This window comes from Coturnix japonica, chromosome 5 (assembly GCF_001577835.2).
Source record: "Coturnix japonica isolate 7356 chromosome 5, Coturnix japonica 2.1, whole genome shotgun sequence".
Taxonomy (NCBI): domain Eukaryota; kingdom Metazoa; phylum Chordata; class Aves; order Galliformes; family Phasianidae; genus Coturnix; species Coturnix japonica.
Window position 1 is genome coordinate 38,887,680 of NC_029520.1, and position 72,089 is coordinate 38,959,768.

Below are 72,089 nucleotides of genomic sequence, written 5' to 3' on the forward strand. Positions count from 1 at the left end.
TTTGTCTCCAAAGTACTGTGAGTGAAAAAGAAAATCTATCAAGTTTTAATGATCATATTTCAGTCCCTTAACAATTCGTGGAATAGTTTCTTTCTCACTTTTGCAGATGAAGTTAAAATTGTACCTAGGAAAGGCAAAATGAGATCCTGAAATACTTCTAAAGATCACATTTTGTCAGAACAAACAACAGAGAAAAGAGCCACGATCCAGACAAGACAGAGCACCTCAGGGGCTATAAAACTAACAACACTCAGAGGAATTTCATCAAGAAAAATAGGCAACAAACACACAGACAATATTAAGGTAATAAAACATTAAGTGAAATTTTTGTACTTTCTCTAAGACATCTTTCCCTTTCATTAGACAGAGGGGCACAATACTCCCACAGAAAACACAATCTTCCACCTCCACAGAATCTCATAAGAACTTAAGACAAATAAGCATCCAGCTCCCAGCCTCTTGTCCATCACACAAATGATGCACTGGTCCTTTTGAAAAGCAAACCTCACTGATGCCCTAAGTACTGAAGAAGAGCAACCCCCATTTCAGTTTCACACTATAATCTCCTCCTTAATGGGAAACATTCCTCATTTTGCCTTCTAGGGACTAAAGTAAAGTGATAGTTTTCAATATCAGAATCTTGTACCTCAGTTTTCAGTTAATACAAAATGCCTCTGGCTAACGAGCAAGCTTCGGCACTTACAGCTCTAACATAATTGAAAAGCAGAGCATTACTTAACCTATTTCTCATCAGTATAGGTGTTTCACCTCTACTACCCAGGCCTATGTGCCTCCTTCTGCTTGGGATGGTCCCCCCTGTGAGGACAGAGAGACCATGTGAGCCCACAGCCCCAGATTTCCTTGAGGCAGCAAGATGCTACCAGCCAAGCTGGGCTGACATGGCCTATGCTTACATTCAGTGTTGACTGGCCACAGTCACTGCCGATGAAGGACATCACCTCAGGAAGCCTGGAGTGAAAGCAAATTTCTGGCTTATTAACCTAGGTACATAAAGCTTCAGAAAACCTGGCATGAGGGAGTGAATTGCTGTCTGTGTAATCACTGCTCATTTACTCCCATATTTCTGATTATGCTGTTCTGAGGTACTTGTAACAGCCAAACCCTTTCTGCTTTCACAATCCTGTCCCCTTTATCTTGTAGGTTATCAGTCACCCCAAAGTCAATCAGTTCCAGTTTCCATTGAGCTCCTTGTATCCTAACTTCAGACAAGCTTACATCCATCTCTCCTTCACTTCAAACCTCTTTGAACAAAGCATCACCTTCTTCAAGGACAAACTGGATGACAGTTTCTCAGCTTGTGCAAACAGACTTCTTCATTTCTCTCAAAGTACCTCTATCCCTTGCAGATTGTTATTTTAAAATTAAAGGAGAATATTCGAGATCCACTCCTGAGAAAACCTTGAATTGCAATAACAATCTTACAGCTGTTCACTGTGGAAAGCTCTCACATGCTGTTCCTATCCATTGTCACATCTCATCTGGGGTTTAGTGCCAGATCTCATCCGCGCGTGTTCTCCTGTGCAGCCCCAGCTGGGTACACAAGGCTGCATGCAGCAGCCCAGGGGTGCAGGTTTCTAAAGATGTAATCTGAAATCAGAGCTTGGCATTTAAGAGGCTTTTAGGATACAGGCAGTTAACAGCTCAAGCACATGAAAATCACAAACTCATCGTGCACTGAAAAAAGTCATTGCAGAGTCTTTCACAACCTGAACACACAACTCAAAGATTATTGAGACTCACCCAGTAGCTAAAGTTGTGCTTCTGGGACAATTTTGGCTTTTTATAAAGACTTTGATCCAGAAAAACCCACCGCAGGTGAAAGATGCTTTAGAAAGCATTTGCTTTATGTATTTGTTAAAACGCTTAGAGCAGATGCAAATTTATATTAAAAGATGAATTACTATTCCTTGTAAGGAATGCCGTAGAGTTTCATGCAAAGAAAGCTGTCCATAGTCTGGAACATTGTTTTTCTTCTCAAACAAAGCCACCTCCATCCTTATTTTCACGGCTCAGTGTGGCAGGCTCTGAACCCATACAGGCAGCTGTTTTTTCCTTATAATTACACTGCCATCTAGTGCCTCTGGTACAAAATGCAAAGTCCTCTCTTCACAAACTTGTCACAAAAGATAGAAAGTTTAAGGCTCATGTCAAATATCAATTTTTCATTTGGAAATCTATCTTTGTGATACCGCTATAGATCTTTCTCAGTATAGATCAGACTTGCTGTAATGAGGTTTTTTTTGTAGCCTGAAGTATTAGCTCACTGTCCTGACTATCTTGGCTGCAAGGTGCTTTCAAATCCCACGTCAGTCACACTCAGTGAACTGAAATAGCCCTGCTGTTTATCTGGTTTGGGTTAGGATTAAGAGACTTTTCCACAGGGAATTAGGTCTCAGGAGGAAAAGGTGCAGCCACGGTTAAGCAGCAACATGAACGGTGTTCATTAGCTTCAGGAATGCAGTGTTAAAAAAAAAAAAATAAATAACCACAGATTCAGCAAGTGGACTAGGCTTTTAGTTCTCCTTTTATGCCATTCTGCTTTTTAAAGCAACAGTTACATCAGTTTCTTCCATGAAAAGAAAGGAGAGAGCCTAGAGACTTGCTTTTCCAAAGGCATACTAGGTAGTCCAGCATTTCATAGATGTATTAACACAACTCTCATCTCATGTCATGATATATACAGAAACTATGGAAGCTTTACATGTTTCTGTGTTGACACAGCTTCTCCACCCTACCCCATTCCTCTCTATTCTACTGGTTCTGCCGGGACACACACTCTGTGAAACACATCGCACTGTCATATTTCCTCCAAAAGATTTTCTTGCAGACAGTGGCAGCTGTTGGTGTTGTGCTCAGGTTTCAGCTTCCTGATTCCATCACTACTGTTTTTCTCTAATGTAAGACTGCTGGACAGAGGAAGTGCTGGACAACCATGTACTACTGATGGTACGTGGCATCAGGAGAGTACCCTTGTAGGGCAAACTGGACATGAGGCAGCAGCGTGCCCTTACAGCCCAGGAAACTCACCATACCCTGGACTTCAAAGGAAGCATGGCTGACAATGCAAGAGAGAAGATCCTGCCCCTCTACTCTGTGCTAGTGAGATCTCACCTGGAGTACCGCATCCAGATGCAAAGTCCTCAGTACAGAAGAGACATGGACCTGTCGGAGCACATCCAGATCACAAAAATGATCCAAGAGACGGAAAACCTCCTCTGTGAGGGCAAGCTGAGAGAGCTGGGGCTGTTCAGCCTGGAGAAGAGAAGGCTCCAGGCAGAGACATGAGAGCAGCCTTCAGTACCTAGAGAAGGCAACAAGAAAGAAGGGGACAAGGTCTGTTGCAAAAGGAGTAGGGAAAACAGTTTCAACTAAAAGAGGGGAGATTTAGATCAGTAATAAGGAAAATTTATTAACCTTAAAGTTGCATGGCAGAGAATAGGGACAGAATCAGTGTTGATGAAGTAGTATGTAACCAAAGTGGTAACTCCAAACAGGCTTTCCTAAAGGAGAGACACAGCTTTACCAACAGAAGCAGAAAACAGCATTTCCAGAGTAATTCATGTCTACTGGCATGACAGCCAAGAAAACATGTCTAGCATCATGGAATTTCTCCTTCCCTTTTAAAAAAAAATTGAAGCCAGATACAAAAGGTTACCCAAGGTAAAAAAGAAAAAAAGTCTCATTTAAACTTTAAGAGATACCTGAATTGCACTACCTGCTTCCATATCTGTAAACAGATTTTCAGCTTAAGCTCATAAGACTTACAGTACTCAGCAGTATTGCACAAATGACCCTTAAATACAATTTAACCCCTTTCAATAAAAGCAAAGAAAAAAAGGCACACACAAAACCCATCACAACAAATGGAAGCAGAATGTAAATTGAGCGCTATAAATAATGTTCAAATCAACAGCAAAAATTCTGATTTTGCGATATTTGTTAACAAGGATCGTTTGGCACCGGAAAAATCACTCCAATCCAGTTAACATAATAGCAATCATCTTTACTAGGAATCACAATGATAAAAACTGACAGCTTTCTTGCTGGAGGACATCAAGATCCATTAACAGAAGCATTCTCCACAAATAAAGGGGTTTAAAATGCTTTATTTGTCCATTTGGAATGATTAGTATTTATAATCAACAACATAAATCCGCCCCCCAGTGAAAGACCTGACAGCTTGTTACTGGCAAGCATATTACAGCCTGCTGAAGGGTGAAGAATTACAGACATGAGAAAGAACAACATTATATCACTATTACATCGCTTATTCTCTTCATAAAACAGTTTAATCCTCTAACATTAATAAGTTAAGATTAGAAAAAATAATATTTCCAGTGACAAAATACATTGTGCTTAGTACACGGTATGACAGTAGTTTATTACACTAGTGCATTAAAGGGCAGTAAAAAAAAAACACCAATTGGACAACTCCTTTGGATAAATTGCACCTTTGCTAATCTCTCTTACACAAACAGCACTTGCAGCTCACACAAGCTACCAATAGCCCTTCAAGATACGTGCTACAAGGAAAAGCCATCACAGCTGAAACAAGTTTATTCTGAGAACATATTCTCCTGTATCCATATTACTTGAATATAAGGACCTTAAGTTAAATTCCTTCACATCTGGATCCCAGTGACATCCTTTCTGAAATCAAGCAAATAACGAACAGATTTGCACCCATGCTTGGACTATCAAAATGAAACTCAAGTGGAAAATTGGCTTTCATTTCTTACCCAGTTAAATAAACAGTTAATATTTGAAAGTCCTCTACAAGAGTTTTAAAGGTTAGACATTTAGACCATTCTTCAAGGTTATTGCATGTGTGAAATCCACACTTACAAATGATTCAGAACCAATTAACAGCAGTATCAGTATAATTGTTGAAATAAAACACTCATCTCTACTCAGGAAATAGAGATCTCTCCAAAACCTGATTTGGAAAATAACCTTTATAAAAAAGGTCTGGTAATATTTTGTATTGCTTTAACTCTACCTTAGCTGAAAACATCGAAGATTGAAGTCAATGCTTACTGAAATTAGCTTTCAAAATAAAGTGGATCAGAATAACATTCAGTATTAAGTTGAAGTATGCTGCAAATCTTCCTCAAATAACAGATACTGCATGCTACAGAGAGTGTCATACAAATATCAGTGCCCTGTCATCTCTGAAACTACTTGCCTGCCTTCTAAACAGGATACAGACATGGGATATGTTTTGTTGAGGAACAAACAGCATTTTCATTCAAAATGACCAAGAGAAAAACATCAGAAGCCAATTAATGAAGATACCATTTGCTACCTCACTTGTTGGACAGGATGTTGTTTCAGTAATGCAGCCTGATGCACTAAGGAATTCCATCCGCATCCATCTTCTGCCACCTTATGACTGACTGCAAGGTCTTAAGATACACATATTTTTAATTTCCTTTTATGCAAGGACATGATAGTATCCATACCTTCTCTGTGCTACAGTAACATAATCAGCTGAGTAACATATTTTTATATCTTTTGATATATTTCTGCTCTAAGTTTTAGATGCATCACAAATGAGAGATGGATACTCAAGCTTCTAGGAAGAAAAAGCCAGTTTTTCCACATACAACCCAGCATAAATTAAGGACCTGGGACTAAGTTTTCATTCTTGTACCATGCAAAAAAACCCAAACCCACCATTCCATGAAGGCTATCGATAATTAACTGCAATTTACAGTACCTTTTAATCTATTTCAACCCTTTCATTTGAAAAAGGAGGTAGTTGAGGCTTAAGGCACATCCTGCACTGCCTGATCACCCATAAGAGATTTCCCTTCTGCTCAATAAAAATATTTTTAAGGCTAGCAATGAAAGTCAGAAGTAGTATTCAAACACATCTTTAGTACTGTAATGTCTCGCCTCAGACTATAGCAGAAATAGACAAAACATTTTTTTTCTTAATACAGGAAAAAAAAAAAAAGGTTCTTCATTCAAGTGAGATCTGAAAGTGATCAAAGTACAGCTGTGTGGAGCCACTAGTTTGTTAGACTTACTGGTATTTAATTCTTACAGTGAAAGGAATGGACACAGTCATGTTAGTGTTAAAAACGCAGCTTGAAAGGCCTTTACCTTCTGCTAGCTTGAAAAATCAGCTTAAAAATGAGATGGGAATTTATGATCCTTGCATTCAAAAAGATTCAGACCTATGACTTTGTTTCCATTATTACCTTGAAGTAAAACTTACTCCCAGAATAGAGTAAAAACCCCATAGTGACCAGGGAATGAAATTTAGTCATGTTGGTAACTAGTAATGTAAACCATTGAAAAAATAATAGGGTGAGAATTCAGATTCTTTGCCAACAGATCCGTGTCAGTGTTAAGCTGTCCGCAGGGTATGAGCTGGCTCTTCTTCAAAGTATGATGACATTCTGCAAGTGCAAAAGCTCCATCATCTAGCTTCAACATGGAAGTTGTCAAACTGAGCAAACTCAAATGAACGAGTTCCAATAGCAGCCCAGCCATTACTTGGTTTAGAAACAGTGACGTTCTCCCAGAGTGGATAACCGTTTAACAGTCCGGAGGCAGAAGTGCCCTGTCAGAAAAAAGGGAAAGAAAGTTAGCTTTGTGAAATCTAGTGATCAAGTGCATTGACACCAACACAATCTGTATGGCTGATGAGGAAAGTCAAAAAGATATCCAGTGCATTTTTCATTACATTTTGCATGCTTTCCATGCAGAGGGTCTTCTAAATGTTGCACAGAATCATCCAGTTCTTATCAGCTCCGTGAAACAGATCTAATGCTTTTACGGAGTGTATTTAAAAGGTTTATCTTCCCCAAACTCTCAGCTTGTAAGCTCAGTGCAGAATCTCAAAACCTTAAAGGTAAACTGTTTTTCCTCTCACATCTGTATCACACTCCTTCAAATGCTCCCCTGTTTTGAGGGGTTTAACAAAACCAGAACTACCTGAAACTGCAAACAATTTTCTTGCATATGACACACCTGACATTAGTTCTGCAGAATTAGACATACGTCAAAATAAAAGACTTGCATGTTTTAGTCACCAAGCCAAGGAGAGAATGGGATTCAGGAACTTTTAAGTAGAATGTTACCATTAAAGTTGAGAACAGTTTCAGAACTAGTTACAATTTATCTTGCCAATTGGAAGGAGGGCGAGGGGGGAACATTCTAGTTTACCTGTATTAAATCAATAAAAATTACAAACAGATAAAAACAGACTGCTTTTCAAAAAGCCTCTACAATTCTTTTACTACATCAAAGGCATATTTGGTATAGCAAGTCAATAGCATCATAATTTGAAGACCAACATCACTGCTTTCTGTTTTGGATAATTTACACTCATTTTTAATACTCCACGTTAGCAAGTCTTAGACTTCATTCTACAGATAGCAATTAATGTCATAAATGTGGCTGTACAAACATTTGTGAATGCCTCAGATAAAAACATTCCTTTGTCTACTAATACAAAAGCACAAAAAGCAAAAAAACAAAAAGAACAACCAGCTTTTAACATTTATAGACAGTTTAGTTGTTAGAGACTTAGCACAGAATTTTACAGTTGGTTACAGTACAAGATATCTTCAGCTGGGATTTAAGCTTCCCAATTATTTCAGGTCTCTTGCAGTTGTAAAGGTTGTATTAGCCAAGGGGGTTAGGCATCCAGCTGATGAATTCAAAAACTTTTAGTTGCAACAATGTCATGCCCAGCTAAATCACACAGGTATAAAGTTTGGTACCACTTTTCTCATACTATGAGAAAATAAATAAATGCAGAAACACCACAGAAAAATCCCACACTTTGAGTAGGCTTCCAATCAACAATTGACCTTTTTTTGTTTTTTAAACATCTATACAGTGCCCATGCTTTCTCAGTACAAGAAAGACTCCAGCTCAATCAAGCTCCTTAGTTCCAATTTCTTAAAGAGCACCATACACAGGGCCTTTACATGCAAGGCAAATTGGAGGGATTTGTAAAACAGTTGAGTTTAGCAGCCCACCAAGAATCTTCAGTACAGAAAGCCAGATCATAACCTTCCTTTTCCAGTTCTTTTCTACACCCTCTCTCCAATTCTTCAAGATCTTTTTAAAAATACAGGAAATAGAATATGATGTGTTACTTTAATTTTTGTTTAAATTAAAAGATGTATCAATGTTTTACATAGGATTACCTCATGCAAACAGTAAAATAGCATGCTTTTGTCTAAAAGCGTTTAGGAATGGAATTTTCATAACTGATTTTCCAGCTTCTTGACCATGCTCTTACCTGAATGTTGAGAGTAAGCGTGTGCCAAGCATTATGTCGGACACCAGAAAGCCCTTTCATTAGTACTTCTTCTCCAGCTGCAAAACATGCTCAAGGTTAGCAAACTGTCATTTAACTGACAGATAAACATCAAGCTAGCAAAAGAAAAGTTGTATTTCATTTTCAGAGATGTTCAGAACCACTATCCTACTACAGAGGTTTATCCTATTATTCTGTCAGGAGCTTTTTCCCACTGAAATATCCAGTACTTCTGGAGATTCCACCTACTGGGAATACAGGTTAACCAAGCGTGACAGTGGCTGGTGCTCTGCTTATTCTGCTAATCTTTTTTTATGCATTAGAAGATTTTAAATTCGGAGGTTTTGAGATGCCACAATGTAACATTATTTAGTTCTAGTAAAAATTTATGCTAAGCTAAAATCAGGTAAGAAACTCAGGGGAAAAAAAAAGCACCTAAGCACTACAAGTAGAATCTTCAATTATTCAGTTGGCAGCTTCAGCTGTGAGGTAATTTAACATGCAGACGTCTTTTTAGAAAAATATAAAGATGATGAAAAATAGCTATGAAGGAAAAAAAAAATCTTAAGGCCTAACAAGCATGCCCGTCTGAAATAATGAGGTCATTAATCACATCCCCCTTATTTCAAGAAAGAAAAAAAGTTATTCTCTTCAAGGCAGTGCTGAAATGTCTCAAAAATAAAACAGCGCAGTTCATTCTAAACCCAAGTGTATGTACATATACATATATAATAAATATCTATTATACACAGCTGAAACTGTTGTTGTGGATTTAAACATGAGGTTCCCTAGGAATCATAGTGTTAAGAGAAGGTAATAGAATTCCTAAGTTACAGGTAGTCTGCCAACCCACAGTGAAGAAGGAGAAAATGAGAAATGGGAAACTACAGCTCCCAAATAGAAGAGGACCCGTTCTTAAGATCCAGTGCAGTGTGAAATCAGTTGTTATGGGCTGTATTCACATCAGGCATATTGTAGATCTATAAGGTGCATTAAAGTCAAACAACTGAAAAGTCTAATTCAAACTAATTCAAGCAATTGAAAATGTGCTTGAACAGGACCTTCAGATGTTGATGAATTATTACAACATATATACAATTCTTTGTGCCCATCAAGCGTTCTACATGAGCACATGTGAATATCAGCATTACAAGTAGACAACTATACAAAAAATGTAAAGTACATTTGGTGGAAACAGTACGCACTCATTATCTAAGCCAGATGTACATAAATGTTGATTTGTGTGTTGCTGTATAAGACTGAATTCCAAGATGGATCATCTTCTTAGAATTATTACATAAAAACAAATTAAACCTTTTTGTAACATTATATAAAAATATTTATGAAAAGAAAATAATTTACATTTACTACCATAAAACAGATGTTATTAGTAGAAAAAGGGCTACAAAGATGATTATGGGCCTGGAATATCTCTCTTAATAAGAAAGGCTGAGAGACCTGGGACTCTTTAACTTGCAGAAGAAAAAGCAGAGGGGATCTAACCAAGACCTATATCTAAAGAGAGCATCCAAAGTCTGGGGCCATGCAGGTTTTTGGTGGTACCAAGGGACAAAACAAGGGAGAATGAGCACAAACCAGAACTTGAGAACAGGAAAAACTGTACTTTGAGGGTTACAAAGCACTGGGTCAGGCTGCCCAGAGCAGCTGTAAAGTCTCCTCTGGAGATATTCAGAATCCACCTGGACATTTTCCTGTACATCCTACTCTAGTGAATGAGAAGTGGAGCAGGCAGTAACCTTCAAATGCTCTAGTCATATGCAAAATACAGCCACTGTTACAGCAAAATGAGTCAAGTTCATAGCAATTGCAGCTGAGTAACAAAACCAATATGCTCATCATTTTTATCAAGGCCATCAATACAATACAACCACCTATCAGCAACCACTTTAGGAAAGGGCATCTTACCCAGGTCACTAGTGACTCTGTAGGTACCATCTGCATAAACCCAGAAGAAAACTCCCTTGGTACGACGAACATATATCCCACCATTGTCAACTCTTCCAGCAATGAACACACCCCCATCACGTGGCTTCTCTATGTAGATGTCACAAGTGACTGTCAGATTTACCCTGCAAAAGAAACAGTGTGTCTTAACAAGCAAAGAATGGAAACCTAAGCAGACAGCAGAATTAAAAATATTCTCTCTATTGCACAACCACCTTTTTGACAAAAAATTTAGCCATCTTAACTGGGATCTAAAGACAAGAGGTACAGATTCATCTACACTGATGACTTATCAGGACATCTATTAGTTCAAGGACATTTTCTTAAGATAATTAATCATTCTCATAGGTCAAAAACAAAACTAAGTGTGTATCCAAGAAGTTCCAGCATGTTACATGAAAGATTTCCACGCCCACAGGAAAATCTTTCAGGTTTACAAAATTAAAAGTAAACTGGATAACAAGATTCAAGGGCAGACCACCATATCTGTTGGAACTTTATTTCTCTAGGATTTTTAATATAGGCCAAGTCCCAGGAAACCAAATCACAAAACACTCCAAAAGGCTCAAATTGTTAAATTTTTTCCTGAGGTAATACTACAGTTCAACCATAAAGCACCACATTACAAGTTTAATGACAGCTGTTAGGGAAAATAACCTTCCATCAGGCAAAGAAATACCAGAACAATTTGATAGCACCTAGAAAATTTACCCAGTTCCTCTCCACTCCACAAACTGCAGTATAAACCTCTCGCGAGTAAAAATTAACCAACTCTGTTAATGCACGCTCAATAAATTAAGTATCTACATTCTATATCTTAACTTACTGTTGTTAGAATGGATACAGTCAAAAGGTCATACATACAGGAAGTTTCCAATTTTGCATAGTTTTTCTTGTTGTTAGTGTTTTTTTTAAAACATGTAGAAAATTCTACGACCTCAGCTGACAGATAAATCATTAATAATATCTGTTTCTGGCAGTCTTCTCCCTCATTTCTTACACCAGAATTAAATGAGATCTTTCTTACTGCTGAAGTATCATTTTATTGGTACATACTCATTAGACAAGTTGTTTAAGATCTTTCTTACCTCCCTGTGTATTAAACACAAGACTCTCACATTTTTCATGCTATTATGATATTAGAAGCAACACATGTTAAACAGCAATAATTACAGCACGCAGCTAGGTTCATCAGAGCAAAACATTAAAAAAATTCAAGAGTAGACATAAACTTTCATAGGATTACAATTCAAACTAAAACAACTAAATTCTTCAGTGAAATAATAAAGAATTATTACCTCCAGCTACAAGACAGTAGTATAGGCTTCAGAGCAAAATGATTCAATCACTTATCAAGGCCAGAAATAAGAGTCATAATGTATGTTATGAAAAAGCATCACTGATCTGATAACACCAAATAGCAAAAAAATAGACAAAATAGTTATGTTCTCTAAAAAGAATTTACGGTAGTCTCTTCCAAATGAAAAAAAAATACAAAAAAACCTTAAGCATTGAGTTTATTAAATAATTGGCTTAGTAACAGTAATTAACAGGTTCCGATCCAAATACTTTTTAAATTTAAATAGATACACTGCTTCGTTCAAAATAATCACCACTGTAGCTCCTAGAATGAATGATAACTGTACTCTAGTAAATCTTGCTACACCTACCAAAAAATACAACTGTTTAAAGTAGTAGGTAAATTGAATACACACAATTCTAGGAACTGCTCAGAAGATGGCAGTCTGCAACAAATCTAACAGAATTAACTCCCAAACCATCACAACATGAGAGATCAAATTAGTAATAAACAAGCTAAACAATTCAAAATCGAGTTAAATAAAGGAAATCAACTTTTTGTCTTCTTTAAAAACAGTAGAAAGAAAAATCTGAGTGCACTTCAAAATTCAGACTGCTTTCTTGTTAGCGCTGTTTTAACTTAAGTCTTCCTAGTGAGCCATCTCACATCCATTATTCTCTTGAACAAATGTGCACCATAGAAGTCTTGGAAATCCTTTCCCGAGGCGGTGGACCACAAGGACAAGACACCAGGAGATCAAATGAAATCTCCACCTTTGGATGTTTTCAAGACTTGTTTAAATAAGGACTTGTTGACCTGTTCTATTAATAGTGATGGTAACAGTGCCATGCAGGGCTCAAGAACTTAAGGAAGTCCCTTTAATCATCATTTCTACATGACTATGGATTTTGTGAAAGTAAAAATATCCCATGCAAGAGAAATGAAGCTTGAAAGAGATGAACAAATTATAATGCACACTATTAGGGACAACATTTCCTCAGATGTCACCAAAAAGAAGTATTTACCTACCACTTAAAGTTTCCTATGATGCTGATTGTCTGATCTGCATCAGAAACCCAAGTGATGGGTCGCTGAATCACCACCTGGCGGAGTGTGAAAACATGATCTCCTGGGTCAGAGCCATTTACGAAGTACTCAAATACACCTGTTTGATCTGCAAAATTTGGAGCTTCACTGAAAGGCGGATTACCTGTTCAGAGAATAAAATACGTCAGCGCCAAAACATTTTGATTTTGTGGACCTTGATTTCAGAAATTTCCACTGAAGAAATCCTCCAGACTTCTAACTTCCTGCATCAAAGTACAGTCTTTTGTACTTCAAAAACGTACAAAATGAAGTTTTAGAAGCTGGAAGCAGGACCATTTTTGTAAATATATGAACAAAGAAAGTTTGGTTTCAAATGGAATCACGGAATTGAGTTGGAGTTTAAGCTGGAAGGGACCTGCAAAAAACAAGGATGCTCTCAGCTAGAACAGGTCGCTCAGAGCCTGGTCCAACCTGACTTTGAAAACCTCCAGGTTTCCTTGAATCCAGTCTAAATCTTCCCTCTCTAAGCTTGAAACCATTTCCCCAATATCCTGTCACCACAAACCACGATAACGAGCCTGTCTCCTTCTTTGTAACAGAACTCCTTTAGGTACTGAAGGGCTGCTATCAGGTCTCCACAGAGCCTTCTCTCATCCAGCCTGAAGAGCCCCATCTCCCTCAGCCTGCTCTCAGAGGGGATGTGTTCAATTCTTTTTACATTCCCTTAAAAAAATTAGTTCACTACATTCGAGATATAACTTTGTATCAAGAATTTTAAAACCAGAGCAGCCACTTAGTTAAGAGCTGGAATTAAATTCACCTCCTTGGAAGCAAAGTATACATTGATAAATTATCAAAGAAACAAGAAATGAAACACATTCAGATTACTTCATGTCTTTTACATCAGATGATTCAAATACCACAACTGTTTTGGCATTTCTATAATGAGACAGTATCTATGTGAGAATTAAGCTTTTGAAAAGAGATTTCTGACTTACGAATATTAAAATCATCTTTGTAATTTGAAGGAAAGGGTTGAGGTGGTGGAGGCTCTGGGCAGCTACACTTCCGTCCTGTCTTAAGTGTAGTTAAAGTATAGACTTCATCCACATCCAGATCTAAGGAAAAACTTCCCCTCCAGACCTGGAATAAAAGACAGTTCAAGATGCAACAATCAAATTGCAACTTAAAAACATTCAAGCTGATGAGTTCAAAGATATCCTCAGTTCAAGGCAGAAAAAATTGTCACTATGTTTAATATCTGCAGGCTGTTTTTCTAAATCTCTTTATTTCTTCCAGGTAAGTCTGTATACAGCTAGTAAAACTTTAGACAAACAGAACTAAGAAAGCAAGCCTTAATTATACAGTTAAACACAGAAGTCCTGCAGTTCCAGTAATGGGGGAAACACCAGAAATTACAGACAGTACTAGAATACTCCTTTATGGGCAAGATTTAAGTCACATTAGGTACAATGCTCTGTTTTTGAGAAAGGCTACTCTTTAACAGTAGACAGTCTGAGAAAGTATATTTTAATTGAGTTTGTCATGAATGTCCCATATTCTCATATTCATAGTACTTTGATGGCACAAAAAGAAAAAAGACCTCAAAGGCTCCCTTCTAAAAATATTTCTTATAAATGCATCCAGTGAGCAGATACTTCCCAGAGTTTTGGCAAAGAATACAGGTAGAGAGGCCAGAAAGTTGGAAGGTTATCACCTTCAGGCCACATAAATACTACAGATATTATCCTGCAAATCCTTTTATAGCAGGAACGAAATGCTAAACCTGACCACTTCTAACACTCAGCAGATGAGTATGAGTAAAGTTAGGCACAACAAAGAATGTTGAGGTACACTATACTGACATTTTATTGTACTTAAATGTATAGGTTGAAAATGTAGTAAGGTGGGCCCAAAACTGGAAAAAAAAAAAAAAAAAAAGACATCCGCAGTCTTCATTATTACAGCAGAACCACTTAAATCACTACCCTCAAAGAACATATCTACTAAAAAGCTGCAATGTTTCAGACCTACAAAACAATTTGTATTACCAGCCTAACCAGCACTTATCTTCATGAATTCAAACTGAAGACCAAAAAACTTCTCTCTAAAGAGAACAGTTACCTTAAATTATTTTAATGTGTGGGATTATATTTCTAACTTTGCAATACTATATTGTAAATCAAAGTTGTTTTTGTTTTTTTTTCCAATATCAATTCTAAAAAAGTTACCTTAGAGTATTAAAACCAATTAACTTACCTTTACAGGATCAAGTTGCTCAAAGAGACTAGTGTTGGCAGATTCAAAGCCAAGCTTAGAATGCCACACCTGAAGAGTTCTCAGGGGATACTATAATGAAACATAACTTTAAATTAAAAAAGAAACCAAAAGAACAACCATTTTAATTTGACTTTGAAAATTATCAGTGTCTAACTTCTGTTACTTTAGAATTTCTGATCTCAACAGCAGCCACCAATCAACTCAGACAGTCATTACAAACCTTACTTTTTCATAAGTAACCCAAAAGTAATGCTTCCTACTATATTACGTTGGCCCAAAATGTCACAGGCAGATTAACTGATGCTTGCTGAATGTTTATGGATACACCAGTTGATGTGAGCACAGTGAGGTGGTAGATGGTAAATTCCAGGAGTGGCAACAGCAGCGTGAAAGATAAGTCACCGAGAAAGGCAGGCAGACTTTTGTAAGCACAGCGTGCAGGCTATTAATCATAGCTGGTAAAAATGCAGAGCTAATGGTGATGATTATGTTGAAAAATAGTATTTTGAAGCTGAGAATTTGCTCCATCAAGCTGTGTTCTGTTGGTGCGCTCTTTGTATTATGTGTCATTGTTTCCATGGAAATAAATAGGAGGCATTACTTTCAGAGCAATTTTCGTATATCAGTAAGCTATTATCCTAATAATACAGTAATACTGCTCACATATGAACAGAAGATTCTAATATGCAACACAGATTCTCAGCATATCTTTTGATGGGACAGAAGAACAAAACTTGCATCAATTATATAGTCAGCTGCATCATATAGTTGCTTTCCTCAGAAAGCAAAAAATGACAACTAGAAAGATCATGACCATGCCAGCTAAACTATATCAGCATTTCAGAGCATGTAGCTGTGGAATAAATCCTAATGACAAACCAAATTGTCTCTCTGTTTCAGCAATTTTTTCCCTCAATAAACACAAAAATACTGGGAGTAGTAATATAAATTCAGTTATAACATTGTGTCTTATGGTAAAAGAAGAAGTGGATCATTTAAAACTTGAGCAGGCATATAACCGCTAGCACAGGAGGTGAACAGTTCTGATCTCTTGATATCTTGTCAGAGTTTGTGTATATACAGGATGCAGTACAATTGACATTACAAAAGTGACCAAATGTATTCAATGCTTACTTACAAACGACCCTCTGAGGTGGAAAGTTGCTCGCTGAGGTGAAACTCGGAAGTGAGGTAGTGGAGGCCTGATACATTTAGAGTGATCATGCGTCTGAAGAAAGGAAAGAGCCAAAGAATATATATTACTGGAATCCATCTAGCCAGTGTTCAAGAAAAACACTAAGCAACACAGGATCAATTTGCAAATAAATATTTCACCATTTTAATGATGATTACTATTACACAAACTATAGTATTTTTTAAACACAGCTTTTAAAAGATGTAACTTCATTTTCTCCCAAAGAGTGCTATCAAATAAATATTAATTTGCGATATAATAATTATACAATGTTCAGACAGGGGAAAAAAAAAAGGACTTCTGGTGATCTCAGTAACAAAGCAATGGAAGCATTATAGAAGATCTTCACAGATATGTTATAAATTGAAGCATGCTCCTTGAAGCAAAATATTTCCTTTATTCTATTTTGTTGATGTACATTACCATTGTTTCAATTATAATGGTAAGGTTTCCTAGGCCATCTGTCAGAGCGACAAAGCTTCCACCTCCTTCTAAGTGTCCGTCCACTTGCAAGTATGACCAGCCTGGCTGAGTAAATTGTGTTGTGTGTGCTGAGATGGAACAAAAATCATAAGAAAATAAATTAAGATTTAATAAAGATAACTACCAATTCTAGTCTAAGCTTAATTTCATATACAGAAATTATTTCCAAAATGAAGTAATGGAATCTCCAAAAACAATTCTACCCATACAAAAGATTACGGAATTATACAAAACATCTGTTCTGTGGCAGAGAAAACAAGCCAGAAAGTACAGAAGAGCTTTTCCTCAAGCAATAATCAAATATATGAGATAGGGCTTTTTTCAGCATGAGAGACTGGCAAAGGAGTGTATGACAACATGAAAATCCTAACCAACACAGAAAAAAGTTCCGTTCAGCTGTTCCAAACCTTTTGGATGATGTTATAGCCATTCTCCACCTGCCCCCCCACCCCCCAATGCTAAGCAACTAGCAGAAGATTAAAAATTAAGACATTTGCCTCAGTCTTTCTTAATGGCACTGTATATGCCATCTGCTCTGCAGAACTGCAGCAAAGACAGTAAAAGACTACAGAAAAAATTGTGGAGTAGTCAGCAAATCCTTGTTTTCAGAAGACATAGCATAAAAGCATTTCCATTGTCCTGTGTTCAAAGAAATGCTGAATTACAGAGGTCAAGAATCTCAAGGTTTTTCATTCTATTTTTTTTTTTCCCAGATTGAGAGGTACCAGATATCTACGTCAGGATAAAATAAAATAAAAGAAAGAAACACAAATAACTAGGAAAGCACACTAACCTCTACACACACTTCAGATCAAAATACTTTACTAGTGATAGCTGTAAAAAGCAGTTTATTTCTGCATATAACAAAGGGATCAAATTTGCTTCCTTTTAGATCTTTCTGCTTCCTACAGAAATAAGCTTTAAAAGTATTTATAAGACTTCCCATGAAGCTGCCTTAATGGGGTACAAAAAATAACACACATAGAAAAAAAAGAGACTGGCAATTCAGTCATGCACACTTTTTTTTCCCTTTAACCTGTAATCCAGATAGGTGCTTCTACTTTGTAGTGGCCACTCCATGGTTCTTGTGCTGTCATCAAACCACATCGACCAAAGGGCAGTTCTTCATAATAACTTGCCACTAAATTCCATGCAATAGTTCTGGAAAAATAGGTTTGTTTTGCTTGTTATTCATATGGATAGCATTAGATCAAGATAATATAAGAATTTACTCTGATTTTTTTCCTCCAACACACAGTGAAAAAACAACTTTCTAGCTCAAAGTAAGATATATAATAAAGAAGTATTTCAATACAAAAAGAATTATCTCAGCTAAAAGGAGAGAAAATAGTCAAACAAGCAACCCCTTCCACAGCTCCTCCCAAGAAGAAGCAAAATGGCAGAAAATCCCCAAGAGAGAGAAGAAGATGAATCAATTTCCAGAGCTGAGAACATCATAAAAAACAAAACAAACACAAAACAAAAACAAAACAATACACCCTCTGGCTGTATCATCATAAGACTAAAAGAAATGCACACCTGAGGATTAAAGGCTCCATCCACACTTCCTAACCAAATCAGTAGGGAGAAAAAAAGCCAAAAACATTTGTTTTTTGTTTTTTTAAATGAACGTTGTGATTGGTGATGGAACTCAAACTCAGAGGAAAGGAGAATTATATTTTTGCTAAGTCCATTTCATCAGGAAGAACAGAAGCTGATTTTCAGCATAGAAGCTGAGATAAAAGCAATATTGAAGTTACAGATTTTGATATTTAACTCCTGGGTTTTTCATGTTAGCTCTTCTTAAGAAGAATTACTTTGAAGAGCAACATCAAAACCCAAAAGAGATCTGAACTCAGTTGTACATGCCCACATGAAACTGTAACTCAAATGTCTTTATAATTGCCACAAAATTTTTCTTCTACGAAGATGATCAGGGGGCTGGAGCACCTCCCCTATGAGGACAGGCTGAGGGAGTTGGGTTTGTTCAGCCTGGAGAAGAGAAGGTTGCGGGGTGACCTCATTGCAGCCTTTCAATACCTGAAGGGAACTTACATCCAGGACGGGAGTAAACTCTTTGAAAGGGCTGATAATAGCAGGACTAGGGGAAATGGTTTTAAGTTGAAAGAGGGAAGATTTAGGTTGGATGTTAGGGGGAAGTTCTTTACTAGGAAAGTGGTTAGACTCTGGAACAGGCTGCCCAGGGAGGTTGTGGATGCCTCGTCCTTGGAGGTGTTCAAGACCAGGTTGGACAGGGCCCTGGGCAACCTGATCTAGTAAATGTGTACATTTGGTGGCCCTGCCAGGCAGGGGGGTTGGAACTACATGATCCTTGAGGTCCCTTCCAACCCGAGTCATTCTGTGATTCTGTGACAATAGTCTTCACATCTCAGAATATCCAAATTCAGACTGACAGAGGAAGGAGTTTCAGTTTATCTACAGTTTTAACATAGCAGGCGGATGTGTTACATGTTACTTTAGATAATCCTTACAAATGAAGTTCTAAAAGTTACCAGGAATACAAAACACTTACGAGGTCATGTTTCCATTTACATAGTTTTGGTTTAGGATCCGGGCCCAGCAGCCTGCACCTACTTCATCGTTGAAAGTACTATAATCTTCTGAAGCCCACAGTTTCTTCTGAGTTCGTAGGGCATTTGGCACTGTTTTTGTCCCAGGATAGTGAGCCCTACACAGTATTTAAAAAGAAAGAGCACTTATCACAAAAAGAGAAGGCATAGCATCTCTTTGTATTTCCAGGCTTAACAACTCTCCCCCAAAATGAAAGTTAAAAACAAACATGCTCCAGAATAATTCTAATAGAATAGAGGACTTGTACTACAGAAACATCTGTGATATACCACAGCTTATTGCATTCCCATCAGTACAAGATTACTTCTTTAAAACATATCAGCCTAAGTAAACCAAGGGTAAAATACACCACACAATTTCTGCAGCTGGCTGTACAGTTTTATCTTCAAATTGACCTTGATAGCATACTACAGTCTCTTTTACAAGTTATCTTATAGTGTCTTAGGCAAACTTTTAAATAATTATAAATTAACAGCAAGATACAGCACAGGAGATTACAAACACTATTGCATTTAAGTCTTAATCGCTGAACATGAACTAGTCTCTTCTTGCACACTTTTCTAATAAGCTCAGTTGAGTGGACTGTAAGAGCTAATGAGGTATAAACTGAAAACAACAGAAACATAATGAAAGCTAGTTTTCTTCACAAAACTTTCCTTCATGCAAGTAGATACGTTCTCCCACATAAAGACTACTGATCACAGCACTGATTCAATGTGGCAGATTAACATGGCTGAAATAAAATGTCCTAAACACTTGCAGAAATCATGGTCATTCCTCTCAGTTTGGGCACCTGCTGAACACACTAAATGCATGCTATAACTAAGCTATCAACTGGAAAGTATAAAGGCTTCTTTTACTAATGGGCTGAAACTTGACAAATATAACAAATTAATGAATCAGGAATACAAAAAAAAAAACAACAAAAACAGGTATTTCTAAGGTTGATCATTGGTTTTGACTGTTTTCGCCCGTATTCAAAAACAGGCAGTTTCCCAGAGTTGTAGTCCTTCATACTTACCTTCACTAGAGGTAATGTAACAGACAGTATTACCTGAGTACCAAGCAAAAATTTTTGTATAAGCATAAAGCATGCAATGACAATGCAGGAATAGATCTGCACTTGTACACTCCATGTCTTTAAAATCTTAAGTAGTGTCAATATCACTGTCAAATAAAACTATAAGCAGTATCTTTGCTTCATTTAAAACCCACTTGTTTATAACATTCACTTTTGTCCCATTGGTCTGCAAGCAGGTAAAACAGTCTCAGCATCAGTTAGGAAATTCATCCTTTTTCTGTACTCTTAGACACAGTTTCAACTACTGTTAATGAACATGATTTATACCATATTTGCTTTTTACTCAAACACAGCTGTTAAACAAGATGGTTTTTCCCCTAGTTAATGTCTAAACTAGTTCTAAGAAAGTAGGATGTGATTAATTTGTATTTAACTCCCAATCCATATGAAAACTACGTAAGTTTTTAAAAAGAAATTTTTAAGAGAGTTAAAAACATTGTAGCATGTCCACTTTAAGACCCACACAAATGAACAAAGTCAATATTTGCCATCCGCTTACAGTGCAGACTTTCACAAGGGTAGATGCTATTTGTTGAATTCGATGGAATTTTAAAAAATAAAAAAGCCCCATAAGACCAGGCTAAAAAATTCTTTTGGATATCTGGTGCCACTCTACAGCCTCAGCAATTAACAACTAGCAAAATAAAGAAGAAAAGCTGTGGCCTGAGCAATAGGCTTTACTCCTTTAGCAGCTAGAACAATCTTTTTACAGCACTGGTGAATAACAGATACATAAAATAATTGATCAATTTAAGGACCATTAACATCTTCAGGAAAACCAGACTCCAAAACACATACTCTTCCCACTGCCTGAGAAGATGAACTGTAACAGAGCATTTATGCCTCATCCTTATACATACGATGCTTCAGTAGTGGTAGGGGGTTCTGGATTCTCACCAGGGCCTCTAATTGTTCAAGTGATAACAATAATTTTACCTGATAAAACATTAAAAAATGTGTATTATACAGATGATGAAGCAACATATCTCATGTGAAAAACTCACATTTATCTGTGAAGAGCAGCTACATTAATCAGCGTACAAGAAGTAACATTAGAAAAAGCTTATTTAATTAAGGACTTAGGTGACTGCACTGCAGAACTGCCTACAGAGATTTCATTTAGATGACTTTATAGTATTTTTTATTTTGCATTCAGCAATGTGCTAAAATGGGAAAAATAAACAACAGCAAAAAAGACAACTATATTATACTCTCACTGTAACAAAGCTTTGTAGAAAAATAGAAACTAAAATACCTGAAAATCAAGTACCCCACATCTCTAGAAAATTTATCAGCCAGCAAGACTTCTCATACTATCTCTGGCCTGAAATGTACTTGGGACAGTTTTAATTTCATTATTATAGGTATCACATCATGGAAAAACACAGTGTTGCCACATTACTCCTAGTATATTAATTTCTGCATAATGAAGTTTTGAAAAAAATCTATAAAAGTCTTGGTTTCAGTGACATCTATGTTAAACTAAATGCACATTTAAAAACAGGCCTGGTTAAGAACAGTGATGCTTTTAACCAAAGTGACAAGACGTTCAGAATTCAAATAATAAATGAAATTTTCTATTGTACTCACTGACACTCTCTAATATGTTTATTTTCTCTCAACAAACAGCAGGGAGAGTGGGAAAACTTTTCAACATGGAGAATCTGAATAACTCGGTCTCCAACTTTATAACAAGCAAAATTGAACTAACTGGTTTACACAAAAAGTAGTGTAGAAATTGCAACTCCATCTTTAAAAAAATATCCACCCTCCTCCACCACAAAAGTTACAATTTAGTTTAAATGTATGATTAATATTTGTTTGTAATTTATTATATTTCATTTCACCAATATAATTCATGCAGCTGTGACAGCTCAGAAAAACTACTTGGAAATGTCATGTTACAAAGAGCCTTGGTTACCTGGGTCATTTGTAAATTGGTGAATACCCAATTAATAGCTTTATAGCGCCTCTTCAGGGCTCCTCCTTATTCCTAGCCACTGCATTATCCTTAAATTTGGATGGAAATAGTGCAAAATAACAAAAGTAACAGGTGTAACTAATTTCCTATCCAGCTTGCCTAATGAGATCTCACTGATTCCAAGTTAGGTTACCAAATCAAAGATGTTTTATACATTTATTTTGCATATGCACATAAAAATCTAGTTGGCTGAATTTTTATTTATTTATAGTTTCAAGTTAGAATGAATCCCAGCAGTATTTCTGGAGAGATTCTGTGACAAAACACATACCACTGAATGCCCAGTAGCCTGCTGATTATCCATTACATAAGTCTATTTCAGCTTCCTGCTAAGTCTGAATCAGAGTAGGGACTATAAATCTTTGATTTCTCACACGAACTAAATTAACTATGGTTTACTGGGATAGCATGAAAACAGTTAAGCTTCAGGAACTGATACTGGGTGCATATTTGCTACTGCCAAGAAAGCAATTAAGCTCATTACACTGGGATCATGACAGCTACAGCAGATTTGTACCTGTCAGAGTGAGTTGGTAATTGCTTTCACTTATTGGCCCACATGGAGACCTGAAAGAAATTGTTAGGATACTTCTTGTTCAGAATGAGAGGAGGGGTTGATTTTGCCAGGGCACTGACTCCTATCTATGTTTGATGGGAAAGTCTTCATTTTTATGTATCCCATGTGTTGAACAAAAAAGACTCAAGTTGAAACAGGAACAGCCATGTCTGAAATATGTGATTGGGTCAGCCAAGTTGACGGAATATCATAAATAAATTCTAGAGCTACAGTAAAAGTTAATGACCAGATCTTACATGTTTGCATTCAGAAGTCAGTAATCAAATTTAGTCTACCTTTGCAAAACATGATCACCGAGTGAAGAAGCAGAAAAACAAAGTCAGCCAGTTGTAAGCTTCCCAAGCATTAAACTGCAATCATAACACAATGGAATCTAAGAATCCAGACATTATTGTAACAAAACAATAAAAGCTTCATTTAGTTTCTGGATCACAACAGTTCCTCTAACAACAGAGTGATGGAAGTCAGCGATACAAGGCTGCACATAAAGCTGTAAAGTTAAAGCACTTTTCATATATAAATACAGGAACTGAAGCAAGCTTCAAGGTAAAAAGGTTTTACTAAAACCCAAAGTCAACAAAAGTGCAGCCACAGCAAACAAGATCTTGCACACTGTAAGAAACCATGACTCAAGTAAAAGTCTTAAGCTGCAAGCAGGCTAGAATTTGAGCTCTTGACCAGACTGGGTCTTACTAAATCACTTGACATAGGTTAGTAAGAAAGACTACAGCATCAAACCCCTGTAACAGAGGGTACAGCTTTGGCTGTACTATTTATAAGCAAGCAAAACAAAGATAAGTTGTGAATAAACCAGCAAGAAAGATAAAAGGAGAACCCCCTACCCAATGACATCGACCACTTCGTGGAGCTCAGAGTCAATCAGCAAGACAAAGGAAATGGGCTCCCACAGTCTATCGCTGGCTATGATCCTCACCTGCTGCAGACCATTCTTATCCAGTGTGTACCTCAAAAGCTTTGGGAGGAAAAGAAGAAAAAAAAAAAAAGCAAAGAACAGAGAGAAGGAACACATGAAAAAATGTTTTTCAAATTGTCAAGAGTTTATACTGGGAAAGGCACCGGCTCCTTCAAGACTCTTTGAACATACTCAAAAAACAACAAAAAACAACAAAACCCCATCATGATTCAATTCTTGCTCTTATAACTGGAACAAAAACCTTTTAGACCAAACAACATGTAATAAAGTGATTGTAAAGCACAAACTGCTTTCAAAAAAAGGACATAACCTTCTTCTGTCATGCCAAACCCCAAATTACATAACAAAAGCAAAGTGAAAAACATTTGGTGGTTGTTTTCTTACACACACACAAAGCTGCAGATGAAGTTGAGGACAGACAAAACACATTTTCATGCAAGATATTCTATTTGCACATCAGCCACTCCAGTGATACAGTGCTGAGGGTTAGGCAACAAGAACCACAAACAGCAGGACAAGGACAATTGAGCATTAAAAGTATAGAACTTGTGGAAGCAAAGCTAAAATTAATGGATTTGGCTTCACCTATTCTTCCATCTAATTAACTATTTCAGCTTAACAGTGAAGCAATAACAAATCAGCATTTCCTAAACACAACCAACAGAAAAAGTAAGAATAGCCCTAGATTCATAGATTATGCAGCTGCATCTTATTTCAAGCATTATCATTTCAACCACTGTATACTTCTCAAGAGAAATGTTAAGGCCTCAAATATTACTGAATATCTGTGTCTAAAGACACATGTGAGCAAAGCCAACAAGTTTCCTGAAGTTCAGAAGGCCTCTAAAAAGCATTTGCTATACTTGTAATTCAAGTAATATCAAATGCCTAACTATTTTCACACTGCGTGTGAAACACATGATCTTCTCTACCAATGGATACTACCTACAAGAAACATGATGCAAGATCATCTTCACAGATTACCATCTGAATAAGGTTATTCAGTCTGACAATAGCATGAAATACGTTCTCCTGACCCAAAGCCTTGAGAACATTGTCTGAACTCAGTATTATATTTGCACTGTATTTTCCCATTACATCTTGTACTAGAATACAGCAACATTCTGTTTGCAGGCTTATACACATCAAGGCTAAAGCATTTAGTGAGCAGAGTCTGTTCCCAATGCCTACAGAAAGAACACTGTAGCCCTGTTTTCAAGAAAGAAGAAGCTACTGGCTATCAATGTAGACTTGGTTCCTGATAAAGTCAGTAAGAACGGTTTTTCTGGAAGCCATCTCTAAACACACAAAGGGCAGGAAGATTACTGGGAACAGCAACCTGGATTTACAAGGTGCCAGTGACATCTGACAAACTCAAATGCTTTCTGTGAAAAGATGGAGTACCTGTGTGGACAAGGTTTAACCAGTTGGCATCACAAACCTTATCTATAGCAAGGTTTCCCACCAAGCTGGACAGAAAAAATCTAAGTGGGCATCAATTGCTACTCATATCCCCATAGGCTAATATCAGGGCCAATACTAGCTGATAAATTTAAAAGCCAAGAGAACTCAAGTTCAACAGATACAAAGAAAAAGTCCTTTTCTTGGGATAAAATAATACCCTGCAATGCTGGGATGGCTGGCAAACACTGGAAAATTTAGCTAGGTATAATAACTTAAGAAGGGGGGGGAGGGAAGAAAGAAACAAGATAAAGGGCAAGAAAACATAAGCACAGTCAAACATGTAGACTAAGTTTCCAAAGAGGTTGTGAAGATATTCCAAGTTAACTGAGCAAACCTCAGCACCATGAGATAACTGCACCTCCTTCACTTAAGGAGATCCAACCACATATCCTCCAGAGGTAGACAAGTCAATGAATATAGGAAAAAACAGTCAATAAATATAAGAAGCATCCCAGAAATTCTACAAAGAAAGACTATTCTATCAGTAAAAGCCTACATTTCTAAATCAAGATAGCTTATGTTCCTGTTACAGTAATATGTTCCTGACTTGCAGTGATTTTTATTTATAGGCAATAGGAGAGGGGAAAACACTGATATGGCAACAATAATTTCTGCTATTTCATCACTGTGTTACAAGACTCAAGATGCATCAGTAAAAATAAAATGAGATTTGTTGTTTCTAATAAAAAAAAAACACAGATTTCATATACCCAACATATGATCATTGTCCATTATTAATGGTTTACAAGTCGATGATAACAAAATTGTCGAGAACTATGGAAAAACACTTTGTCAGTTTCTAAACAAGCATCAGAAAAAACATTATGTAATACATTGAAGTCTAATTGAATATTAGCAAATAAGCCAATATGCAATGGTGCATAATGTAGAACAGGTGGTACCGAGTCATAAGTAATAAGATTAGTATGAATGTATACAACTACACAAAAACAAAAAGGCAGCCATTAAAACAACATAGGAAGACAGTAGTGAAGATAGCCTTGCAAACAAAACATAGAAGTATAACAACACAGTTTAAGCCTTAAGTGAACTAAACATTATTTTTCCTTTTTTTTCCTAACGAAATTCCTGTTTAAGTGGCAACCACTGCAACTCATTGGCATGAAATAGTGACAAGGACTACATTCATTAAGATTAATCCCTCAGTCAAAGGAAGGGAAGCATTCACAGTTTACAAATAGTATTTTTGGTACAGGTAAGGTCATAAGGTTACAGCTGGAAAGAGATTACAGAACAATGTACAGAAAACAACTGCAAAGAAAATAGTTTAGGACTACTCAAGAAAACAAACTGAATAGCTGACTTTTGTAAAAAACTATACAGATAATTTAGAGACAAAGTTTCAGAGTACTTCTAGAATCTCTATGAACTTGAGCTGAAGGACAGATGTGTAATTATTGTTATCTTTTTCTAGGTCAGCAAGAACTCCAATAGTTAGTTGTCTTAAGGTCAGCGCTGTTCAAGAAACATGGTGTTCTCACTCTGTTGTCTGTCTATTAAGCTGAATGCCCTAACAGAAAACACCACTACTTGATATGTGCCTCTAGCTCTTCACTCTGATCAGTGGGTTACGAAAGTTAGAGCAAAAGCATTTTCATCTTAAAAGAACAAATAGAATTTGTACGCAGTTCTAAAAGATGTCAACAAAACAAAAGCCAAACATTCCAAGGTCACAATTTAAACATTGACTCCGTAGAGCTCTTAAAGAAATAATGAAAGAAGAACCATACAAATTCAGCACAGTGATTTTGCAAGTTTTATTTTAGTTATGATTTTCATGCTAACATTTCCTAATTCACTATGAACTTGGTGAGGTGCAAGCCTTGCCTGTTCTAGTTTGTTAGAAAAACAGCCATGCAAAATTTAGTTATACAATACCAGTATTACAACTGACGTTTCTCAAAAAGCTACTTACAGATGATCAATGTTTATAATCTCAATGCATAAGAAAGCATTTTCTTTACAGAATCCCTGCTTAACTGTCTTGCTATAAACACTGTATTATAGATCTGCCTAAAAAATTACAAGACTATCACAAACCCTTACATATAAATGGGGGCAAACAGCACACAAGGGTCTACAAGCATGTTCTTAATAGTAAAGCTAATAGCATAGGTAATAAATACACATATAAATGGTTCAATTGTGTTGCAGAGTTAATCTCCATTGTGAACAAGTTATAGCTTTAAGGAGAAAAAAAAAACAAACAAAAAAACCCAAAAAAACCCACCAAAAAACACAACACCAAAACATTAATTGTTTTCAGAATCAGCAATAAGCAAGAATGCAAAAACAAGAGAAACCCTATTGCAAAAAGGAAGATAGAAACAAAGTGTATTAGGGAGCAAATGTGCAGACAAATAATCAAGTTGCCTTTTGCCATAACTGCAACAGTAGGCACTCCTATCTGCTGAAATTGAGATAGGTTGTATCAGTTTTAAAAACTAACTTTGGATGTAACCAGATGAAAGCAAAAAAAGTAATCTAGCTTCCAGATACAACCAGAAAGGTCACAAGCAATGGGTGTACTATAGGGAATGTGGCAGGGGTATAAAGCGTCAAGTGAAAGTTCAAGATTATTTGAAATGATCAAGAATGATCAAATGATTAAATCAAGAATTTCATCCTAAAGCTTTTCTGACTCTGAAGATGCATGTCCAGATTAGCTAGCACTAGCGAATGACAGGAGACTTCTAAGGTCTAAAGCTTAAAACCTAGCTCCTAACTCAACACGCCAGAGAAGTGATGGAAGGGTTATAAGATCATCTTACACATGCACTAAATTGAAGTTTTTAGGAACTATGACTACACGACTTCTCAAAAATGGAGGTGAAGACTTATTTACAGAAATGTAGCAATACATGATGTGTAACATTCCTCCTTTCTCCCACACTTACCCAACTACCTGAACAGCATCATTAAGATATGGATCAACTACCATCTCGTTTGAAACGTTCCAATCTCCATCCGCAGCGATGATGCCAACGTTGCTTAGACCCAGTTTGTCTAAAGACTGCCGAAGTACCTTAGTAACAGATAACAACACTTAAAGCACAGCCTTTCATTAACCATGCAACACGAAAAATTAAGACTGAAGACAATTTTAGAACAGACAGCAAAAGCATTTCTTCAGAATAAGACAGGTAGGTGAAATCTTCTCAAAGATGAGCCATAACAACAAATCAGATAAAGTTACCAATAAGTGTTGTTAACACTGAACCATTTCTGGCCCCAGACTTTAAGGTACTAAGCACCTGACTGGAAGATAAGTGTTACCAGTTCATTTATAACAACACCTTGAAAGTCTATGCATATGTTTTATTTCACTGGTGGAAAAAGATAGAAGATGCACAGTTAGACAAAACCACTTCTGCAAATAAAGGAATTCTGCAGATAAAGTTCACTAGAAAATAAAATCTAAAGGAATTGAGACTTCTAAAGATGTTTTCCACAGTGTTTCCTAGCTGATGACTAGAATTAAAGCTATATTGTACTGTAAGTAGAAAAACTACTACTAAATTAACAGTGATGAATCCACTTGGGGTGAGGAGAAGCAGAGGATGGGACCACAAAGATTCCTGAACTAGGATTCAGAAAATACTGCCACAGAAATTATTATTTTATTTAGACACTTACTGACAAAGTACATTGCTTAAGTTTGTACAAGATCCATAGGAAGGAGGAATTTGACTAATTGAAACAGTACCCTGTAATAATTTACTTATTCATAGATGACTTTGATTTAACACTACTTACTGCACTAATAGATATGCCTGTGTTGTATGCTATATAAAGCATGCAGAAAAGTCTGCTAAAATGATTTTTAGGATCATGGAAACTCACTAAAGGAGAAAGAGTGTCAGCTTACTGCAAGGGGAAAGATAAATTGTTAGTTATTTCTGAATGGCATATTTCTAGACTGATTTGGATTCTTTTTAACTGCTCCACAAAAGAAATAATAGATAAGACCAAATATGATCTATGTGGTCTTCGAAAGAGAAAGGATGTGATTAGATCTCCAGAGTAGATAGAATTAGGACCAATGGACATTCAGCAAGACTTACATTAGACATACAGAAAGCTGCCTAATCATGGAGATAGTTCAGCAGAAGAGAATGACTAGAAACACTGCAGAACTTCCACATGAAAAGACAGGTACCAAGGACACAACATAGATACCCAAAACACACGTTCCACAATAACATACACAGAATGGTGTCATTCCAGCCACTCCATGCCCCCAGTATGAAGATACACTAACTCTAAAATTTAAGGAGTACACTGACAGTATTTAAAAATTGGAAGAATAAAATTCTTATTGAATAAGATCCTAAAGCAACAAAATCATCACTTCTGCTTAATTTTTCTTCTACTTTGTAAGAAACATAACTGGAGTCTTAGTGGATGAAGCAACTAAAATAAGTTCTTACAGTAAAACACTTAGCAAGATAACCAAGAACTCAAATATATGTATGCCATAAAGGAAGTTTGCTGTACAGATGCACACTCTGGTAAACAAGTCTGTCCTAAAATGGCTGACTGCAAATGGAATCATGTTAGATAAAGAGATGCCACATGGCACTGCAGTGTGCAAGAGAATGAATGATAAAACAGATGTTAAATAAAGCCATACAGCAGAGGAAGGCTGACACATTTCAGTAAATATTTTAGTGATTTTAAGATCAAACTTTAAAACTTCAGTTCTAGAAGCCAAAAGCTGTTCCAATTCAATGGTATTTAAGATGCTAACAAACAGAATGCCACACCTCCACTTGACAGTTTGTTCTCCACATTCATTCTCTGTACATCAGGAAGCCAAGGCAAATAGATTAGAAAGAAGCAACGGTGCAGAAGACTGAGCAGAAGAGAACCAGTTTCTTATGTGATCTAAAGAAAACTTATCTATTATTTAGTGAAATATGAGTATTCTATTTATGATAAGATCTGCTTTCTCTTTTATGATTCCTTTTACAAGAGAACATATAAACTAGTCTATGAATAAATCTAACTTGCAGTGTAATAAGTTTTCCAAACTATCTTGTATTGCCTTACTCGCTACAATTAAAATTATCCTTTAGGAAGCTACTAATATCTTCAGATTTCTCCACTGGCCCATTCCTGACTAGTGAACTACTTTTGTAGTACCCTACAGAAGTGATAATCTAGAAAAAAAAACACTTCAATGAAACTAGTTGTGTAATGAAGCACAGATAATGTAGAATTTGTTCTAAGTTGTGATAAGCCATGCAAACTAAACTGCTGTGGTAACAATGACCAAGTAAATCAGTTTAAAAATACACAGTTGATTAATACCTGTTAATAAGAAAAAAAAATGGATAAGGTGTTTCTCTTTCTATGTTATCAGGTATAATGCCAACAGTTTTCTGCTTCCTGACATGCCTCACCCAAAGCAGTTCATATGAGCTATGAAGAAACCTGCATACTAGGAAGGAAATTAAGTGTTTCATAGGAGAGCACTCTCACTTTTCAGGAGCAGGCAGAATTTTATATATGCCAGCCTCATGAAACACGTTTAACTTATGCCTAACTTTTCTTCCCCTGCTAATGAAACGTTATGTTTAATTGCTGTATAACTTTCTGTATTATGCTACTAAAACTAATCACTGAATGAAATAAGTATAGAAGTTGCCAGGACAAGTGACACAGCTGACCTTATGCAGTGTATACAAATTACTAACAGCTACTAACTGACTAATGTTAAGCAGAAGGGACCAATTTCTGTTGAGTTCTGTATTAATAAATAAATAAATAAATAAATAAAATAGCAGTTTCCTGCATACTCAGCTTAACTCTTTCTTTTAAGAAGAGGTGATGTAATTGCCTCTTAGACTCAAAGCAGCAACAAGGAAATGAATATAGCAGAACTTATGCTGAAGTGGAATCTTAAGTATAACACAACTGAAACAGAAGTGAGCTTTCAAAGAAGGGCACACAAGGAAGGAAGCAGTGACAGCTTAGTTTTACCTGAAGTGAAATACTGTCACTCTCCAACTCATTTAGAACAAGGTATCAACTTCTACATAGTTAAAATAAAGAGCATTTTCCTTACGGAAAAAGCAAATCAGAAAGTGTCATAACAACCTGGACTCGTATATCAATAATTAAATGTATTGCATCCACTGGAACTTCACAATTTTAAGGGTTTACCAAAGAAGCTATTTTCCACCTTCTAATAAGATTTAATTTGTATGATTCTACCGAGGCTTCCATTCAAATGTCCTGCATATTGAGCACACTTTGATTTACAAATTTCAGTAAAATATTTCAGATAAAAAAATTCTCAAGATCTGACCCTATCAGTATTTTATATGTGCAACCACCACATGAAAGAGTTCAGTAAGCAGTCACAGGATTAAGGTCTCTATTCTAGGGGAAGTCATACAAGTAAATCACATATAAATGATAACAAAGAAACTTCAGAGAAGGAAAACATACATACCTTGATATATTTGCTGTTAAATGCCCTTTCATTCCATATCTATAAAGAAAAAAGTAAAAGGCCATTTAGAGAAGTCAGAATGCATTGATATATCGTGTAATCTTATATATACTTAAACAAATCTTTCAGAATTGTTTCTGAACTCCGTGGTTTTTATTTGCTAAAGGAAATTGCTCTGATTGGTTTTATCAGCCCTCCACAAGAGAATTCTACATAAAAATTCAAACCAGATGCTTATTTAACGAATTTGTAGGCCTTTTTTGTCCGTAATCTTGCTGAAAAGAACACGAGTGCAGTGGGAGCTCTACAATGGTTAGCCTTGTTACGCATTACATATCATTAACAATGGGTCTACAGTTTAGTAGAAATCATGGAGAAAAACACTGTAACTTCAAAACACTGTCATAGAGAACATCAAGTAACAATACAGATACCAGACATTATCTAAACACTTAATAAGTAGAACTTACCTTCTACTCTGAAAGCAGAGCAAGGCAAGAACTAAAAAGTTGTGTCAGGCACATACCTTCCTCCCCACCACTTCCCTAAAGTTGCTACCCAGAGAGCAAGACTGACACTGACTAATACAGTCAGCAACACAAAGACATTCCAGAAAAGACATACATTATACATGCCTTCCCACATTACAGTAAAAAGATCAGACTTTCTTAGTAGGACTGGAACCATAACTTCAGAAGCTCAACCCAGGACCACTGAATTGACTGTCAGCTTCCCTGCAGTTAAACTATTCTGCATCAAAACACTTAGAAGTCCAAAATGAGTGTTTCAGTAAGCATAAGACTTATTTTGGACAAATCAAACATTTTCTTAAGCAGAAGGAAAGAAGAAAAGGTTGAATCCCAGTCAAATAATGAATTTGAAAAGTTTTCTCTCTCATCTCTAAAGAACATTTTCTCAGATATTCCCTCACTACTTCCACATAATGCCTCATAACACAATCCAGCAGTCACACTGTAGCACATGCACCCTAACTACTTTTCAGTAATGTAGGTAAAAATGAAAGTAGTGATAAAGGGCTGCCCTTCAGCAAAATAACAGCCATATTTTATGGCAAGCACTCACACTTGCTGTGCTTTTCAACCTTTAAGTCTTAACTAACATTTTTCGTTAGCTGCTTACCTCTAAAACCCAGGGACAACAAATGAAGCAGGAAATTGCACACTCAAGTTTCAAAATCCTTAAATTTTCTGGTAACTTTGTTCTAGAATTGGGAAGTCAGGAGCCTAGCCACTTTACACTGTTTCCGCATTAATGGGCAGTACTGTGTAAAGGAGTTATGCTAGGTAACACTCTTATTGCAACAAAATGTTATAACCAGAATTAGTTTTTTCATCTCTCCCTTCTCAGTATTCAGAGAAACAAGAAAAAAAAATCTTAGAAATGAAGACAAAATATTTTACTGACCCCAATATAATCAATATCCAGATCATGATACTGTTTAGCTCCTAATATCCAAGAAATAATATAGTAAACAGTGACATGTGGATAATCATAGGGCCAGTTTTCACCCTTCCCTATCCATGATGGAAATGTCCACGGTAATCCTGGAAGGAAAGAAAAAAAAGCAAATAATTACTAAACTGGGTGGTTTGCATTATTTAGTACAGTTTAAAAGCACGCTGCAATTTATTCTTCCTAAACCGAAGGAGCAGATAGCCCTTCAGATTCACATAGTTCCAGCAAAAATAATGAAACACAGCTTATTTTACTGTAGAATATGCTATAATATAAACTGGGATCAAACATTTGTAGCTTTTGTTTTATTCTTAAGCAAGAAACCCACCTTTATTAGAGAGCTACTGAATACATATAATCCTTCTATTGTGTAAACTCTAAGAGGTTCAAATCAGAAAGACTCTTGCAAAACCATTTTAAAGCATTATGGACAAAGGATCAACATTGAAATCCTAAAATCTCCTGAGTATGACTTCCAGAGCAAATGATGATTTACACATGACAGAGGAAGAAAGACTAGGACTATGCTAAATAGTCCTAGTCTTTCTAAAAGTCCTAAAAGCATTTCTGAGTCTCTGTAGTTATGGTAAATAAGAACAAGTTATTAGCCTAAGAAGATTCCCTCACATTTTCAGCTAATTCAGTACAAGACACCACAACTTATTAATTAAACGGCATTCTCTTCTCCCTTTGCTGGGGGCTTGATTTGAGGGAAGAGGAAGATATTAATAATCACAATTAGTCACAGATGGTAAGTTTGCTATTTGTCACAGTGCTTGACTAAGAGAACCTGACCAGCAAAACCAGTAGCAAGTCATATCTTGTGGATGGGTAGGAAAAACCTGCTTCCTGGGTGAGGGGTAAGGAGACTCATAAGCAGGTGGAGTAAAACAGTAAAACTGCCATGTTTATGGAATTTCACAGGTACTTAGAGTAACCTTTGCTCCACCTCTCCTTCATGATAAAAAAAAATTATATACACATGTACTTCATTTGAAAAGAGCTTTTAAATAGCACTGACTGAAATTTTGAGCAATACCAAATAACAAAAATCAGAGGACTTAATAGTTTTATAGATAAAACTGGAATAGTCCGTTAGACTACAGAGAAAGGAAGTGTGGTCATACAGAGAGCAGACTATATTCAAAAAGCAGAAAATGAATATAGGGAGATAAATTATGTAACCAAAATCGTAACAGTAGAAGAATAAACCTCAGTGACAACCTTTCAAGCTCCTGGAAATTAAGCTGTCAAAACACTGTAACAGTTAATTTTAAGAATTTTTCCAACTTTCACACCTGCACATTTGTTCCAAGTTTTTATTTGGATGGAATTTCTCATGCATCACTTATATTTCCTGATGTTTATGAGGAGTAAATCTGATTGACACTTGACTAAGAGCACTGTGGATAATCACACTATTTAAAAAAAAAAAAACAAGTTGCAAACCACACTTTTTCCCTTGTCTATGCTGCACTGTACATGGAAAATTACTCTTCAGAAAAAAAAATTATATTGTTACTTAACTACACAATCAAGTGATGCAGTGTATTTATTTTTAATTATGAGGTTTCTCTGCCCTGGAGACCGCAGAAGTCTGGCTTGCTATTACAGAGGTACCTGATTATTACTATAATAGTTCTGCAACCACTGCTACTACCACATGCAAAATGGAAACAATTGTACTGTACACTCCATGAAAGCACTATCAATAGTGCTTGCATTCAAAACCAAGGTCCATTTCATTGTCTCAAAAAGGTAAGAGATGAAGGCAAATAACTTAAGACATCAGCTGATTTTTAAATTTGTCAGGGAATATTGATAAGCCTGGCACATGGAAGAGCCCAACATTTAGCTCAGGACTAGTTGTGTTACAGTTTCACTAAAACATCTGCAAAAAACAGCAGTGAGAGGTAAGTGCTGATATTTGTGCTTTTACTTCAGAATTGAGTTCTATCATGATTGATCAAGAAAAATTATATAGTCTCAGGAAGTACATATATGCCACCTGGCATCACACTATAAAAAACAAATGATTTATGGCCAGATTCACTTTTGAAACACTTTTAGGAGACAGAGTGAAAAAAAAAAAAAAATGACATCCTCTCTTTCATGTGAAATACATCCTGTGAAGTATTTCATCAAAATCCAGGATTCTGTATTTGTATTGTCACATACACTGAGAGAATGGTGAGGTACTAGAGTAGGTTGCCCAGACAGGTTATGAATGCCTTGTCTCTGGATACGTTCAAGGCCAGGTTGGATGGAGCCCTGGGCAATCTGATCTAGTACTTAATCTAGTGGTTAGCAAACCTACTTGTGGCAGGGGGATAGGAAGTTGATGATCCCTGAGGTCCCTTCCAACCCAAGTCATTCTATGACACACAACCCACAATCAAAACAAGGAAGCAATAAAGTTGTCTTACAACTCAAATACATATACATACATACACATACAGCAAAGAAGACAGGAAGCACTCTCAAAGAGAATGAAGGTGATGTGTCCATAATAAGGTCATATGATTGAACTTAGGGCATGAAAATTTTACAGATTAATGCTTCCTTTAAATTTAATTTATTCCCTTGAATTTCTTATTCTGCTGATTATTCAGAAATTCAGCCTGCACGATAAATCATTTACACTCATCACTGTAAATAAGACTAAGCACTAATGTCACTTGATGCAAGCAAATCATGAGACAATGCCCAGAATGTTACACTACTATAGAAAAGCAAATACAATCTGTTGAAGTGAAGCATCACACAAGCATACCAAATACTAGAGATGCTATATCTTCTCTAGTGCAACATATATATAAATCCTAAGGCTTGTTATAATTTACCAATCAGTTTAATTTGGGGGTTCCTCTTTTTAGCTTCTTTCATCAGCCACCATTCATAACCTCGGAAGTAGTTCTCATCATTTTCATAGTGCATATGGGATGGCTCAGTGCCATCTAGGAAGGAAGCAGACAGTTAGTTTACAATTATCTTCTGTGTCATAAGCTGTTGCACACTATAAAGTTATCTGCATTGCTCACTGCCACAATGAGCAGTCAAGCACATAGCTGCAACACAGTTCACACATTCTTTGCTCTACATTTCAATGCAAAATGAGTAGTGGAAGGGAACATGCAAAACTGGCCACCCTTCATTCTTAGCATGTTAACTTAGCATAAATGCTTGTGTGTTTTTTTGGAGGAAGGACATATTTGTGGGTTTCTTTTTAGGGAGACTAAGCACTTTTTTTTGTATCAGAATGTGATCTGCTTTTGGGCATTTCCCATTCCCAGATACGGTAACGCTAATATATGCATTTATGATTATCTTGGTCTCAACAGCCACCAGGAAGTTTAGAGAACTATGATCAAAAGGAGGAAAAATAAAAATAAAAGAATCACAAACAATGATCAAACACCAGTGGAACGTAGCAGCTCACTAAAGTAAAAATGAAAACTGCTTCTGATCTTTGCATTTTCATATTTTTAAGTCCTACACAAGTTTCATGGGATTTTTTTTGCAGAAACAGCATTTGAGAAATGCTCTGCAGAGAACTCATTTTCTCTCAAGTACAACCTATTTACCATATTATATATCTCTATATCGAAGGTAAGAGGAAGAGAACACCATCTCTAAGACACAAGTATAAATTCCTTTTACAAGTCCACAGACATCATTTCTGATATTTCTGTGTAACTTCAGTAGAACAACAGAATATGCATCTCCATGTCTTAACTGAAGAGAAGCATGCAGGACATGTTACTTACATGATCACTGCAATGAGAAGCTAAACCCTGCATAATCTGTACCTGTTGATTGTCCATCACCTCCAATCTCTACTTTGAGAATGTGTAATGAAGCACCAAAATTTGGCTGAAAAAAAGGCAAAGAGAAATTAGACTAACCACAAGACAATCTTTACAAGGAATATTAAAGTATTTTTAATGTTACCATAAGCCAAGCTTAGCGCTTTCTTTCAAAAGAATAATCAAATGATTAAACCTACCACCCTCATAAATTCTTTGATACAAAGGCTTACACTGCTTACATGAAAGAGCAAATATATGTGTCAGAAATAACTTTTTCTGTAATTAGCAGGTTACAAGACAAGAAAAATTGCCATACTGAAAAACAAATTGCCACTTGGTCCAATTTTCCATTTTCACCATGCAAGTTGACCAACATTAAATACAAGAAGAAAATTAAGGCAAAGCCTCCTTCCATATGTGTCATAACAGCTTTAGGGGTTTTGGTGAAAGAAAACGCTAAAAAAAATGTCAAATACCGTGCTCTCACAACCGAAATTTCTTTTATCATATTCCTGCTGACTCCTTCAGAAAACTCATACTTGCAACACACAATTTAGGTCTTTCAAAGAACATGGATAACCTCCAAAGTTATACGTTATTCTTCATTATATCCTTTACCCAGTTTTAAGCTATGCAGTAAATTATTCCCCTCCAGCCATCTGGATTACAGTGCTTGAAAGTGACATGACATCCTCCTTCAGCAGAGTAATTTACAGTGACAAAAGCAAGACAAGCTGTTTCTGTTCAATGTAATAACCTACCTAAAGCAGTTTACAAATAGTAACATTCATATTCCTTCTAAAGTAAGAACACTTCTTATACTAGGCTGGAATAGATATTCTACTAATGTGATGCAGCCAGATCCACAAAATTGATAAGCTATCTGTACTTGAATCAGAACTGCCTAATGAACTTCCTACAATCATCAAACAGCAGAGCCCTCGTTAACCCAAAATGGATGATGAAAATACACTGAAATCAGGAATAAGAGAAATCCTAGCAATCTGAAGAAATAGGCTGAACTCCCTCCCCCCAATAAAACAACAAACACCAAAACATGCTGACTGTCAAGAACAGCAATATAAGGTTCTCATAAAAACCCCTTTAGTACAGCCAGCAGCTATCAGCTATACATTAGCAGCTGTCATACTCTGAAGGAAGGAGACTCCTTTCTTAGGTTTTAGAGTCTGCACACATGACAACACTTGCTGGTTTTATTCTTATCCCAGAAAAAGGAGCTTCCCAGCATTTCACAGAGGGATCAAAACTCTTAGAACCATCGAGTTGCTCAAGTTGGAAAAGACCTTAAAGATCATCAAGTCCAACTGCAACCTAACCAAACTACCCTAACTAACAACCCTCTGCTACATCATGTCTCTGAGCATGTCATCTTGTGAAGAGCTAGGAAGTCTATTCTTTACACAAGAAGAATAAAACAGGCTAAAACACTTATCCCATAAGAATGCATAAAAACTTATATATTAATAAAAATAAAACCATTAAGACTGAGAAAAAGCACTTAATACATATAAGTGTTGTATTCATAGATACTAATTGTAAAACAAATACATATTTTTTTTTAATCTGAGCTCTTCATAGAATACATTTGAATGAGTGGTTTACTACGCTATGAATTGGTGTGCAAACCAGGGTTTGCTCTAATAGGTTTAAGCTCTCTTAGGGCTCAACCATTTCACTCTTAGCTACTAAGCCACCTAAAACACATAGGCAGTAATACAACTTATTAATTTCACTATTCTTTTACAGGGCTCACGTGTCAAGTTGCAAAAACAGCTTTAAATAGATGCTTTACAAGATAGAGCTTGCCTAATCTCAATAAAACCTGAATATATTACAGGCACCCCAACATGTGACAGTAAGAAACTCTGCATGAAATCAGATATCAGAGCAGCAGTGACACAACCCTTACCTTGAATAGATAATCTAAGATCTGGGAGCGATACGGTTCTTGGTAGTTCACAAGGAGTCTAGAAGTGGCCTAAAACAGAAAATGAAAACACAAATACCTTAACATTCAAACATCCAAGTGCATCCCCATTTTTTTGGTCTGGGCAGTTCCATACAGCTAATAATCCTACAAAATTAATTTCAACATAAAGAACTCGCTAAACACAAAGTTCTTTTCTAACCCTCCACTTGCACAGTTCTGCTTTTGCAGACTGGAGGGGCCCTGCTCACCCCGTGACACTCTGCAAAGGGAGGGCAGGGACATGGGGAGATAGCACAGAGCTGCAAGCACAGCAGAGCTCAGTCCCAGCACTGCTCCCCTGCACTCTCCCTGCCTCAGCTCAGCGCACAGCGTCCTCAGAGCCTCCCCAGCATCCCCTCAGCCGCCGCTACACTAATAGCAGGTTTCCCCATCCCCAGTTGCGGCCGCCCCGAGGAGCCGATGTCACCCCAGTCCCGAGGAGCCCCGTGCCCGCCGGCCCCGCTCACCCCGCCGCCGCTGATCGCCCCGATCCCGTCGAACTCCCTGCCCAGCCCTGCGGCATCATCCAGCACGTAGACAGCGCTCGGGAGCCCCAAGCCCCATGTGGCGCCGAACAGGAGCCAAGCACAGAGCAGAGCCACAGGACGGAGAGCAAACCCCACACCCTCCATCCCGCCGGCCCCGCAGCGCTCTGCCGCCAGCCCCACCCCGGCCCTTCACAACCCGCATCTGCCCCCGCCCCGCCGCGCCACGTGACCACACAACCTGGCAATCACCTGAGGAGGGCGGGGCACGGCCGTTCTTCGCCGCCATTTTACTCCAGGGAAAGGCTTCTCGGCCCGTACTGCGCAGGCGCACGGCGGAGGCCGTAGTTGCCATTTTGAAAGAGGGCACAGAATGAGAGAATGAGCCGGGTTGGAAGGGACCTCAAGGATCATGTAGTTCCAACCCCCTGCCTGGCAGGGCCACCAAACATACACCTTTACTAGATCAGGTTGCCCAGGGCCCCGTCCAACCTGGTCTTGAACACCTCCAAGGGGACGGGCATCCACAACCTCACTGGGCAGCCGGTTCTTGTTATAAAATCCACGTCCTCCAACAGTTCCCCTGGAAGGGAAGTGGTGTTTCCCAGTCATCTCTCATTTCAGGCTGTTAATAGCTGTGACCAAACCCCTCGTGCTGTAGGTATGATAGGTACGACGTGGTGAAACAAAGACCTTTGATCTTCAAGGAGAGGCCGTGTCTGGGAGCGGCTCTGGGGTGCAGGGCTGTACACCAAAGACATTTGGCTGACCTCAGGGCTTTCATAGAATCATAGGATGGCTTAGGTACTAAGGGACCTTAGAGGTCAATGAGCTTCAGCCCTGTGCCATGGGAGACTGGTGATCAACCTGATTATATAGTATCAAAAGCAGTGCTTTCTGACTGTTGACATTCTGCAGATATCATATTTCACATGTTTTGGGAGAAACGAGGCACTGGGACATGCAGTGTCTGACATCATATAGGCAGTGTGTTAGAGCTGTAGAAAAGACCTGTTTTATGATGTTTCTATTCACAAAGAATGCTGCTGTTTCAGGGACTGCCCATCTTGTCCGTGTCATTGAGGAATTTCATGTCTCAGTGATGACATTTCCTGATTAACATTTCCTGTTTATTTCTTTTTAAATAACAATACCAAACACTCATGAAACATTTTGCGCTTTACAGCAATATTAAGCATCAACTAATGAACCGGCTCACGCCCAAATGAGCTATACAATGTCATTATTATATGCAGAATGACATAGTGACTTCCTCAGGCTACAGTGAGTCACGGCAGAGGTAGAATTATGCTCATGGTTCTGATTTACATTTACTACAGCAGACTGGAGCTTTGCATACCTAGAGTGTGCAAATAAGGAAAGTATTGCCATCATGAGAAAATAACTGTTTAATTTAGGTGAGTTCTTAAATGAATACATCAATTTATTCCTGATAGAAAGCTTGAGCAGAGGAATTCATTTTCTTTTTCAATGATAGGAACCTTAAACATCAGCTTTTCAAACTTTCATCTTCTGGTGTGCTGAATGCCTATTAAGAGTAACATTTTGGAAACTGTTTTGATGGAAAGAAGAGGATAGTTGGATTACAAAGAATTTTATTCTGGATTAGGAATTTCAACCTGTTTTTTTAACCTGGTTTTTTTTTTTTTTTCTATACATCTTTATCCGCAACATAAGTACGTCTGATCTGAAGCTTCTGTAAACTCACAGCTGATAAAATTATTGAAGACTTAAACAAAATACTCACTGGGTTTTTTGTCTTTGTATAAAAATTTCTACTGTGATGGTTTTGTATTTCAGTAATTCCTTCTTAGTAGTGCTGTAATCCCCAAAAACACCTGTAGTTCTAAGATGACTGATTTAAGTTACTGCATTTATCCAGATCTCAGAAAAACAAACAAACAAAAAACCTGTAATCCAATTGCTGCGCATATCAGAAATTGAATTGTTCCATACTTAAGCAGACAAAAGTTGGGTTTTGTGTTTGTTTGTTTGTTTTTTCTCTTTTGGTATATAACTTTACTTCCAGAAACATATAAAATGATCATCTCTTCTCTTGCTTCCTTTGATTCTTCAGTCCCCCATCAACTGTTCAACAAATACCTTTAAAATATGTCAACTACATTTCACTATTTCTAATAGCAATAAATGTTGCTTTTTCTTCAGTGACCTATAGGAACCCTCAACTGTGCACCAAACATTATTCTTAGTAGATGCCATGTTAGGAAAACAGAGAATTTAAACTAACCCATCTTCTTCCAGCTGAGTTGCTGAAAAGCCTCCATCTCACCAAGCTGGAGGGCGCTATGAGACCAGATAGAATTGAATGATTTGATAATCAGTAGGAAAATTGTAGCTAAAAAAAAAATCATGCTTTGTCTGGGAAATAAGGAAGTAATGAAATATCTGCATCCAGTGGTTAAATATGGAGCTACTTGGTACTGTTTTCAGAGAAGTATGAATTTCAGAGCTTTCAAATTTGTATGATTCATTTCTCCTTAGTATCTGAATCATCAGATAGGTTGTGTTGGTTCTTTTTTTTTTGTTACTCAATAGATGTGCAATTAAAAAATTCTACCCAGTTTCATAGAAGCTGACATAAATTGTTCTAAACTGAATTTTTAAAAAATAAAAAAATAAGAGTACACAATAAATTTTTCCAATCACAGAGGGAATGAACAAACTCTGCTTATGTAACAATTTTTTTCACCTAATTACCTGTTAAAAGAAACACTTCCATGAAAGAACCATACAATCTCCTATTCATTTTGTATAAAGAAAAAACAAATATGCAAATTGGAGTGCATGACATTATTGTTAACTAGTACCGTTCACAAACTTGCTTCCATCAGTAAGCAAACTGAATAGAAACAACAACACAGTAATACAGGCTTTGAAAATAATTAGGTTTTGTAGAAGGAACCCCTGAGATCTTCATGATGTATTTTTTATGAATTCCTCGTATGTCCATTTTTCTTTGATTCTGTAATAAATTTGTAGGGAACAGAAAGTGCCAAATCTTTTGGTCAGAAAAAGCCTCTATATTTTGAATACATATAAATAAAAACCCAACAGTGTTTTATTTCTGTGGCATGGTTTCTCTGCATAATGCATTGTGTCCTAAATAAGAGGTTTGTAATATACTCTACTCATGCAATTTGGCAGTATTTTAATTAAAACTTTTCTAAATATACTAATAAAAAATAAAAGATTTACCAAGCTGCTTACTATCATTTTTCATATTTCCACATGAGTACACTGTCTAAAAAAAGAAAAAAAAGGAAAAGAAATAAATCAAAAGGCTTGTGAGCTGTTGCTTCATTTGCACATCCAAGAGCAGCTTCCTGTTACTTTATCTGTTGAAGCAGTTTCTCTTCTCAGAATCAGACGCTGATTACCCTACTGACTGTAGAGGAGTAAAACCGCTCTGTGGGAACGTTTGATTCTCTAGGTAAGTGCACAAAATTGAAGAAGTCAGTGGATAGATTGTTTATGTTGTGATACAGGTTTTATCCTAGCTCTCCTTTAATGTGATGCTGACATTATGCAACAGTAACACAAAAAGAGGCTGGAAAATGCTGCTCTGGGGGAAGTAATATTCCACCCCCCAACACAAGTGAAATGTACTTTTTTAACTTCGAAATGAAACAAGGGCAAATAACTTCAAAATAATGAGTTAGAAAAGACATGACAGCTTGATTTTTTACTGTAGTAGTACTGCCATGATCAAAATACCTATTGCTTAGAGAAAGAAAGGAGAAAGGATGGAAGGATTTGGGCATAAGTTTTGAGGATTCCAACCTGTCCTGTACTCATTGTAAAATTGCCTCACAAAGCATTCCAGAAGCTCTTCTATTTTTGTTCTTTAGTATTTTATTGCATTAACAAGGTAGTCAGCATTGCTTATGTGAATATACACCATCATTAAAACCTGGCAGAAAAACAAGCTGTTCTAAAAGTATCTTTCTAGAGTACAAGGCATAATGAAAATGAAAATATTTTCTACAGCATCTTTCTATACGTATAGAAAAAAAAACCACGATGCACAGAAAGTTATAGCAAAATGATGTTCATCCATGTGGCCCATGTTTTTAAATATATATACATATATATTTTTATTTGTTTACATCAATGAAATCTCTATGCTCTATTAAAAATAAATAAATAAATAAATAAATAAATCCCTGAATTGTATCTCAAAGTTAAAAAGGCTGAATTCTTTCAAATCTAATTGAATTTCTACTGAATCTCAGTGAGCTGTGAGAAAAATAGTGTTGCATGTGAATAAATCCCTTTCATTTTAAGCAAAAATGTCCACATTACTGGAGGACATATTTCAGCTCTTCAACTGAAGGTTTTCAGAATTAAGTTTTGAGATCTTGTCATTAAAGAAAATATCCAGTGATGGGTGGTCCTTGTACTTCAGGAAATCAGTCTAGCTATGTAACTTATCTTAAGAACATAAATCAATCTGCTTCAGTGAACTTGGTTAGAGAAAGAACAAATCTGTCTTTCCATCTTATGTCTGAAAACAGAGTAGCACTAGTACAGCAACTACTCTACAGATCTAGCTGATACAGTAGTATTTTCTTGAGTCTTATCTAAAAAGCCAAGTACATTCAAAAGTGTATCATGGTGTAATGTGATGTACTTTTTACCTCAGCTTCCCCTTTTATGAAAATGAATTTTAAATAAAGAACACGCAGTGAAAATTGTGGATGTTTCCAAAATTAAACCGGTGGTTTTAGTGACCAAATTTCCTGTTTTTAATACAAAATCCTCACAGTCTGCTCCATCTTTCATAATTTTCCACACTGTGGCAGGTTTGTTGGATTTTTTTATTTTTATTTTTTAAAAATACTCTTCCAGCCTTTGTTTAGAAGTTTTTTTTTACAGAGTATGGAACGTCCATTTTGTATTTGTGCTTATGAAAGGATAAGTGCATACTTTGTTACTTTCAAAATGTCATAAATGTTGAGACTGTGAAATCTTTGAATCTAAATTAGATTCTGCAGAAATACATGAATACCAGCACATTATGTAATATTCCTGAAATGAGTTTATAAGCTTGTCTCCCTACATTACTTGATGTGTATCATTTACTAGGCCATTTCTCTAATTTTTACATCTGACTGCAAGTTATCTTTTTTTTTTCTCCAGAGTTCCTTTAATAGCAGATTTTATATAGCAAAATGGCAAAGATTTTGGGGCAATTATAGGCATTGGTCTGAAAGAGAGAGTCGAGTATTGAGAAATATACTACGGACAAAACTAGCGGGTACACTCAGAAGATGAGAAAAAACTTGGAAGTGCTTCAGATCGTATTTTCAGGTAAGAAAAATTATTTTATGTTACACAGCCATAATTATCAGAGAAGTCTAAGCAAGGAAGTATGATATGAAAAGGCTTCCCTGATAGAAGATCTCAGAAAAATATGTAAAGAAATATGTTGTAATCAGTTGCAAAACAGATCTTTCTGCTTTTAAGTTTTTGCTCAAAAAACTACAATGTATGTTGTGATATTCTTCACTTGCTGGCTTTGTGACACACTTCATTATAGGTCATCAATACATGCCAGAATGACACACTTTTTAGCATGTCCTCGTATAAGTAGCACTGATAATGTGTCATTAGAGCTGAGACATGTATTACCTGGGAAGTTCAGACAGCCTCCTGGGCTTTGTCCATAGAAACTATTGAAGATACTGGTTGAAAGAAGGCCATGAGGTACTGTGAACATGAAGGACAGAAAAACTGACAAGGTGGGAAATTTCATGTGATCTCAGCATGCTTATTTATTTATTTATTTATATTATCTTCAATGTCCCAGCCTCCTATTTTCCAGTTGTAGCTTACATTGTTCATTCCTTAAGGCAGGTAGCCAGAGAGCAAAGCAAGGTCTTGCCTTAAAGAACATACAGTTTGTTCAGGCAGGTGCAACATACTGCTGAGTGTTATGATCAGTGAGATCAGTGGAGGAAAACTGTTAAAAACAGTTAAAAGTAGATAGCTGGAGGTGGGTTTGTTGGTCTGTAAGTCAGTACGAATGAGCTGATAAAGCCACCAGTGGGAGGAGACAAGTCAGGAGCTTTAGGGATGTTGAGTCTATAATATAACAAGTCAGTTAACAATGGAGAAAGACTTTGTGGGGGAGGGAAAAGGAATTCCTATTTCTCAGTCACATGACAAATATAAACACTGTCTCATGCACTTACTGCTGCATTGCATACATGCTTCTGAAAGGGCATGTTTCCCTGCAAGGTATGTGATGATTAGAATGATTAGAAAATGATTAGAAGAAGAGAGATATTTTTATCTGTTACTTATCTGCAAATATTTGCATTGCTTTGGACAAAAAGTGGGCCAGGAAAACCCTGAGATCCAATTTCTAGGCTTGATTTTTAATTTCCGATACCTATCTCTGCTGGTAAGCTTAACATGCCCTATTTACCATGCGGTTTTAATGAACCACACCAAGTAGCAGATACTTTATGTGTGCCTTGCATACAGACACTGCCTTTTTTTAAATAGTCATCTTGTAAATAAAGTTTCTCACTTGAACAGCTTGACGAGTCCTCAAGAATTTTCATTGCCTTTCAAGCATGTGAGTGATTTTTTTACTAACTGTGAAAAGTTAGCCAACTTGATCAAATAAAGCAATGGCTGTTAAAATGAAGTTTAGGCTAGTTCTCTCATTGCTCCATTTTTAATATATATATATATATGTGCATATATCAGTGAAAGTTTCTCGATAGAAAAGAAACATTCATGTAGCAACCTCTCAACAGTCTCTAAACCTATGTGGATTTCTCTGGTAAACCCGCAAACATCCACATGCATTCATCAGACTCATAAAGGGCAAAATGAGTTTACTCATCATTTAGGAAAATTCTTATATCATAAACTGTCTTCAGTTTGAGCTGGTTCATATGTGAGTATGCTTGTAAACAGTTCTATCTTGCAACCTACTCATTCTACAATCTCTTCATCTCCTCTGCTGGCAGTCTAGACTCAAAACAGAGATGAGTTGCTGAGGTGATCTCTGAAGCAGTTTGTACATTTATCAGCAGAGCTAGATCACAGCTTGTGTTTCCAAATGACAGAGCCATGATATAATCAGTGATTGCCAATTGTCTCATACCTATAGTAGCACCCCCTTTCTTACTGAATGGTCAGTTCCTGTGCTTCCAAAATTTATGCACCCAAATTTCCCAGTTGCAGTGCTCTAGTTAGAGCTGCCATTTGACTGGTATTTTCATGTCAAGGCTATTGACACCCATGGTTCTAATAGTGCCTAAGATGAGCTTAACTGCTAGTGATTTTACAAACTCATGAAAAGCAAGTACAATTTCTTAGAGGAAAGAAATGAGAAACTGTACACAGTCACTGTCTCATTGAAGTCTTAAGCCTGACAGATTTTCCTGTGCATTCCAGTAGCTTGACATATTTCACATAAACATTCCTGGGACATTCAGTAACCTTTGCTGGAATAGCATGACAAGTTATTGGGGGACTGCATACTAGTAAGAGATAGGGAAGTCTAAGGATGAGTAAGGGTGATTCATAACATGGGTACAACTTGGCCACTTGTTTTCTTCTGAGTGAATCCCAAGAGCTGGAGGTACCTGAATCCCCATCTTCCTATCCTTGTACCACCATTGTTTTAAAGAGAAGGAGGGTATCAGGAATAAGAAATCTGCCAAAACCTTATTCTTTTCATGTTTTTTTTTTGTGGTGCACTCTCCAATCTTTGACATTCTCGCAGGAGAGACCTGTGAGTGCAGGACTCTGCCTTTCTGATGTGTCTCAGTTATTCAATCTGCTTCTGCAGTATTAAGTTGTGTCTGACTGATCTTGACCCTCTTAGACATTGAGATTTTTCCCCTGCACTGTCCAGCTAGAGATTTTTAAATCTTTTGTTCTCCTACAATTTATATCTTCTAAATAATAAACAAAAATACCATCAAGAAGCTCAAAATGTTGTAGTAGCTGATTCTTTTTTCCTCTCAACAGAACGATGGAATCCTACCAAACAGATCCTGAGAAGCTAACAGATGAGCACCAATCAGACTACAGGCTAGTTTTTTTATTGTATCTGGGCTGGAATTAGCCCAAAACTACACATGGTGGACAATGAACTACACTGAGAAGTGCCATGATGATCACACCCTGGATAAGTATTTGTTTCCATTTGTGTACAGCATTGTGATGGTGATCAGTATTCCCATCAACTGCATATTCCTCTATGTGTCGAGCATTCAGATGAGGAAAAAGAACGAGCTGGCAGTCTACCTTTTTAGTCTGTCTCTGGCTGACCTTTTGTACTCTGTGATTCTGCCTCTGTGGATTGAGTATGCGTGGAATGGAGATAACTGGACACGCTCTGCCAGGCTTTGCCAGTTTTCTGCCTTCCTTATGTACATGAATTTTTACACCAGCACTGCATTTCTTGCTTGCATCTCTCTCGATAGGTACCTTGCATTAGTTCACCCCCTGAAGTTCCAGCACTTACGCACAAGAAGAATTTCACTGACTGTCAGCATAATTGTTTGGCTTCTGGAAGGTACCTTTAATTCAGTTATACTGATAAATAAAGAAGTATTTCATGATCCTTGCAATTCTACCAATCATATATTATGTTATGATAAATACCCCCTGGAATGGTGGCAAGCACAGCTGAACTTATTCCGGATATGCTCAGGGTACCTTCTTCCTTTGATAATCATTTTGTTTTGCTACCATAAAATCTACCAAGCAGTGAGCGGTAATCAAGCCACAGTAGACGAAGAGAAGAAAAAGGTCAGGAAACTTATACTGAACATCACAGTTACTTTCATTGTTTGTTTCACTCCTTATCATGTTGTATTGCTTATTAGGAGCATCAAAGAACCTCAGACCTCTAACCTAGAGATTTTACAGTCAATGTATAAGATCTACAGAATCTCACAAGCCTTTACAAGTTTGAATTGCATCGCCGATCCCATTCTTTACTGCTTTGTGAGTGAAACTGCACGAACAGACATTCTGAATTTGCTCAGGTGTTGTCTACAAAAGCGCGAAGGAAACCAACCAGAAGAACATGCTTTGTGCAGTTCTGCTACAAAGAGCAATGCACAGGTCACCTACAGATCTTCCTGTGAAACTGAGACTCTGTAAAACTTCTGTGAGAACATAGTCAAAGCAAAGGTGGATAACAAGGAGGAAAAAAAAATAAACCTTCCCTTGTCTGTATCAAAGTAAACCCCAAAATACTTTAATCTAGGTGAAACCAGAATAATAAGAATATATTGCGGAGTCAATTAAATCAGAGAGCATCATAACATTTCTTAAAATCAGGTGTGGTACATAAATTGGTGTCAACTAACAGTCAAGAAAAATGAACGTGACATACTGACAGAATTACAGTGGGTCCCCCAAAGAACTTCCTCCTGTCTCAGCTTGCTAGCTATCCTATGTCCTCAGTACACCTGTACTCAGCTGGAAGAAGGCTGAAGTCCTTTCAATCTAGTTTTCAAGTTTTAGCAGAAATCTAAAGTTCATCTGAGAAAGATTCTTCTGTAGGACAAACTGACAGTGTAATGATGATTCCTGCCTTTCTTTAATGACTCAAATTCTCCTTCAGCATGACCTCCTTAATTAACCTCTTAAAATTGTTTACCTGAGGTAGACAGTTACTTACCTGCTCTTATGCATTTTAGCTTTTGGAAAATGTATGTTCTAATGTATTATCTATCATATAGCATACAGTTTCATTAATTCGATTTCAGACAGTTGAAGATTCATTACTTAGAATGCATATAAGGAACCAATCTCAAGCCGCAGATAGATAACTAAGGCAATGTTTTACCTCATATATGCAGGGAGGAAATAATTTAAAGGATAGGTTTCATATCTGCCTGAAAGAAAAGACCTGTTTTCAGTCTAGCTTACTGACTGAAATCTGGAGTGCAGTTTTGTTTGTAGAGTCAAGGGAGCAAAAAGGTTTATATTCATTTACTTATTTAACCACAGCTGGAGGCCTCAGCTAGAGTTTCCAGGGCTCTCAGTCAGACTATTATATAAAAATAATAAATCAGTAAGCTGACAAATAGAACTAACAAGCCAATAAAGAACAAGGCAAAAAAACAACACAAGTATTGAAAAGGTTGAAGTTTAGCACAGATCAAAAATAGAGCTGCAATTGCAGGGAGCTGTTCACGTGGCTCACAGAAAGCAATGGCCGCATGTTCCAGTGAAAAGATGGTCAAGATTCGTCTCCTCTCAAACTTTTCACTTTTGGCCAGTTTTCAGGAAAAATGCTCAGTTGTGGTGGTTTCCCATTTTCAGAGAGGATGAAAAAATATTTCCACCAAAAATATGTCCCTCTAGCAAGTCTGTATTGGAAAGAATTTTGACCAGCAATTTTTAGCACACATCCAGGACTGGTATTATACTTGGAGGACCAGCATACTGTGGTCACAGTCAGTATGGAAATTCTTATGACAAGATCCCTCTGCACAGAAAATATCTCCATTGCAAAGAACCACTTTCATTCCACTGCTCCCGATTATGTGTATATTTTTGATTCATTTCACATTCTGAGAAGGGAGCTTGAGAGACTGAGGTCACTGGGAACGTTCAACCTGGAGAAGACTTTGGGGGTCCTAATGGCAGCCTTGCTATACCCACAGAGTGTTGAGAAGATAGAGCCAAGCTTTTCACAGCAGTACATAACAGAAGGACAAGAAAGTGTACGTAACTCAAAGCAAGAAAAATCAGAGCTGATAAAAGTAAATTTTTTTTAACTATGAAGACTGTCAAGCAGTGGATCATATGGCACCAAGAGGTCCTGTACTCTCCATCCTTGCAGATTTTCTAGATCAAACTGGACAAAGCCCTGAGCAACCTTGTCTGGCCTCATAGCAGACCATACTTGGAGCAGGAAATAGAACTAGAGACTTTCTTAGGTCCCTTCCAAACAAAATTACCATGTGATGCTATGAATTTTTATAAACATTTGTGTCATTATTCTGGCTACCTTCCTCTTTAAATATATTCCTTTCTCTTCTTTGTTTTTATCAATCTTTATACTGGATTTTATTTTGATGTGCTTTTTTCTTTAATTCCATTTTGTGTATTATGAAAGAAAAAGTACGCAAACATCAGTGCAAATTGCTTCACCACAGATATGTCCCTAAGAATATAATGTGTTATGCAATAGAATGAAATTTCACTGCAGCTCTGGAATAAAAGCAGAACTTATATTCACTGTAGCTTTACAGGGGAAAAAAAAAAAAAAATCTCAGAAATTTATTTCTACACATTCTACATGTAAAACAAAACAAACAAACTAACAAACAAAAGTTGGAAATCTAAAACTGTTGGGATTTAAGACTTTATTAAATAAAGGGTAATGACAACTAAAGCTAAACATTTATTCAAGTTTAACATGTGTCAGGAAGCAGTCAGAGCTGGCTGCTCTGCAAGGTACAGGGAACCAGGAACCAGAAAGCTCAACAGGGAGCTATGCAATCCCACAGCACCCAAGTGAGGTGTGCAGATAGGATCTGGTGATGGTAACCAGCATCAGCCAGCAGCCCTGGACAAATCCATAGCGACTAAGCATTCTGAGGCAGGGGAAGAGACCATAGAGTATGTATATTCAAGGTCCTGAGCCTGTTCAAAGAGCTTCTCTTCCACAAAATTTGGCCCTGTAATTTTATACCTTATAATTTTCCACCGTTGTTTATGAAAACCATAGCTTGGAGCAGTTTTTATTATTATCATTATTACTGATGGATGTTGTTGTTTGTTTTTTGTTTTTTTGTTTGTTTTTTTTTTTTGTAGCATCAGTTCTTATAATACCTCCCTACCTTACTGAAGATCCATTTTGAGATAAAGGAAATCAATATATAGCTGGCCCATGGGCTGGGCTCCATGAAGGAATTCAGATAAATTAGGGCCCACTTTAGGAAAATAAAACATGGATACCTAATCTCTTTGGCTGTTATGAAATGCTAGCTTTTATCTGTTCACTGTTTGTTAAAATGAGGAATCTGAGATGTGAAGACTGCAATGTCCTGTACTTCAATCATTTCTGTATTTACTTCAACACTTTTACATATTTTTTGCTTTTACATTTGCACTCTTTCATTCTCTCCAGATTTGTTTGTCCCAGCTCAAACAAATTTACTGTATGAAAATAAACATCAGTATTTTTTCAGAATCTCACAGTGTTACAGGAGAATAGATCAGTGAAAAATAAATTTCTTCATGCAGGTTCCAGTTCATTTACTATTGTTATTGAATATTTTGTATAGAACTCCTTGTAGCTCTGAAGAAAAAATCAGATGCAAGTTCACAGAAACTCCTTCTAAAGCAAGAACATTTCTTACACCAAAGAGTTTATAAAATCCAAAGATCTATTTAATGGCAAGAAGAAATACAGGAATTCAAATTCCATTCTTTCCCAACAGACAAGGCCTAAAATCACTAATGTAGAACCTTGGCGAGACACTAGTATCTATCTCTGTTCTCAAGCTATTCAATAAGAATAAGGATAATTAAAGGACTGTAATGGTAATTTATTTAATAACCAGTGTACAAAATGTCAGTGCTAAATGATATTGTTTTCAGCACAATAGCAGCAGAGATGAATTTATACATCAATAATTTACTACAAGCAGAATCTACCTTCCAGTAGTCCAGCAAAGATATAATACAACTTCTTAAGCTAGAAGTTTCTCAGAGAACTGTGGTGACTGCTGGTGCAATTTCAGATTTCATTCAAGCTGTGTTTCCTAGAATCATAGCCACAAGCTGTCTCATGGCATTCATGATGCAGTTCTTCTCTGATCCAACTACACAACTTAACATCAGTCCTGACGCACAGTGGACTTACAGGGACTAGCAGACACTCTCACTTAACATTTTTCTGAGTCTCTAACACGTCTGGCTTCAGAGCAACCGAGAAAGACAAAGCAAAACTTGAATTTCAGATATATTCCACTTCCTGTTTCCACTCACAGAGAATGACATTTAAAAATGATTCTCATTACTCCACTGACAAGTTTCTGAGACTGTCACTCTTTTATGCCAGTAAGGAAAGGACTGTAGTGCCATAGTTTAGCTACATGCCACTTTTCACATTGCTTACCAACATCACCAGTGCTGTTGGTCTAGTTCTCCAGTTTCTAACACAGCAAAGCAGCATCACCTTCATTTGCTCCCAGTCTCCACTGAGAATAGAGAAGAAAAAGGAGTGAAAGTGTTAGAGTACTTGGTACCAGTGCCCTAAGAAAGGGAACTGAAGTGTGGATTGGCACATATTAAGAGTGACTGCTGCAGCCACTGAAAATGGCCAGGGTTTTCCTTCCGTGAGACATCAGATATCTGTAGTTCCCTGTGAATGGCAGCCTACTCCTGCCCAGTATCACCCACTGCACTGTGCCACATCTGAAAAGCCATGGCCTAGTATTGATAGAGGGTGGGGAATAACAGGGAAAGTCCTTGTATATCTTCTAAATGTTTCTATGTTCTTTTTGTACAGCTGCACTATAATGCTGTTTTACTGATATAATGCTAGCCTAAAGGAAAGGTTTTTTTCTTCTTTTCAAATTGACTTTGAGTATTTTGTTGACAGACAATACAGACATCCAGCTCCTTTAAGTGGACTGTGAGAGACCTTGGGAAAAAAAAAATATGAAAAGAAAAAAAAACATCTCTTACAAGCTGTTACTTTAAATTTACTATTTTTAGAAACATAATTGCTATAGCAACAACTTCTTGGTTAAAGGTTCAATACCAGAGACAACAGATTCTTTTCTTCTTTTTTCCTTCCCTTCTGAACACAAAATCTGTTGCTAGATGAAAAACTAAGGTGGTGACAGATTTGGTAGAACTGCAGTCAGATATTGAACTGGGGTCCACTAACATATAACTATACATATAAAGATAACATTTAGTTTTATGTCTGTTACAGTGAACCTCATCAAAGTTTTTACAGTGGTTCTGTAGATATCTGGATGTGGTACATTGTCCTTCAGATGACACTGTAGATCATTTATCATAAGCAATCATTTATTGTCTCTTTCCAAGAGCTGTTGGTAATATCCACAAATGTGCTATATTCCATTTCAGCTGAAGCTTTATTTTTACTTGTAAAACCATAACCATACCTTTTGTTTCTCACCATTTAAAAGTTTCCTCTCTTTTAACAACAGATACATGAAAGTAACGGCTATATTTCCTGCCCCATATGAAGAAGCATTATTTCAAAGTCCTAGCACTTAAGCACAGTTAAGTGGTCTTACATCCACACTTGGAAGACTTATTACTGAGGAAAGCATGGAATAAATGTAGGCAGTAGCATTTAGCAGTTTAAAATTAGCTCCTTTGGAAAATGAAAAATTCAGCTCTGAAGTTTTTTGTTGTTGTTGTTGTTGTTTGGTTTTTGTTTTGTTTTTTTTTAAAATCCCTTCTACATCATTAGTAGATTCAAAACTTAACTGGCATATGCAGCTTTGAAAATATCAAGAAACACTTCTCACCATAACTCTACCAAGGAAAGGGCAATAATTTCCGTTATTTTCAGTCATGACTTCACCAGAAGTTTTTCATGTAGTTATCTGAAAGTTACAATTCTTGTACCTGAAGGTTCTCATAGCTTCCCTTATCTCAGTCTTGAAATTTTCGCAGAGTCTATGACTCTTAAATGCCTAAATGTAGCAGTGGAGGAAAAGAATTCTATATAAACTACATTTTAAATATCAGCATTTTAAATAAAGTCTTGGCACTTTGATTAAAATAAGATTTTTCCTCCTTTTGAAGCTTGATGTTCTTTTTACTTCTGCACAATACCAGGAACTAAGCCACAAAAAAGCATCAGACTAGAAACAAGAGGAAAGTCATAGAGTGCAGAAGTGAGGACTCAAGAACCCTACAAAGGGGATTTAACTGGAAGCCTTTACAAAGATTGCTAACTTGGTCTGTGTAGGTTTATCTTTGTTTTACACTCATTTAAAGTGATTACAGAGACACTAAAAATGAAACCACTCCCAGATACTTCTGTGGATTTCAGCCAACTATGCAGTTTACCTATTTTTAGTATTTCATTCAGAGAAACTAGGACCAGAGACTCTTCAAAACACAACCCACACAGGAAACATAAGATAACCAGTTCAGACACTGAGTGTAGCCCTTTCCTCAAGAACCCTGTCAATACACTGCAAAGTAATCAATTTGTAATTGCATAGAGAGGTGATAGTTATCCCTATGCTTGGTACACACTTTCTTGGAAATTCCTATTTTCCTGTTCAGCAAATTAATTTTGCTTTATTTGCTCTTGCACAGAACAAATGTAGCGTCTTCAACCAAAGAAACGTAGCAAAATACTTCACAAACATAGTTGGCTCAATTGTAATTGCAGTAAAAAGCCTGAAATGAGAGATCTGGGAGACTATCCTCACTAGGTGGCGATTTTGTTCCGCTTAGTCAGGACTTACTAGAAGAGAAGGGAAAAAATAAATAAATAAAAAAATCCTTGCTTTAAGATGTATTTCTTGCATAGAAGAAAAAAAGAAAAAAGGCAGTGTGCAAACAGAGCTGGCCCCTAAGTTTCCAGGAAGAGAGGGTGAGCTGTTGTAGTCCTTTCTGATTCAGCCTTGAGATGCTGCAAGCTACCAGGTTGTGAATCACCAGACCTGAGAACTAGAAGTTAAACATAGAAATACCACCATAAAACAAAAAACCTAGAGACCCTACCTGTAAATTATGAGCTTCCCGCAAGCCTAGATTTATCATTGATCATTTATTTATTGCTTATAATAATTTTTTGTAAAAAAACTTCTGTCTTCTTATTCCTTGCTATTTACTGTCTGTTTTACATAGACAGGCAGCAGGTCTCTGTATTGCTAAACAAAGCAAGATCTTCCAGTCTGCAGCCTGATGGGCCCCTCATTCCTGTGCCCATCCCACCATACTTCTTCATATGTCCTTCACGTGCTGCACTCCTGGGACTGGCACCAGTTCCAAGGCCTCACCTGTGCTCAGTCAGAGCTGCTGAAAGGCTTCCCTATGTCTTCCAAACCTCCCTATCTTATATATGGTACAACAAAGCATATAATGCATTTCACTGGACATTAACACTTCTCCTTTACCAGCCAGTTCTTCTCGTCAACCATTTATAGCAGATGAGCTCCAGGGGCAGCAGCTCTCTTACTATCAACCTCGAAGTATATATTGTTTTACTGAAGGACCTCTGAAACAGATTCATACTTTACCCACATTACAATTACGTGTTTCTTCACAGGTGCTCACTTCACTGAAGTACAATTAATCATTTTCCTCTGTTTCCTCAGTGGTCAGACCTTCCAAGTGCTGCACTAGAATCATGTTCTTCCACAACATTCCTCCAGTCTCTGCAGCATCTAATTTCACATCCCGGGCAGTACCTGCTCTCCCAAGGAGCTCACATTAAAATAAAGCTTTTCAGATGCTCCAAACACCTGCTTACAAGGACAATTGGGCCTCCTCATTCTATTAGCTGGAATACCAGTTCTATTATCCATTATGGTTTTGTTCAGTTCTTGTAATTTCTTTTCTCTATAACTATAGTCAATATTCCTTTATACTTTGCCATATTCATGGTTTTCTTTTTTTTCTACATGTAAGGAACAGACAGAACAATTACACAAGCCTCTTTGAGTACTTTAGTGACAGTTATGAGTCCTCTCAACCCCGAAGGCAAAATTTCATTAATTACTTAGCTTTTAAACAATTTTGGTCTTCATTTCAAAGTATTTATGTGTTTCAGGGAGCATTACGGAATGATTTAAAATCTCCAAATTGACTAGCTTTGTTTCTTTGTACTCAATTTTTATTCTAGACAATGTTATTCATATGACAAAGATGTAATTTCAATAATGTGATACTCTGAGAAGATTCCAAATGTCTGCAACTACAACGAGAAATTAAGCTAATTAACCCCAGCCACCAATATTACTATATTGCTCTGCCTTGCTTCCTTATATAACTAGAGGAACATTTATAAAATTATCTCTGTAAATGTTCTTACACCTTTATTATTAAACAACTCTGAGCAACTGACACTGGGAATATATACTATTATACTATTATTATACTTTTATACTATTATATAATATTATAATATTATAGGTTTAAGCTTGTTGGTGTTTTAGTTGTTGTGGTTTTTGTTGCTTTGTTTGTTTGTGTGTTTGGATGTTTTTTGTTCTGTTTTTTTTGTTTGTTTTTTGTTTTTTTGGAAGGGAGTGAACAACCTAAACAAAAAAGTTCACTAGACATTAATGTTTTGTCTGTGTTAACAAATGACATATTTACCACAGTGATATTCACAAGCAAAGCTGAAGAGAATTCTTTTGCAGCTGGAATAAACTCCTAAGCTGATCACCACAAAGTCCTATATACAATAAGAAAATAAACATGATGTCATCAAAACCAGCTTCCTCTTTAATGTGAGAACAGCCGACTTTCTGCTTTATGTTTCCCCTTTTCACATTTCCTGTTATTTGGTTATTTTGGTTCTTGCTAGCTGTATGGGAAAATACCTTCTTAATATAAAGTTTAAGTAACTTTAAAAATGTAGTTTTAACATTTAAACTTATTTGTAAAGTTTGCATCCTAACCTTAGAATACAACTACCACAATCTAAATTCATATTGAATTTCAAGCCATTACTAAAACCAGATGTCCTTAGAAAAGGTACAAGATGTTAGGTATGATACTAACTTGATTTTCAGTGGTTTCTGAGAAGCCTTTGAGAGGAGATATCCAGAACACACTGCAGCACAATCTCTGAGTCACACCAACCTACAGGAGTAGCTCTGAAGACTGAGACATAATTCTACAGGCAGTTTCAGATCTTTAGGTTAAATTACATTTCCCTTTTGAAATCTTTAAATTTTGCATGGGTAAATTAGTTCTTGTTGGTTGATAACAATGAATAAAACATAACCCAGTGGAAAGCATTAGCTTGAACCATTTTTATTCTGGTCTAAGTAATTCACAAACTCCAAGAGGAAAACTTCAACATAAAAGGTTCTTCCATAGAATTCTGCCCACTTTTGTGCTATGAAATAAGATTATAACCTGATTCTGGAAGACTGTATTTTAAACATATGAAGGCCACATTATATACAGATATTTGATGTTCAGTACCTCTCAGTTTTGGTGTAATTATTCCACTATATTATTCTGATAATTATTTATAAATATCTCCTTCAGAGAGCATGCTATTTCTAAATAAGAACAACTATATATCAGAATAAGATTCTGGTTCTTGGATAGAATTATTATTCTTGGGAAAGGGGGATGAGCACATTTTATTGATTTACATGTTTGTTTATCTTAATCAGAGCAATCACAAGTTCCTAAGAAGTTGCTCTGCTCATCCATTTTATAGTAGGCAAGACTCAGCAGACAGATCTCAGTGTCCTGCCATCCAGTAGAGCTACCCCTTACTTTTGGTCAGGGTTGAGACTGTGCTCCAGTGTTTCCTCCTAGGTGAAACTCAGGGATGCTACAGATACGTAACCTCAAATATATAAGCCCTCAAAGAAACGAGCTCCATTACAGATCAATAGAAACTGAACTTTGAATTGACTACATTGTGCAGTCAGGAACAGATCTTATTTTGTCTTTGGAGTATGTTAAGGCTCAAGAAGTAAGCCCCATAGCTCTGCAAACTGGCATGAGCCCTCCTAAATCAATGGCACTAGAGCTTTACATCTGCTATGGGACTAACCTTTGCAAATAGAGCCTGTTGCTGCTATGAGGAACGCTGGCTTTTTCCATCACTTCAGGCCAGGCTTTTATTTCAGAAAAGATTCAGGCTCACTAATCCTAGGTGCCACTCAGTACTCTGCTTGGTGCACACTGACTAGAAAATTGTCATATGCACACTGAAGGGGCCAGCAGGACAGACCATTACCCTTTAAGCACCACACTGCTCTCCCACACACTGCTTTAGCTCCTTGGTAGGTCAGTGCGATTTCATTTTGCTCTCATTTGAGAGAGATAATGAGAAGAGTCTTGCTGAGCCCTTACACGATATTAATAATTATATGAGGATAAGCACAGTATGAATAACTACAGGGTGCTAGGTTGGGCAGAAATAACATCTACTTAAAAAATGGGATACTTTTTCCTCTATGCAATGAAAAGCAGAATAAAAAAAGCCAGAGGATGAGATGGATTTGTGATACTTCAAAAACTACTTCTTTTCAATTTCTCTGTCCTGCACCATGTCCTGAGTTTAACAGAATGTTACTGGGCTGAAAATCCTTCAGTTCTCCACTATTCCACTAATTCACAAGCTATTTTTAATAAATTCGTCATTGCAGTGATAATAAAGGAAAAATAAATGTATTAAAAATTGCATTACTGAATGAAACCATTTTTTAGAATTTGAATGAATGAGGCTCTGGAGAGAGATACTACGTTAATTATGAATGAGCTAAATGCAGCTCAAAAAGCATTGATCCACTGAAAACCTAATTCAGAAGTTAAAGTTGCTTTTCTAATGTGTAAGTATGAAACCTACATGTGGACTCTTAAAACCAAAAGTAAACATCCACATTTCAGAACTTGTGTTCAAATAGTACTAATTTATAATTACATGATCATAAGTGGGCACTGCTATGTGGAAATCCCTCTCAGCTGGTACCTGCAATGCCAAACAGCTGCAAATTGATACAAACAATAATAAAAAATATCTCCTTTTTCTATGTAACTATTCCCTACTATCTTTTCATTAGTTTCACTCCAAAAGTCCCAAGTTAAGAATTTTTTATCATTAAGTTGTCTAATCCATAACCCTCTTTCACTGTTGAGCAGTTTTCCTAATATTCTCAGATACTGGTATCAATGATGAAAGAATTAAATATATTTCCTTGCTTTAAAATGTCTTCAAAAACATGCAAGCATTGTAGCGAGTGGAACAAAGGACAAAATTAACTATAGCTAATTAGAAGTTATCTGATCAGCTGACCATGGAGCTTGATGAGATCCAGAAAAAGACTTTCTAGCTCTCTCAGGAGCCATTTCTTTATCATTGAAGTAAAATTGAGTGGATATACCACGATGTCATTGCATGCCTCTACTCAAAAAACTTGCTAGGGTGTGCAGTAAGGATGTTCACAAGAAGCTTTGAGAAGTTTAGCAGCTGCTATTTCTGAGGATGATGGATTTCCATGGATGGATGGATACCAGTGGCACCTGCCACTAACCTGTGATTTTTCCACACCCCGACTTCAAATACCAAGTTGTGACAGAATTAATCAGAGCTATCGTAGAACTTGTGTATTGGTGACATAGGTAGCACAGATAGGAGATATGCCAGCTTTAGCTTTATATCCCATTACTAATGGGAAATCATTGTTAATGTTGAACATTGAGCCAACAGTTCACATTGTAGGGTCTCAGATCCAGAAACCACCAGAAACTTCCAGAATAGCTTTTTAGGCCTAGTGACTTTTTATATTTGCATCTGAAGCTTCTTTTGATTTAATTAAGTCACCAAAGTATTCTGAGAATAAAAACTTGAAACTTGGTATTTCCCTTTACAATACAATAAACAAGAGAAAGGAGAGGAAACCATCCAATTACAGCCCAGTTCAGTGTGTCCTGAGATTATTTTAACACTCCTCCTGTGTATCTGTACTTTCTACAAAGCATGCCATTGCTTTCAAAGAAACACACATTGCTTTGTTTTAAGGCCTTGTCATTCGTACGCACAGACTAAACGCATTTGAACAGTATCAGGTAGATGTGGAAACAAGACATGGAAATCAAGAATTAAAACAAGGAAATCAAGGCTGAATGAGTTGCTCTAATGACACATCCCTTTCAAAAACCTTGACAAATGTCCTTCATCTCCCCCTTTTGCAATCTAGGAATAGTAATTTGTGCTAGAGCCAAACCCAAGGAGGATGCAGGTTCTCTCCTCAATTATTATTGACTCTATCATGGTCTGTAATTATAAACAATGCCAACAACACCTATCAGCAGCAAAAATAGAAGTGATCAATAAAGGCTCAGAAGGAGCGGGAGTATGGTCAGCTTCTGGGAAAAGAATCTTTGGCAAAATCATACTCTAAAAATCATACTCTATAAAAGATTCTTTGAAATATTTAATTTCAGAAATGTATGTTGGCAGTGTTCTCATCAGCCCTCACCAACACAATTGCTGTTATTACTGTTGTTATTACTGCTATCATCACTATTACTATCATTATTGTTATTACTTACTTACTATGGTTGTTGATCTTGTTATCGTTTCCCAGTAACACACATTTCAAGTTTATGTTCAGTGACATGGACTACTGACTGATAATTTATCAGAAGAAAAACAGTTGTCCTGATGTTTTTCATTCCATGCTGTTCAAGACAGAATGAGAAAATACATGCCAGAAAGTTTTGTCAATAAGGGAGGTATCTGAAATTTCTTGTCTTGTGGGAACATGATCAAATGACCCAGACACTAAAGGAATGTACAGGCCAGATCCTTTGTGGAGTCTAACCAGAATGATGTCCTCTTACACAATAATTGGCAGCGCAGTCTATTTTCAAATGGGTGTAAAAACAGATTTTAAGGGACATTCTTTCCATTTTTTAATTATGTGATCAGTCACCACATGCATATGTTTAACTTCCTGTAATAAAAACCCAAGTATGAATAGAGTATGGACACAATGCAGCAAGTAGTTCAATTATATACACATTACATGTGTCACGCTAATATCAAATATTACAGAAAATTGATGAGAAGGAGGAAATACGGGGCTCTAAAAATAACCTTTTTGTCCCAAGACAACTGCATTTCTTCCTGCTATCATCTATTTCTGGAAATGTATGACATTTAATATAAGGTGCTAAACCACGAAGATGCTTGTAAAGAGAGTAATGAAGAAAGCCATCTCAGCACAGAACCCCATTCTCCCTAACCCGGCCTTCATTTGTCTGCCAGTGACACTCGAGAATTCACATAAAAAGCTGTGACTATGAGAAATTATATGTAGCAACCTTTAACAATAGCATGCACCAATTCAGTAAATTAATTCAGCTAAGTGTAAATGTAAAACTGTGATTCCCTTGGGTATGGCAATTGTGCTTGCTTTGCAGGGATTCATCTATCTGTAATAACAATGTATAAAGCTGCACATGATTATACTGTTATAAAAAAAAGAAAAAAAAAAAGGAAAATAAAAATGGAAAAAAAAGAACTAAAAAACACACACAGCTTACAGGTATTCTACAATGACCTTAACGCCCTCGGTGATTGCTATATCTTGTGAAAAAATAGCAGGGTGCCCAATCAAGCAAACTGAGGCCATAAATTACTGGGTGAGAAAGAATCAATATTTTATTAGAAGCACATGGTTTACTATGATGAACCTTACAGATATATTCCTTTCTGTTTATAGGTAAATCATTAGGTTTCCTAAAATAGGCACAGCTGTTAGACAGCTCATTTTTTCAGCCTCAAGCTATGAGGATTGTACTGTAGGCAAAAAGGAAGAAGGTACAGAATGGGGAGTATAGTTATATAAATCTTCCTCAAGGGAAAGGAGAGGGAGGAAGGTACAAAATGGAACTATAGATCCCATGTGCCATTCCATGGCATTTACCCCCTGCTTTCAGATCTTCTCTTGAACCTTATACTACTATAGGCAGTATGCAATGTATTAAACACAGCCTATTTTACAAAGCTGATTTTTGTTATGAAATTATTCTGGGTGGGTCTGAGCATCTGAGACTCCAGCTGATCCTGCAAGGTACTCAAAATTCTTTATTAACTGTAGCTAATCCAGAAGCTTTAAGGATCAGAATCCAAGACAACATGGTATAACAGGAACTGAGGTTCGTGTGCTCCCAGCAACAGACCAGAGACCTCATGGAGGTGGCTCTTACTGTATGCATGGAGGAAAGAATGGCATATGAGTTCTTTTGTGAATGTTAGGGAGGGCTGTTAACATGCTCAAGACCCGTGCCAAACTTAACATATCTTAAGTCACGGAGTACCCTTGGTCCACAGTGCTGCCTTACATTGAACGTCCTTTGGCTACAAGTACATTTTTGGCATATTTCAAATACATGTCTCTCTTTCCTCAATTCACCTATGCAGGTTGATGTAATTGAGAAGAAATAACATCACAGTGCTCAAAAAGACCATTGAGATAATTGGTCATATATTTGTATTATTTGCCAGCCCTCAGAAATACAGCTGATGAATTCTGATAGTATCCACTGGCAGATCACAGGAAAGCAAGAAACTGTAGTTTTAAGTGGAAAGTCTCGGTTAAGTGAATTTAATAGAAATTTATACCCCTACCTAGAACTGGATTTTGCATGAAATCATCTGCAGAAGGTACCTCAAGAATATTCCCTTCCCAAACTCAGACTCATACATTACTGTAACTTTATATATGTATATGCATATATACATACATATATAAAATATCATGTATATTTATATATATACATTATATTTGTTATATATTATATATATTTTGTATATTGTATACTATTATATAATTATATATTGTATATTATATAATAATATACAAAATATATGCAATATATAATATATTATATTGCAAACCCAACTGTTACCTTTATTATTACCAAGAGCTGCACTCTTACACATATTCTGGGATTTGTGTACTTATCACCATTACAGAAAATATGGTACCCTGCATTCTATTACTAATGTGCTTATCACCTCACTTACTTCAGAATGACTTTTTCTTTGACACTGGGAAGCCCTATCAGTCAATCAAAAATAAAATCTAGATGCAGTCATACCTGAGCAGTTTATGCAGTTTATCACTCTGGCATACTCTTCTGGAGCTAAAATATCCCTTGGCTACCCCTGTGCAGCTGCTTAGCCACCACTAAGGCCAGGATACATGGTGCTGTGAGCACTTCTGCATTCTCAGTTGAATTTTTTTGGTAATCACTGGTGATTGTGGAGAATGCCAAATGGCAGGCTGCTCTTTCTGGCAAGAAATTAGGCCTGGTGCTCTGCTGCACTCTACCCCCATACGTGCAATATTCACTTCACCCAGATTCATCTGCTTGGATCCACCTTCTTCCATCTGTCACCATGATGTATAATATGCATAGGACATTGCATCAGACTTATGAGTCATTCTATCTCGGCTATTGATAACCTGTTGTAACAGATGGGGATATTGTATATTCTATAATAATCGTTCTGGATATAGCTGCCCTTTGTTATATTAATGAGTCAATAAGAAAAGATCCACCTGGCTGACATTACTAAATTACTGACCTTTCAGGCAAAAAGGACTACAGTCAAAATCTCTGTCAGTAACAGAAAAGAAGGCATACTTGTGAAATAATGCATTTCCTCTGGTGTTGTCTGGAAACCAATACATGAAGTACTATACAAATCCTTGTTAGTATCACTAACTGTGGGAAATTCCTAGAGAGAGCTAGTCTGAAAAGCAAGACTGTTGTGCTTTATATAATAATTTATTGCTGAAAGTGGCAAAGCCAGGCTGCATTTCACAGGAGCACGTGATTTAGCAGGCACTTGCCCATAAAACTGTGGAAGAGGTAAGGCATTGCCAGATCTGCTGCACTGCTGTCAAATACGTATGCAGATTCCATAAGAATTCCTAGGTCAAATCTTAGGTATCCTCAGATGCAAATAGAAAACAGCTTGGTCTGATGCTGGCTTGGAAAACAGGTACTAAACTGTGCTTCTGCACTAAGCCTTTGGTAGAACCAATTATCAATCAATTTATCAATCATCATAAGTAATAAAATGCATTCCAATACATATTTTAACAGATTTTCTTTAAAAACTTTCTTCTTGTAGCCTCTTATTTGCTTCCAATTCCATGGTAGTTAATTAAAATTGATATGAAAATGCAGAAATAAGTTCAGCAGAATTAAATTTTTATAATACAGCCTTCTAGTAGTGAATATCCATTAGAATTTGTAATTCCAGGATACAAAAAAAAGTGCATGCTATGCATTTAATAAAGAGCTGTAATAATGGCTCAAAGCACTGTAGCATCATTAATAATAATTAAATCCAGGAATCCTTACAGGAATCACTTCCGCAGCGGTTCACACAACACTCACACCTGTTAAAAACTCCCTTTATGGTGCTGCAAAGGGTGGTGAGGGGGTGGAGCTCAGTATCTTCCCATTGCTGGCAATTAGCAGCATTTGCTGATTAAGCTAACCTAAGACAGCTTTTTGCTGTCCCATCCAAGAAAGACACTGGAGTTTAGCTTTTCCCACTGGGGGACTTTCTTTGCTTTGAGCTTGCTCATGGTGGCACCCAGGCACAAGACCCACCTGCTGTAAAGATACTTTGTCACCCTACAGCAAAGGGATGCATTATAAGAAGACAACATTTTCCTGGTACTGAAAGCACTTTCCCCTCATAATTCATCAGATAAGATGCAGAGAGAACAAGCTGCTTACAATGACTGACATACTAAAGCAGGAAAAAACCTTCCTTTGTCACTTTGTTTCCATTACATGCAGTTGCTATTCTTCAAATGTATTGCTTATGTGCAGGTGGTAGGACATAATTGATCTTCATTGAGTTTCTAGGTAATAACTTTCCAAGTTTCCCTGGAGACAGCACTATCATGATGGATTCATTGAGTGAACATCCATGAGACACCTAACATGTTTCAATTAAAAAAAAATTCCCCCCCTCAACCTGCAGTTCTTCAGTGCTCTTAAAAAACAACAGTGCAGTATCTTTGATAGAAATAATTTAGTTTCATACTCATACACAAATACTCACATAGCTATCTAACATTTGATGCAAGACTATCATTAGTTTAACTATGCTGGACATTAAAGAAATATTAGAGCCAATTTTAGCTTGGTGTAATGTAATGTAAATCCAGACCTTGTTTATTCATACCTTGATCTTATCTTGAATAAAGCAAGTTTCATGCTAAGTATTTGTAGCACTGTATGGAAAAGTAGTACTGTAGTACATCTAATGGAAAAGTATGATATTGATTGTTATTACTTTATTTATGTTTATAGTAGAAGCTAAATATAGACGATATTAACATTAAAAGAGTCCAAGCAGATAGAATTGCTTTAATGTTGTGATTCAGAGGCCAGAAAATTATTACCAGAATCACAAGCATATAATTCAAAGGGAGCTGAGGATAAAGCCACACTGACAGCATGGGTGAAACTCATCTGCACTTTGAAGACAGCTCTCACCATAGCAAAAAACTGTTAAGAGTTAAAAGGAAGGGAGGGGGATGGGGGGGGGGGGGGGGGGGGGGTGAAGAAGAAGAAAGGAAAAAAAAAAAAAGAAAAAAGAAATTTCAGTCTAAGAATCATAGAATCACAGAAGAAGAAACAGTGTTACTATCTCCATACATCCACATTGGCAGACACGAGACACATTCAACTTTTTTCTCTGTACGGATTCCAGCCTGAGCAGATCAAAATGCTATGCAGAAAAATGTTAAATTATTACTTCCATGAAGTAGACTCATGTGCTATAGACAAAGTCTTCAGGACTGGAAAGACTGAGAAACAGAATGATCTAGGAAACTCATTCCTTACCCACATCCTTGGAAATATGATCTGATTCAGAAAGTGAACCTGACCTGATGCTCTCAGGCAGAGGAAGACACTGTGACATCCCTTCAGTCTCAATGCTGCTGTCACCTGCCCAGCTGTCTTCCCATTCCTTTGAATAGACAGAAAAATGGTGACATGGTTATGGATCTGTTGAAAAAGTCTGTTCAAAATCTGCAAACAAGACCAAAGTTTACTATTCTGAAAAGGGAATAATTGCCAGATGGAATTGGAAAACAGATTGTTAGAATTAATTCACTTGGATGGCACTTCAGATCTAAAAGCATGACACAATGGCTCTCCATTAAGAAACATGGGTGTGTCCTTGTCTTCCAGTTCTTTATCTATTCCACCATAATTGAGTATGAATAACATGCACTCAAACCACATGCCATCCAAACAAATGTCATTCTGAATGAAGAAACGTCTGTCTGTTTAGCTGAACTAGTGCTGAACCTACAGGCTGATGCAATTCTTGTCACTTAAGAAGCCTATCAGCATTGTAAAATGACATGCAAATGAGGAAGAATTGTTCTGAAAGAGAAACAGTCGACAAAATAAGTGCCACATATCAAAACATATATATAGGATGCTCTTCTATTTCTAGTGGGGGGTCTCAGCCAGATCATTATGCAAGTCACTTCACAGTAATGTGCCTCTCTCCTTACTCCCTTCTGCTTTGGTTTAGGCAGGTACTTCTGACCTGTAACTTCCTCAAAAACATAAACCTAGCATCAGGTTTAATAATTGTTACATAGCAATGCCTACAAAGGTGAACAAGACTGATTTAATCATGATAGATTTGGTCTAAATGAATCTTTACATTTTTATATCGATAGAAGAGAGTAACAGCAGCAGCACATCTCCCTGTGTCAGGCTGTTGTGCTTTGCATGGAACAAAAATCTAAAGATCTCAGAATTTCCCACAGAATTAATTTATGATTTCATTTTGAAGAAGCTAGGACACACTAGTAAATTAATATTAAGTCATGGTGAATCACACACTTCAATAATTACATGCTTTTTAATTTCTCCTTTCCAGCTGTGCACACAACCCAATGGTTTGCACTGCATTTAATCCACAGTGGTGCTTGTACACACACCCTCTCATATACACAATTATTCACTCAGTTGTTGCTTTTTTTTTAAATACATATCTGTCTATTGTATGTGGATAAGGATAATATTTAGGACTGATGAGAAAACTACAGTTTAATCACATGAAAGGTTTTGAAGCTTCAAGTATGTAGACAGAAAATAATTAATAATCCTAAAATCTCCTGATTATTTGTAATAAAATATGGATATTTTGAGTTACAGTCATGCTAGAATATCCCCTAGACAATGAAAAACAACTACGAAATATCCCTGCAAACCTTTTTAAACCTTTTCTACTTATCCTCTGTATCAATAGGTGTTGATTAAGAATTATAAATAATGCAGTACAAGGAAAAGTGCAAAGAGCTGAGGCAGCCTGCTCTCAGTGTCTTTACACTAATGGCTTGGAAGGTACTGCTAGTAAGCTTCTATCCCTGCGCTGAGGAATCACATTATTTCAGCTTTCATACAGACAGCATTCAAGTAAATTACTGGAGGTGCCCTTTACCACTTGGTGCATTGCCAATTACCAAATGCCATTACTTTCACATACAATGAAATGTTTTGGTACCACAAGGTTAAAGAGAATATGTATTTGGAATGAATGAAAGGGCAGAAAATGTCACGTACAGAAACAGAAAGACAGATTGAATAGTTGCAGCAGAAGTCAGAGGTCCGAAACACAGATGAGCTGGTTTCTGCAGTAAGAATGCTGGCTGTGAATTAAAAGGGATATTCACCAAAGTCTCAGGAAAATCTGCACAGCAGAGGATTTTGATGCATATGCTAAATGTTTAATGAAGGCACCTGTAAAGGAGACAGTAGGAAGACTGAAGTCAAATTTCCCGGAAAAAGAACGTATCATGCTCATGTATAAATGTACTTCTGAAGCACACAGCACTACAAAATGGTCACTACTTTCAACAGAATAAAATAATTACAGATGGAAAAATGCAGATGGTTATGCCTACATGTTGCCTATCAAAAGTAAGAAACTTCACTGACATCAGAAGAGTCTTTCCAAATCTGTTCTCCATGGATTTCTGCACAACTGTGGATATCCACTGGCAAAATAAAAGTAGTAAGCTTTCTGTCTTATTTCTCTCTACTCATAAAAACTGGCTCTGTAGAACAGCTATAGATCTTGGTTTTTGTCTTCGTTCCTATTGTACTGTACTACTGACTAGTCCCAAGCACTCTCATCCATGTGCCCTTTTCTAGATTTTGTCTTTTTTCCTGTTTGTTTCTTCCATTCTGGGTACTTGAAACCCCCTATAAAAACTTAGCTTTCAAAAGCAGCTTTCTGTGATGAGTGCCAAGTATCAGGTGACCCAAGTGAGTAAAATGGAAAAAAATATTAGTATGTGAAAGTATGTGATAGGTCTTGGTTTCAAACACAATAACTAAGTCCACCTTATTGGCCATCATCTGAAATTACTGGCAGCTCAGCTCTATCAATGGCCAGTCTGCCAGGCTATGGAGAAACTGGAACAAAAGTATCACCTTGTGTAAAACCATCAATCATGCAGTTAGAAAGGAGTTAGGATAGGTACAGACAATTCAAAAGTCCACTAATGCGTGCTCCTAAATCCTGTATAAGCTTTTGACAGTCTCCCCCAAAAAACATTTCACATTTATAGAAGCAAAATAGACACATGTATGTCTGCAGTGCCAATAATTTTTCTTAAGTGTACAGGAGCAGCTGCTATTTTGGAAGTGGAACTGCAGAAAATCAAAATTTGAAATAAAATGATTATCATCCTGGCCTTTACAGAAGAAATTCTGTGAAACACAACCTGTGCATGTCAGAATTTCTCCTCCCCATGCACTGCAACCAAAGTTATTTATGCAGAAAGGTAAGCTTTGTCCCTCTCAGACAGAAATTAGTCACTAATTGTTGAGATCCTAAAGGTCCATTGTTGAGATCCTACATGATTAGGACCAAACAGCAGAATGAAGCAGAAAGTAAAGGGTGCCAATGCAGAGTTATCAAGGGCTTCAGATCACACTGTCGTTTCCAGCCACTTCTTCCATAGGAATTCAGTCAGGAGTGCTCTCCTGAAATCCATGAAGCAGCAGGAATGTGAAGGCTAAAGAGAAGGCAAAGAGAATTAGATCTGCCCATAAAAGAGCAGTTCTGGAAAGAGAGCAAGCCTAAACTGCAGCAGGTAAGCTGATATATTACAAAGCCTTCGACAGCTGCAGAAAGAACAAAGGAAACTATAGACAAAGCACATTTATCTCTCTGTAAAATCACAATTTTTTTTAACTTTCTATTGTATGAAAAATTCTTCTTTTGAAGTTTGATTTTTTTTTAAGTGAAAAGGCAGCATTTTCTGTTTCTCTTTTATGAAAATCAGTTATTTGCTCAAATTGGATGTGAGCTGGTTTCAAAGTATCCTCTATAAAAAGAAAAAAAGGATGAGGAAAGCACCTCTAAGTGAGGTTTGAGGTTGGCTTTGAGCCAAAAATAAAAAAAAAAAAAAAAAAGAAAGTATGAGAGTTTCCTTACACATACAGCAATAATCAAGGGGAAAAGAGAGTTTGATTACAGGAAAACATCTGATTTTGGTTTTACTCAAAGTTAGATTTTTTTAAAGAATAAAAATTTGCCCTATTTGCTACATCAAAACAGACACATCTTATGTTTCACCACTTTTATAGATATTTGGAACCTGAAATCCACCGGAACTAATGAGTATTCAAGAAAGGAATACAGTATAAAACCCCAAGTCTTTTCTTTCTGTACTCCCTGTTGATATCAATGATCATTATATATATAATAATTCTCATTAATCTTTGTATACTTTTTAAGCAATTTCAGGGCCATATCACCACCTATACTTTTCATAGGAGACAGATCATTGTGCATACTGAAATACCTCTTTGGGTAGCCAAGAAAATGAATGCACCTAGTATTCATTCTATTACATGTAAACTCATACTGTTCCTAATGACAGATCACTTCAGCTCCCTGTGCACTTATTAATTTATGGATTACTATGGGATCAAAATGAGAGTAAAATATCTCACATTTCAACTTAATTCATCAGTGTTAAAACCATTGGAACCATGCAGAAGAAAGCTTATGCATAAAATGTATAAATAGTCATTATTTGCATAGCCATTTGAAAGAAATTGTTTCCCACAGCCTCTTTTATTATGTTTGAATTTCAACTGCTTTGCTAATGGTCCTAAACAGATGCAATTTCAGCCTGGTTACTATCTGTGCCAGGAGATACACTTAGATACTGGACATTTTTCCATGGCCCCTTGGAGCAGTTCTTTTCTTGATGCATGGTGTTACTGCCTTGGAGCTCGATGTTTACTGTTATTACTGCAGCTATTCTGCCAACTACTGATTGACAGCAACAAGGCTTGGGTTCAAATTTAAAGGGATCTCTAACAAAATGTAAGGTGGATCATCTACTTAGAAACTCAGGGAAAACAAAACTCATTTTCTGCTTTACTTTCTTTTAGACAAGCAAATCAGGTGACTTAGCAATATTTTATTAAAGAAAGAAAGAAAAAAAAAAAGAATAAGGGAAATAAGGACAGCACTGCACAATATCTGATGCATGGATTAGATCCATATCAAGCAACTCTTCCCTCTGAGGCAGGTGTTAGCTCAGCCCAGGGCTTTCTCTCTGCAGTGACACTGCAACTCCAGCCAACCTCATTCAAAACTCTTCTCTTTCCACAGCTCCAGAAGGTGTGAAGAGCTCAGGATAAAGGCTTTTTTTTCGACTTCCATGTTAAGACTGTGTTCTAGCCTTCTCATCTCCCAAGATAAGAACAGCCTCTGGGCAGCTTTAACTCACTACAAAGGTGAACCCACCCTTCCAACCCTACTACTTTCCCCAGATTTCTGCTACTATGGCTAATAAGCAGACTAAAGCTATTGTCAGTTAGCAAAATGGTATGATTCATTGGAGAGGTACGAAAAGATGGGGGAGAGGAGATTTTGGTATATATTTTGCTAATGAGAAGTCGGTTATTGCCCTATGCCCCAAAATATTCTATTAAGGAACAGGTGACAGCAAACAATGAAGATACTGTGGTATATGTAATACTTGATCAGATCGTTTTATTTACCCTGACTTGTTTTTGATCCTGTTCAGCTTAGGTAAGGTCCTGTAGATTGTTGGCTCTTCTCTCATTCTGCCCATTAAGTGCTGTCCTACCCGTGGCCATAAAACCACGTTTTTTCTAAATGGTACCCCCGAAAATCACTGACCCTGATTTCTGGTCCATCCTGGCTCAAGCAGCATTTGATTCTGTGAACTAGAAGTCAGAGGCTTGTTTACAAGGCATTATAGTCTTCTGACTCACCCACCTCCTGGTTTATCATAGAAATGAATTATTCATTATTATTACAATTGTTCTGATCCATAATCAAGGAAAAGCAATCCTGGCAGATGGTATGTTTAGGTACAGATAAACACCACGCAAAAAAAAAAAAAAAAAAAAAAAAAGAAACTCCCTGTGCTGTAACCTTTAGTATTATGAAATAATTATTCAGAACTGTATAACAGTGAAATAAATAAGAATATGCAATCCACCTAAGTATTAATTCTGCCAAAAAGAGTGCATTACAAATATTGGAGATATTCTGAAATTACTGAGAAATAGGACATCTTTCTGGACCAGTATTCTTCAGAATAAAAGAAAATATAGGAACTAATTCTTAAAACCACAAACACTCATCAAGAAGAAACACTGTGTTAACAAAACCTGTCTGGTACTAATAAAAGCCCTGTTAAGTGTTTAGAATAGTATTCTGAGCATGTGTTACTAGTTCTTAGGGGTCTCATTTGCCTTTCTCAAGAATGGACAGAAGAAATCCACACAGAAATAACTACATTCAGCTTAAATTTAGGTCTGAAGCAGAAAACCACAAACAAAAATAATGAAG

General features: G+C 36.8%; 2 protein-coding genes across 3 annotated transcripts; one reads left to right on the top strand and one right to left on the bottom strand.

The window, feature by feature from the left end:
• Positions 1–4,107: 4,107 nt before the first annotated feature.
• On the bottom strand, positions 4,108–39,646 carry GALC (galactosylceramidase). 2 transcript variants are annotated; one of them, XM_015865379.2, is made up of 17 exons: positions 39,425–39,646; positions 38,898–38,966; positions 36,968–37,031; positions 36,002–36,115; positions 33,108–33,247; positions 31,683–31,721; positions 23,646–23,776; positions 19,106–19,261; positions 17,609–17,733; positions 16,513–16,640; positions 16,033–16,122; positions 14,874–14,963; positions 13,613–13,757; positions 12,597–12,777; positions 10,229–10,392; positions 8,285–8,361; positions 4,108–6,592 (listed from the first exon to the last, which is right to left on the bottom strand). In XM_015865379.2, the coding sequence occupies exons 1-17, from the start codon at positions 39,587–39,589 to the stop codon at positions 6,449–6,451; spliced, it is 2,022 nt and encodes a 673-aa protein (XP_015720865.1). In that variant the 5' UTR covers positions 39,590–39,646; the 3' UTR covers positions 4,108–6,448. The 2 variants fall into 2 exon arrangements, with proteins under 2 accessions (XP_015720865.1, XP_015720867.1); XM_015865381.2 differs by lacking the exon at positions 23,646–23,776 and adding an exon at positions 28,120–28,247.
• Positions 39,647–42,689: 3,043 nt separating this feature from the next.
• GPR65 (G protein-coupled receptor 65) lies at positions 42,690–56,917 on the top strand. Its single transcript, XM_015865412.2, has 3 exons — positions 42,690–42,914; positions 44,624–44,794; positions 47,477–56,917. The coding sequence occupies exon 3, from the start codon at positions 47,597–47,599 to the stop codon at positions 48,617–48,619; it is 1,023 nt and encodes a 340-aa protein (XP_015720898.1). The 5' UTR covers positions 42,690–42,914; positions 44,624–44,794; positions 47,477–47,596; the 3' UTR covers positions 48,620–56,917.
• Positions 56,918–72,089: the final 15,172 nt, after the last annotated feature.

Coding starts and splice junctions, on each gene's coding strand:
- GALC (XM_015865379.2), bottom strand. CDS start 39,589: ATGGAGGGTGTGGGGTTTGCTCTCCGTCCTGTGGCTCTGCTCTGTGCT. Junction 16,641..17,608: donor AGCACCTATCTGGATTACAG/GTTAAAGGGAAA, acceptor GTTCCATCTCAG/CACACACAACACAATTTACT. Junction 16,123..16,512: donor CCATTATAATTGAAACAATG/GTAATGTACATC, acceptor TCCTTTCTTCAG/ACGCATGATCACTCTAAATG.
- GPR65 (XM_015865412.2), top strand. CDS start 47,597: ATGAACTACACTGAGAAGTGCCATGATGATCACACCCTGGATAAGTAT.